Raw genomic sequence first — 72,089 nt, 5'->3', positions numbered from 1 at the left:
TTTAGAAGCATCCAGTTTTGTGAATATCTTTGCTTGGGCCATTTCACTGGTGATCTCCTCCCGTTTGGGTATGGGATAATGTTCCCGCATAATGTTATTATTGAGGCCTTTGGGGTCTAGACAGATGCGGAGCTCGCCAGAGGTCTTCTTGACACACACCATGGAGCTGACCCATGGCGTGGGCTCCATGACCCTGGATAGGACCCCTTGGTCCTGGAGATCCTGCAGCTGCAGCTTGAGGCGGTCTTTAAGTGGCGCAGGAACCCTGCGAGGTGCGTGAACGACCGGGATGGCCTCCGGTTTGAGGCAAATTCGGTAGGTGTATGGCAGTGTTCCCATGCCTTTGAATGCCTCCTGGTTGTGGGCGAGGAGCGATTGGAGCTGTGCGTAGAACTCTGCATCTGGGAAGTCAGACGTGCCGTCTGGAGAGAGAGAGAGAGAATTTGTTGCACAAGGTGGAGAGACTTACATGCCTGTGCACCCAGCAGGGAGTCCTTCGATGAGCCAACTATCTCGAACGAGAATGTGGCCGTGTGTGTTTTGTGTGTCACCTGGAGCTGGCAGGATCCCATGGCCGGGATAACGTTCCCGTTGTAGTCGACCATCTTGCACCGGGATGGCTGGATTGGTGGTCTGACCTTCATGGCATAGAATGCTGACCATGCTATGAGGTTGGCGGAGGCGCCAGTGTCCAGGCGGAAAGTGATCGGCGATCGGTTGACCGTCAGGGTGGCACTCCATTCAACGCCTGGATTGATGGTGTTGACCCGGTTCACATCAATGACCGCAACCCGGAAGGCGTCTTGGTCATCTGTGTCGTCGGTTTGGATGTCGTGATGTGGAGGCTGGATGGTCCGCACGTGTCTGCGAGGTTGTCGGAGATGTGGAAGATCCACAGGTTGAGCCGCTCGACAGTAGGCAGCGTAGTGGCCCATCCTGCCACAGCGTAGGCATTGTCGCGTTTTTGCAGGACATTGCCCTTTTAAATGTGCAGCTCCACAGTTGCCGCACGTCATGACGTCATGGCGTTTGTTATGCCACTGCGCATGCGCAGTTCGGTCTTGCGTCGGGCGCGCCTGCACAACACGTCCCTCTGTGTTGCCGTAGGTTTTGGCGCGCACAAACGCGGGAGGCCTCAAAAAGCGCGTGAAACGGCCGCCCTCGTCCGGGCCGCGGGCCGGGAGAAACTCGATTGCCTGGATGCGTTCGGCCTCGTGGGCGGCCTGGCTTGCCGATTCGATCGCTTGGGACCCCCTCCGTGCCGATTCGGTCGCCTGAAATTGGGCATAGCGGCTGGTCGCATTTTCATGCAGGACACTGGCTTCAACTGCAGATGCTAAGGTCAGGCCTTTAATTTTTAGAAGCTGCTGGCGTAGGCCACTGGAGGCAACGCCAAAAACGATCTGATCCCGGATCATGGACTCTGAGGTGGTGCCGTAACCGCAGGACTGCACGAGCATGTGGAGGTGCGTCAGGAAGGACTGAAAGAGCTCATCCTTACCTTGTAGGCGCTGCTGAAAGATATACCTCTCAAAGCTTTCATTGACCTCAACATTGAAGTGCTGGTCGAGCTTGAGGAGGACCGTGTCATATTTAGATTTGTTCTCGCCTTCCGCGAACACCAAGGAGTTGTATACATCGATGGCGTGCTGACCTCCGGTAGTGAGGAGCATGGCAATCTTTGTTTCGTCCGAGGCACCCTGTTTTTCGTTGGCTCGCATGAACAGTTTGAATCGCTGCTTGAAAAGCTTCCAATGGTGCCCAGGTTCCCAGCGACTTGCAACGGCTGTGGTTTGTTGTGGGTGTCCATGGCTCAGGATGGCAGATTTGCCGGTAAGTATCGATTCACTCACTGGTACCATGTGGTGTTGGGTGCTCTGAGGTACAGACGAACCAACATGGTTGCGATTGATACAACGCAGTTTTATTCCAACTAGTTATTTACACATCTGACTTGGTACTCAGCACGTGGTGACTGTATGAGTGTCTTGTTAATGAGGTCCTGGCCTTGTCCTGTCTCCAGATGGACTGACCAGGAGGTGTCGTGTTTCTTGTCTTATACTGTGTCTGCTCTTGTCTGTGATTGGCTGTTGTGTTATGTGTGCTAATTGGTCTGTTGGTCTGTCTATCATGATGTGTGTGTTGTGATGTGTGTTTGAATATCATGACAGGTGGGAAGGTGAGCTTTGAGGAGAATGCAGAGATGCTTCAGCGGGATTTGGACAGGCTGAGTGAGTGGATAGATGCATGTGGATAAATATAAGGTTATGTACTTCGGTAGCAAAAATAGGGAGGCAGATTGCTATATGAATGGGTGTAAATTGAGAGAGGTAGATACTCAGCCAGACTTGGTGACTTTGTGCACTGAAACTGTGCAAGTGCACAGGTACAGCAGGCAGTAAAGAAGGCAAATTGTTTGATGGCCTTCATAGCGAGAGGATTTGAGTATAGGAATAGGGATGTTTTACTGCAATTGCATAGGGAATTAGTGAGGCCACACCTGGAGTATTGTGTGCAGTTTTGGTGTCCTTATCTGAGGAAGGATGTTCTTGCTATGGAGGGAGTGCAGCAAAGGTTTTTCCAGGCTAATTCCTGGAATGGTGGGATTGTCACATGAGGAGAGACTAAGTCAGTTAGGATTATATACATTGGAGTTTAGAAGAGTGAGAGGGGATCTCATAGAAACTTATCAAACTCTAACAGGATTAAACTGGGTTGATTCAGAAAGAATGGTCGGGATTCTCCAATCCCGTGGCCAGGTTCTGACGCCAGCATGAAAAGCAGCGCCAACCGCTCCAGCATCAACGGTCCCCGATAATGAGGAATGCTCCCTTTCCTAGGGCGCTAGGTCGGCGCTGGAGTGGTCCCTGCAGCTCCAGCCGGCGCGGAACGGCCGGCAGGAGTTCGCGCATGCGCGCTACGGCCGGCGTGATTCCATGCATGCGCGTGGGTTCCCGTCTCCGCGCCGGCCCCCGGGCAATATGGCAGAGCCCTACAGGGGCCCGGCGTGGAGGAACATAGTCCCCCACAGAACCAGCCCTGCCGCCGATTGGTAGGCCCCGATCCCGGGCCAGGCCACCACGGAGGCCCCACCAGGGTTGTATCCCCCTGCCCCCCCTCCAGGACAGCCCCCGCAGACACACCTTCCAGGTCCCACCGTGTGGGATCTGAATAAGCCACGCCGGCAGGACTCGGCTGGAATCGGCGGCCACTCATCAGGGCCCGGAAAATTGCCGGGGGGGGCGCTTTCAACGGCCCCCGACCGGCGCGGCGGCGATCCCGCGGGCGCCCGAGAATCGCCGCCGGAGAATCGGTAAGCCGTTGTTGGGGCGCAATTCTCACGTCCCCCGGGGATTCTCCTACCCGGCGCGGGGCTGGAGAATCCCAGTCAATGGTGGGGGAATCCAGAAGTAGGGGTCAGAGTTTGAGGATAAGGGGTAAATCGTTTAGGACTAAGGTGAGGACAGATTTCTTCTCCCAGAGAGTGGTGAATCTGCAGCATTTACTTCCACAGAATGTAGTTGAGGCCGAAACATTGTGTAATTTCAAGAAGGAATTAGATATTGCTCCTGGGGCTAAAGGAATCAAGGGATAGGGGGGTGGTAGGCGGGATCAGGGTATTGAACTTGATGATCAGCCACGATCATAATGAATGGCAGAGCAGGCACGAAGGGACAAATAGCTTCCTCCTGCTCTATTTTCTATGTATGTTTCTATGTATAAATCAATGGCCTTGATAAAAATATTTTACCTTGTCCAGGTAGACAGTGGTAATGCCACTGGAAAGCTGGGGAATTAATTTCCGTAGGACTTCTCCCACTCATCATCCTTAATCATGGAAACCCTGGGCAAAAAGGTAAGTAGCTCAATGTTCATTTCCAAAGATTTCCTTAGCTCATCTGCCAAAGTTATGGCATACTAATACTAATAATAATCTTTATTATTGTCACAAGTAGGCTTACATTAACACTGGTATGAAGTTACTGTGAAAATCCCCTAGTTGCCACACTCCGGCACCTGTTTGGGTACACTGGGGGAGAATACAGAATGTCCAATTCACCGATCATCAAGTCTTTCGGGATTTGTGGGAGGAAATCGGAGCACCCGGAGGAAACCCAAGCAGGAGAACACTAGTATTTGAAAATCTTATTATGTTTTACATTCTATTGGAATGCTTTTGAAGCTCTTCAGAGTCAAGTCTCAATGGATATTATTCCAGCGCACTCTGCTACCCATCTTCTGACACCAGCGCCTTCACCAAAGTTTAGTTTAACCCTATGGTGGTTAAGAATAGGATTGAACTCTCTTACTCCACTCGAGGACCAGTAACTTAAATCAGTTCAAAAAGTATCTTTCATAAGTGAGAACAGCCTTAAATTTAGAACTGACAGGCTGAAAACAGTTTCGATTTAGATATGGTGAGGAACATTTTAAAAGAACTGACCGGGGAGGTAGTGATTAAAGATCTTCATATCAGTAAATTCAAGACAGAATTCAACAAGTGCCCGGAGAAACAACTTGATAGAGGATATGAGATATATGGTGGGATATATTTCCCAGTGAATGGAATTTTGTGATCCTTTAATTTCCTAAATTCCGATGAAATGTTATTTAAGGGATCAGCGTTGGTTCAGAGGGAGTTCTCTTACCATTGAGTCAGCAGGTTTTAGACGCAAGCCTTACTCTCCAGCTTGAAAACAAAGCCTGCTGACAGTTTAGCATAATACCGATGGAGTGCAAAACCTTTAGAGCTGTTTTTCTTTAGAAGAAACTAAAGAGCTGAGAGTCCAATACCCTTCTCAGGTGGGTATAAAAGAACCCATGGTACCTACTTGAAGGCTTGTAATGCATTTTATTTCCTATGCTGGCAAAACCTATCCTTCAACCAAACCATTGAAACACAAAATTGTGTGAACTTGATCATGCCCCTGATGTAGCGGTGGGTGCTGATGTGCAGAAAGGACAGTGGCACAACCATGCAAACCTCCTCTATGGCCACATTTGCTTACTGCAACCAGTTGTGGCCCTAGAGGCAACTTGCCGACCATGAGAGGGAACAGGTTCGACCAGCTCTGACACCAGTCAAAGGCTGCAGGTAAGTTTAGGCAGCTGCTGGTGAGGCAATTGAGAAAATTATGAGATTGGGATGGCAGTGGTCCACAGTTTGAATGCAGAACCAGAAGAAGCTGGTTTGTGAAGAGCACCTGCAGATGACAGGTCGCTCTTCACAAACCGAAAGGAGTTCCACTCGATGAATGTGAGCTGGTGTGTGACCATGAGATGCGCATCATGCACATCTGTATCCGATATCCAGGCAGTGTGCACGTCACCTTTATCCTGGCACACTCGACGGTTCCTGGCCTCTTCGAAGCGCCCAGCCGGCTAAGGGGTTGGCTATTGGGTAACAGGTGTTATCCACTCAGGCCATGGCTGATGACGCCTATACGGAGGCCACAGGTAGACATGGAGACATGTTACAATGACGCCCATGCAGTGACCAGGGGCGTGAGTGAATGATGCTTCGACATCCTGAAGAAGTGGTTCAGGTGCCTGGACCATTCTGGAGGGCCTCCCACATCGTGGTGGACTGCTGCATCGCGCAGCAGAGGGGCACCATGCTCAAGGAGGAGGATGAATGTCTGTCCTTGCTAACGAGCAGAATGCAGGGGAGGGCAAGGATGTGTGACCGGGGCAGGCACAGGAGGCTGCACAATGTATATGCTGTTCTTATTCTTCTAGATATTAATTATAATCTTTATTATTGCCACTAGTAGGCTTACAGTACACTGCAATGAAGTTACTGTGAAAATCCTCTAGTCGCCACACTTTGGCGCCTGTTCGGGTATACTGAGGGGGAATTCAGAATGTCTATTTCACCTAACAGCAAATCTTTCCATGATGGTGGTGGTCGTGGGTTCAGAAGGTGCTGCCTTGGTGAGTTCCTTAGGTTCAGTGATGCCTTCCTGCAGGCTCTCCTCTAGACTGTATAGGAAATTCGGGAGGTCGTATTCCCCAGAAACTGGAAGAGTGAGACCCAACTGAACAAACAAGTCTGGGCAGGGATTTTGGAGGTTAGCAACCCTGGAGTCATCCCCAGAACTTGGAACTCGTGCTGCAAGTGCATCTGTGGAATGAGAACGGAATCATTGGCAATCTAATGGGACTAAAAATCATTAGGGCTGACCAACCATAATATAGAATTTTTCATTAAGACGAAGAGTGATGTAGTTGATTCTGAGACTTGGGCCCAGAATCTTAATAAAGGAAACTACAATTATATGAGGCGTGAGTTGACTATGATCAATTGGGAAACACGGTAGCATAGTGGTTAGCACAATTGCCTCACAGCTCCAGGGTCCCAGGTTCGATTCCCGGCTGGGTCACTGACTATGCAGAGTCTGCACGTTCTCCCGAGTCTGCGTGGGTTTCCTCCAGGTGCTCCAGTTTCCTCCCACAGTCCAAAGATGTGCAGGTTAGATGGACTGGCCATGCTAAATTGTCCTTAGTGTCCCAAAAAATCTTAAGTGGGGGTTATTGGGTTACGGGGATAGGATAGATACGTGGGCTTCAGTAAGGTGCTCTTTGTAAGGGCCGGTGCAGACTCGATGGGCTGAATGGCCTCCTTCTGCACTGTAAATTCTATGACTCTATTACTTAAGGGGATGGCTGTGGATGTGCAATCGCAAACATTCAAGGAGGGCATGGAGGAGCTACAACAATTGCTTATTCCTGTCTGACACAAAAGAAACATGGGAAAGGTGGCCAAACCATAGTATCGATCCAAAGAAGAAGCATACAAATAGACGAAGAAAATTAACAGGCCTGAGGATTGGAAGTAGTTAAGAATTCAGCAAAGGAGGACCAAGGAATTGATTAAGATTAGGAAAATAGAGTACGAGAGTCAGCTGGCCTGGTATATACAAAATGACTCTATAAGTTTCTGTAAGTCTGTGAAGAGAAAATGATTGGTGACGACCAATGTCCTTACAGTCAGAAGCAGGGGAATATATAATGGGGACAAAGAAATGGCTGAGCAACTAAATACATACTTTGGTTCTGTCTTCACAAATGAGGACACAAAAAGATACGAGAAATGTTGGGGAATGCAGGGTTTAGTTAGAGGGTGGAATGAAAGGAAATCAACATTAGTAGAGAAATGGTGCTGGGGAAATTGACGGGATTGAAGACTGATAAACCCCCCAGGGTCTACATCTCAGAATACTTAAGGAAGTGGGCCTAGAAATAATGGATGCATTGGTGTGCATCTTCAAAAATTCTATAGACTCTGGAAGAGTTCCTCCAGATTGGAGGCTAGCTAATGTAACCCCACTGTTTAAAAAGGAGGGTAGAAAGAAAACAGGGAATTATAGACCAGTAAGCCTGATGTCGGTAGGGTGAAAATTCTAGAATTCATTCTTAAAGATTTTATAGCAGAGCACTTAGAAAACAGTGGCAGTATCGGACAGAGTCAACATGGATTTATGAAAGGGAGATCATGCTTGACAAATCTACTGGAATGTAACTAGTAGAGTTGATCGAGAGGGAGCCAGTGGATGTGGTTCATTTGGACTTTCAGAAGACTTCTGAAAAAAAATCCCACATAGCGTGTAAAATTAAAGCGCATGGGATTAGGGGGATAGTGCATTGAGATGGATAGAAAACTGGTTGGCAGAGGAAACAAAGAGTCGGAATAAACAAGGTTTTTTTCCAAATGGCAGGCAATGACTAATGGGGTACCACAGGGATCGATGCTGGGACACCAGCTATTCACAATATTTATTAATGATTTGGGTGAGGAAAATTAATGTAATATCTCCAAATTTGTAGATAACATAAAGTTGGGTAGGTGGGTGAGCTTCGTGTAGCATCCTTCAGTGTTATTTGGGCAAGTGGAGTGAGTGGGCAAATGCATGGCAAATGCAGTCTAATTTGGATAAATGCAAGGTTATCCACTTTGGTAGCAAAAAAGGGAAGGCCGACTATTATTTGAATGACTTTAATTTAGGAGAGGGGAATATGCAACAAGACCTAGATATTCTTGTACACCAGTCGATGAAGGTCAGCATGCAGGTGCAGCAGGCGGTAAAGAAGGCAAATGGCCTTCATAGTGAGAGGATTAGAGTAAAGGAGCAAGGATGTCTTGCTGCAATTATACAGGGCCTTGGAGAGGCCACACCTGGAACATTGTGTGCAGTTGTGATCACCTTACCTGAGGAAGGATGTTCTTGCTCTAGAGCAATGTTTCTCAATCTTTTTTCCTGGCGACACACTTTTACTAAATGGCCTGCCCTCACCACCCGCACCACGTTAATTAATATAATAGATCTTCCTCACTTACGATGGTAAATTGTATTCAGTTCTGGATACTTAAAGCCAAGATGGTGCAATTCCACCTTGTATATTGTAAATTCCACTTACCAACAAACAGTTTCATGTCCCTGACACTGAAATCGCTGGTTTTGTCCAATCGGACATTAAACCTACGATTTAAATCTGAAGTAACAAAAGGCTGATTAATCGATCTGAGGATTTGACACGCTATGTACCATCCCAATCACCTAAACACGTTTGCTGATCTGGGAGCCCTGTACCAACATAGATAAGTGAATTCAGCTTTCAAGAAATACGATGAATCTTATTCCTCTCATCATCATGTACTTTGAAAATAAATTTCCGAAATCAGACTCATTTGCTGTGCATCAGTCATCCACGTTTTTTAGTAGTCATCTCATTTCAAATTGATTCTACAGCAAAATATTTCAATGCAAGCGGCGAAAAATAATGATAAAAGCAAATTAATGTGGATGCCGGGATCTGCAACAGAAAATTCTGGACAATCTCATCTCAGGAGATCTGACAGCACCTGTGGAGAGAGAAGGGAACTAGTATTTTAGCTGGGGCTGGTTTAGCACACTGAGCTAAATCGCTGGCTTTTAAAGCAGACCAAGGCAGGTCAGCAGCATTGTTCAATTCCCGCACCAGGCGCCGGAATGTGGCGACTAGGGGCTTTTCACAGTAACTTCATTTGAAGCCTACTTGTAACAATAAGTGATTTTCATTTTCATTCTTTTTTTCATTTCATTTTGAGTCTGGATGACCCTTGTTGCTCTTTTTAGCCTGAGTTTATTAGCTCTGATTATGTCACCTTTGCTCACGAGTCGCCAGGTATCATTCTGATACCGCCACGTGGTTCAAGCTCAAGTTATGATTAATATGTCAGCACACCGCTTAGTAAGATTGAAATCAACGGTCATTTATTATATACAACAATTAATGCATACACAATAATCCTACTATCTATATCGAAACCTACCACTACTGGCCAATACTTAGCTTTAGGAAGGGCCCACCAGGTCAGGGAAACGAATGGCTTATCGAATTGGATCTGGCCTATGGGATTCAAAAGGCTGATACGGGTCGATGGCTAGGAATCTCTATCTGGTAGCGATCGCTGGAGTCAAACTTACGGTTCTTTGCTGAAGGTTCTTGCGAAGGCTGCGAGCAGGTGAAGAAGGGAGAGAGAGAGCGATCTGAACTTGGCCCCTCACTTTATAGGGCCCAGGGGCTTCCCACCTCTCGGGGCGGCCCTTGACCCTGAGTCCCAAGTGATTGGACTTGTTCCCAATCACTGGGTTCGATATGTCCAATAACGGGGCGATTCCTCGATCGGGAGGTGGTCGTTCACCTGTCTTTGTTTTGGCCACTGCAGGCGCTGACAGGTCTGGCCCGGCATTCAATTGCTAATATGTTGCAATTGTTCCCGGGGATAGCCGATTAAACTGCAGATGTCTGGGTTGATGTGCTGCTAATAGTCTTGAGTATCGATCGGGCCGACTTCCCCAGAGCCGAATACGCTATTCTGTCTGCAGCTGTCCGTTTGTGTCCTTTTGGCTGCTTTTCCCATCAGCCTTTTCGGTTAGCCATTTTAAATCGGGTTTTGGCCAAATTAATAGGGAATCAGCCATTTTAGGTGGCTACACCCTTTGTCAAAAGTAATGAGCTGGATTGTGAGATGATGATGATACTCTTCGATCTCTGAAGCCATACCTTGCCTTCACGGCTGGAAATTCCATACTCGGGCAGAGTCCACTGATCAGGGAAGCTGCAGAACGGCTGCTTCAGTCACAATCTAAACGCAGTTCACTGAATATTTAAAAATACACCAATTTTTCTCCCAATTCTTATCTCTTCAAAAGGGCACATAACTTGAATTGGTGAGGCAGTAGTAAGCTTTCACTCCACATCAAAAGTCCTCATGCTGGCTATGTCATTGTCTGAGAGGTCCTCATTGTCATACCACCTTAAGGCACGCGAGAAACAGAACAGAACCACACCTAGATGTAACGTTACACCAGTGTTAATCCCATAGCCATTCCAAATGATTTCAGAAGGAAACATTGTATTTGTGTATTGGCTAGGTATTAAATTGAACTTTATGAATGTGCATGTGTGTTCTTTGAACAGGATCAGTTGAGGGCAGCACAAATTACCCAGAGAGAAAATGGAAATAAAGATCAGGCGATCTTTGGGCGATCAACTCTCTACCATTACCACCAAGCCAGGGGATCAACCCTGGTTCAATGAAGAGTTCAGGAGAGCATCCAGAAGCAACACCAGGCCTACCTAAAATGAGGTGTCAATCTGGTGAAGCTACAACACAGGACTATTTGTGTGCCAAGCAGATTAAGCAGCAAGTTCTAGACAAAGCTAAGCGATTCCACAACCAACGCATCAGGTCTAAGCTCTGCGGTCCTGCCACATCCAGCCATGAATGGAGGAGGATGTTCCACAAATATCCCCATCCTCAATGACAGAGGGGCTCAGCACATCTATGCAAAAGACAAGGCTGAAGAATTTGCAACAATGTTCTGCCAGAAGCGCCGATTGGATGATCGATCTTGGTTTCCTCCAGAGGTTCCCAACACCACAGATGCCAGTCTTCAGCCAATACGATTCATTCCACATGATATGAAGAAACGGCTGAAGGCTATGGGCCCTTACAATATTCCAGCAATAGTACTGAAGATTTGTGTTGTAGAACTTACCGCACCCTTCGCCAAGCTGTTCCAGTACACTTACAACACTGGCATCTACCTGGCAATGTGGAAAATTGCCCAGGTGTATGCTGTGTACAGGAACTTGGGAAATCCAACCCAGCCAATTACTGCCCTATCAGTCTATTCTCTCATCAGCAAAGTGATGGAAGGAGTCATCAATAGTGCTATCAAGCAACACTTACTCAGCAATAACCTGCTCACGGATGCTAAGTTTGGGTTATGACAGGCTCACTCAGCTCCTGACCTCATTACAGCCTTGCTTCAATCACGGATAAAAGAGCTGAATGTGAGAGGTGAGGTCAGAGTGACTGCCCTTGATATCAAGTAGCATTTGATTGAGTATGGCATCAAGGAACCCAAGTAAACTGGAGTTAATAGGAGTCAGGGGGGAAGCCCTACTCTGATCGGAGTCACACCTGGCACAAAGGAAGAAGGTTGTGGTGGTTGGACGCCAATCATCTCAGCTCCAGGACATCACTGCATGAATTCCTCAGGGTAGTGTCCTAGGCCAACCATCTTCAGCTGCTTCATCAGTGATCCCACTTCCATCATAAGGTCAGAAGCGGAGATGTTCACAGATGACAGCAAAATATTTAGCACCATTCGCGACTTATCAGATAATGAAGCACTCCATGTCCAAATGCAGCAAGACCTGGACGATATCCAGGCTTGGGCTGACAACTGACAAGTTACATTCGCGCCACACAAGTGCCAGACAATGACCATCTCGTACAAGAGGGAATCAAACCATTGCCCCTTGACATTCAATGGCATTACCATCACTGAATTCCCCGCAATCAACATCCTGGGGGGGGTTTACCATTGATCAGAAACTGAGCTAGACTAGCGATATTAATACTATGGGTACCAAAACAGGTCAAAGGCCAGGAATCCTACGGTGAGTAACTCATGTCCTGACCCCCCAAAACATGTCCACCATTTACAAGGCACAAGTCAGGAGTGTAATGAAATATTCTCCACTTGCCCGGATGAGTGCAGCTCCAACACTCAAACAGTGGCAGCCTTGTGCACCATCTACAAGATACACTGCAGGAACTCACCAAGGTTCCTTAGGCAGCATCTTCCAAACCCACAACCACTACCATCTAGAATGACAAGAGCAGCAGATGCCTGGGAACCCCACCACCTGGAGGTTCCCCTCCAAGTCACTCATCACCCTGACTTGGAAATATATTGCAGTTTCTTCACTGTCACTGAGTCAAAATCCTGGAACTCCTTCCCTAACAGCACAGTGGTGTACCTACACCTCCAGGACCGCAGAGGTTCCAAAAGACAACTCGGAACGGGCAACAAATGCTGGCCTAACCAGATGGTGCCCACATCCCATAAATGATTTTTTTTTTTAATAGCTGAAAGCAGCAGAGATGGGAGAGCCCAAGGAAGGGAGACTGTGCTGAAGCAGCAGTAAATGCAGAGCTGGCTGCTCTGTAAAAATGGCGCTAACACTTGCCGCCCGCTCGCTCTGTTAGCGCCTCAAGCGGGGCAATGAGAGGCTCGTGCGCCTCGCGTTAACCCCACACGGTCTGAATAAAATTCAGTCCATAAATGCTTTAGGAAGTGACCAATAAACCACTTCTGAACTCGGTTGGTGTCGAAAATGTCCTTTCATCTTTCCCTTTACTTAGATGGCGAATTGCGAGTCAAGGAAAAACATTGATTTGCATTAAACTGGAGAAGATTTTAAAAACACAGGAGGTGGAAAATGTTTAATTTGACTGGTTCACCACCGTTACACTTGTGCACCGCAAAATCGCGTCTTGGATTTGGATAATGTACAAGTTTAATAAATGTGGTCTATTTAAAGCAGGCCTCTCGGGGAGGGGAAGGGTGAGTAATTGGATTGTTGCTCTTTCGATAATGGGTACAGGAAAGATGGGTCAAGCGGCCTGCTTCTGTGCTGAAGGGAAAGCATGATTTCATTATCTTGCTATCTTTACGCAACGAGTGCGAATATGGGAATATAAAACACTTTGTGCCTAAAAAGATATTGGTTTCTCAACTAGGGCTGTTGCGTCTCTCTGCTGAACTTTGAAACGCTTGGCAGAAATGAAAACTTGCTTAACTGCCGGGCTGGCATTTCGGGATTCAGTGTTCTTCTGAAGTCGGAGTGCTGCAAACTCTGATTCTTTGCAGCTTCTTCGCGTGTTGCAATGCGCTGACTGCATCTTCACTGTGTGTGTGTGCGTGTGTGTGTGTGAGAAACATGGTCAAATGTTGGGTTTCGTCCAGCACAAGGAAGCTTCAAGCGCATGTTAACTGTTTACCATTCACTTGTTGCTCCTGTCTTATCGTTGCTGGAATATTATATTACAGCCCGTTAAACACATGCAGCATACAAAAAAGAGTGGAGGTGTGGGTGCAGAATTCAGTTATATTCCACGCGGTTTAAACTGTCATTCCGAGAACTGTCTGGTTTTGCAGTGCGCCTAGCCCGTTAGCCTTCCACAACACACCATTCAAAAATACACGAGCAGAGACATCAGTCCGTTTCCTCCCACTTTAAAAACATCCAATGCAGGTGCTGAAACAGATTGTCTTGTTTTCCATTAATAATGAATACGCCTTTGGAAATCGGAGTGCACAGAGAGGGTGAAATTAGTTAATTCCAAATATTTTAATTTAAAGGTGGTTTTAAGGTGTGTGTGTGTTGGGGGGGGGGGGGGGGGGGTTGGTTGTAGCAATGTTTTTTTTGTGTGTGGGAGGCTCTCCACAGGACTCCTGCTGAAGTTTGGACAACTTTCAAATACTATGTTCAAAATACGGTTCAGTGTGTCTGGAAAGTAACTGAAAAAAAAAACGAGGATCCAGAAAATGACACACGGTTCGCACTTTGCACTGACATGGAATACTGTGTCCTCCTCCCCTGCCAGCTTTTTTTCTTCCAAATTACACACATATGTGGTTTGGAAAAGCTCATGATGGGAGTCTGGCAACAGCGAGAAGAGCAACAATGAAGGCATTTGGGTTTCCAGATGATAATGTCTTGATTCAGGGGCCGTGAAGAGTTAAAGAGAGAGACACCATCATCGAAGAGAATGAGTTTGCCTTTCCCTTCCTGAAACGTTTCCCCCAATATAAAAGGCCGGGAACAGTAAGGAGAGGCCAGCAGAACCCCTCTCCCTCTCTCTCTTATAACGTGCCTTGCACTCCACAGTACTGCCAGCCTGACCTCACTCCGATCGCAAGAGTAAAGTTCTTTTCAAGATTCCTTCCAGACGGACTTTGAAATTTTGACTCGACCCACGTTTTGCCAGTGGCTGCATGCAAGAGGTGAGCTAAATTTATCTTTACACTGAATACATTTCTAAGCTCTAAATAAGGGATTGGAGGGAAAGCCGCGTTTATCCAAAGCTGCATCGGCCAGCAGGGAAAACACGAACTATTTTGATTCTGCGAAATGATTATCTGAATGTTTCCGTCTTGTTTGCTTTCGAAGAATAATAATTTAATGATAATGTATTAATAAACGATGAGCCCCCCTCTCCTCCCCAGTTGTACCACAAGTTTGAAATTGCACCTTAATGTTGAACGACCTGTACACATTGATCTTTATTCAGTGTAATATCTGGTTTGCAGTGCACCGCTTTTCAACCTTCAAACTGGGAATCATGAAGCTCTGCTCCACACTGGGTCTGGTCAAGTTACTGTGCGCTCTGCAAGGAACAAGTGCATTTGCCTCAGCAGATGTCTCCGGCACGCTCCTTCCATCAAACTTCAGCGAGAAGGAATCGTCTTGGAGAAATTACCTAGGGCCTGGGGATGCGCCGAAAGCCAGGCGGAGACGATACATCTCGCAGACTGATATATCAGTTATTCTCGATTACCACAACAAGGTTCGGAGTCAAGTCAGCCCACCTGCCGCAAACATGGAGTACATGGTGAGATTCATTTCTGGGCAGACTCCCGCCCCCGCCGGGATGCATGTTCACCAATCAGTAAATCACTGGTGGGCTTTAGTCAACACAGACGGTTACAAACATATTTCTAACACAGATTCTCAAAGTAGTCAATAGCTTCACTCCCCCTCACCCCCTGCCGAAGAGACGCATTAAGAAGCAGAACATGCAAAATAAAATGCAGGTTCTTTCTATTTTTTTGAGGTTTATTTTAAAGTGCCAAGGAATAAACAGAAAATGCATTGTTGTTAATGCTCAAATTGTTTGGTCTAAGAACTCGGCTCCCTTCAGCGAACTCTATAAAAGGCGTAAAATATAAATACAAAAAATATATTATTTGAAACATTTCTGCAGAAGTCCACGATTCGGAAACCACATACACCAATTTGTCCATTTTATGGGATAAGGGATGTAAGCATCTTTGAAATGTTATTCTAGTATTCCGCAGTGCACCAATCAGCTTGTCTGCAGGGGTAAGTATCGGTGATGGACTAGAACATTTGACATATCACTTTGTGGAATGTAAGCTCTGCTGATCAGAACAAGATGGGGCTGTTTAGCACAGGGCTAAATCGCTGGCTTTGAAAGCAGAAGGAGACAATCCAGCAGCATGGTTCAATTCCTGTACCAACCTCCCCGAACAGGTGCCAGAATGTGGCGACTAGGGGCTTTTCACAGTAACTTCACTTGAAGCCTACTTGTGACAATAAGTGATTTTCATTTCATTTCAAGATGAAATATTGGAACTATGGTTCCTTCACTGTAGCTGGGCCAAAATCCTGGAATGGATCCCGAACAGCATTGTGGGTCGACCTGCACCACATGCAGGCAGTTCAAGAAAGTGGCTCATTGCCAGCTTCTCAAGGACAATTAGGGATGGGCAATAAATGCTGGATTGACCACAAAGCCCTCACTCTGTGAAAGAATAAACAAGTAAAAATATTGCTGAATAAATACATTTTGTTGAAGCTTTTCTTCTTGCACTCATCAGATGAATCGTAAGAATGCAAATGTCAGGGGAAACAACAACTGACATTGGTATTCTTGCGATACCCTGATGAGTGCGAAATGAAAAGCTTGGACAAAGCAACTATAAAAAATATATATACAAGCAACTAACTCAAGCACTAAAACCTTTCCATTACCACTAGTCACCTATTTTTCATTGACAAATATAGGCAAATATTAACAAAGGGCAGCACAGTAGCACAGTGGTTAGCACAATTGCTTCACAGCTCCAGGGTCCCAGGTTCGATTCCCGGCTTGGGTCACTGTCTGTGCAGAGTTTACATGTTCTTCCCTTGTCTGCGTGGGTTTCCTCCAGGTGCTCCGGTTTCCTCCCACAGTCCAAAGATGTGCAGGTTAGGTGGATTGGCCATGATAAATTGCCCTTAGTGTCCAAAAAGGTGAGTTGTGGCTACTAGGTTACGGGGATAGGGTGGAGGCGTGAGCTTAAGTGGGGTGCTGTTTCTAAGAGCCGGTGCAGACATGATGGGCCGAATGGCCTCCTTCGGCAATGTAAATTCTATTATATGCAATTTTGAGCAACTTAGAAGATGTTTATTCAAGTTTTTGTCCATATCAGTGGATGATATAAATTTATTGCATGTCTGACAAAAAGTAGAATGTATCTTCTCTATAATTTGATAGGGGCACTTTTTGTTTCTTTTTAAGCACATATGATAAGGCAAATCATGTTAAAGTGCATCATTTTGTCACTGACACTCGCATCATGATAGATACCAAATGATAGATGGTTCCTTTGGCTAATTATTCTAACAAACAAAGACGGAGTTCCCAACAGTTTTATGAAAGTGGCATTTTAAAATTAACCAAGTAAAACACATTAGGAATAGGGGCCTGGGAGGTTGGCACAGTTTCCTTCCATGTCTGAGACTTGGCTTCAGATTAAATTTAGACTCATGAGACAAAGCTCTCCTCGCAAGGATCCTTGTCAAATAGACCAAGGTTTTTCAAAGTTAGGGTTGCAATGCGCAGGTGGGTCACGGGCGGGTGTTCGGTCCCACCATTCCTGCGGCAGTCCTGATCCCGGGAGAAGCGTCCAACAGCTGCTACTAGCTTTTACATTGAGAATTGCGGTTGTTGCCACCTTTTAAATGGAGATACATTAGACAGTCTTGAGTCTTCCGGCCAGAAGGAGCAGCAGAGAGCAGGTCATGCACCCTGCAAGTAGAATTGACATGAAGTGCTGTTCAGGTACGTGCTTTTGGTGCCAAAGCAGGGAGCAGAGTTGCCTTGATTTTCCAGCTGCTGGCAAGCAAGGCAAGTGAACTGTGAAGATCAAGGTTGTGTTAAAAGTAAGAGACAGCCAGAAACTCAAATAGGCAGTTTACCTAATGGACAGGAACTCACAACATAATCTGCTGGAGAGAGCTGCACAGGAGAGTCCAGGGCAGGACAGAGCAGTACTCGTGTTAGGGCTCCAGGGCCTCTGGTTAATGACCCTGAAAAAAGAAACTTATCTCGTAGCAAAGAAGTATAAAGGTGATTTCTTGAGGTATGGTTTTGTCAATTGTGGCAATGCAAATAAGGAGGCAAAGGCCACATGTGTTATATGCAGAGAAGTACTGGCAAATGAGAAACATTTCAGAATTTGAACGAGAAGTGGTGTGTGAAAAATTCCTTATCAGGTTGAGACCGCAGAGTCAGTTATTAACTTAGAGCTAACTCCAAATTAAAAGACGACGCTGCTACAGCTTATCTGTAATACCATATTAGAAACGTGCCAAAAGCCCTTGAAACTGTCAGAATTCTGGTGTAGTATCTTCAGGAGTATCCAATGCTGAGTAAAACATGCATTTTGTTGCTATTAATAATAATAATAATTGCTTATTATCACAAGTAGGCTTCAATGAAGTTGCTATGAAAAGCCCCTAGTTGCCACATTCCGGCGCCTGTTCAGAGAGGCCAGTACGGGAATTGAACCCACGTTGCTGGCCTTGTTCTGCATTACAAGCCAGCTGTTTAGCCCGCTGTGCTAAACCAGCCCATGCTAAACCAGCCCCTATTGCCGTTACTGATGACCTACATGTGTGAGCTTGGACTTTGCATTTTCATAAAGATGAAGATGGGACAAAGGAACTGGCTGTAGTCTGTACCTGACAGGTGCATTGCCCTCTGCTCCTTTGAAATGGATGCAAGTGAGATCATGGGGCTAAAGCAGGCTCCTCTTTCACATTAAAAGGTAAGCTAACATGGCGGGTATCATGAAGGTCATTCAGCGTGTGTCGCGAAGGTCGGTCGGAGTATGTTGAAAAGATTGTCCAGCATGGGCTGCGAAGCTCTGCTGGCATGGGTCGCGAAGGTTGTACGGTTGACAAGAGTGGGTCCTGGGAACAAAAGTTTGAAATTCACTGGTTTAGACAATCTCAATTCAATGTGGATTGAGCAAAACTGCTTCAAATTCCACCTATGTTGGCAGCACAAGTACAACATGTCAGAAAAGACATGAAAAGAGTTTGTGTTGGAGTTGTGCAAATCCACACTGGTGGAGGTTCTTTCCTGAACATTACTGAGATGGAGGGAAGTGAGTTTTACTCTAGTTCTGTATTCTCTGTGCCCAGTCAATAAGTGTTTGAAACTCACATAGAGTTGCAAAATGGAAAATATTCTGTTTTCTGGGAGTAACCTTTCTCACTTTGAAAGAAGAGCATTAACTTTAACAATGGAGTTTATTTTTTGCTGGGAGAGTGAACGCCACTTACATAACTAAAGAGGAAGAAGAGTTTCTGAACCAGTTGATATAAGGGGACAGACCTATAACTGCAGCATCCTGGGTTTCTGATGTAGCAACTAAAGTGCAATAAGCACTCCTGCACTCAAAATCAGTCAACTCGGCAAGCTGGTGGCCTACTACTGAACCAATATGATGTTTCCTATAAATACACTTGTCCTTGTGGTCTGGCTAAAAGAGTTGCTTAATTTAAAAAAATAATTTTTACGCAATGTGGACTTTGCTGACTGATGTGTTGGGTGCTCTGCTACACAGACGAACCAACACGCGAAAGGTACAACTCAGTTTTATTACGAACATTTATTTACAGTGGTAAACTGGTTACTGAGGTTCGATCATAACCCTTGAATCTGTGGACCTATTCCTAACACTATCTTGGAGTGGCACTCAGCACATGGTGGATGTCTGAGTGGTTTGCTGTGAGCTCTGTGCCCTGAGCTGTCTCCTGCTGGAATTCCACGGGAAGTGTTGTGTTCCCTGTTTTGTAGTGTGTATCTGTTGCCTGTGATTGGCTGTGGTGTTGTGTGTGTGTTGATTGGTCCGTTGATCTGTCCATCAGTATGTATGTCTGTTTGCTCCATGATGTTTACCTGAATATCATGACATTCCCCTTTTTTTTACAAGAACATGTGCCTATGTGGTTATAAATAGAGATGTGTACTGAGTGCAGCTGAATGTGTGTGTGTGCAATATCTACAGCATGTACATGGGGCTAAACTATATACAAGGGGCGATGTCGGGTGCGACATAGCAACGAGGTTGTACCATAAACAAAGGACGGGGAAATGTTGAACGACAAAACAAACTCCTGTAACGACAAGGAAGAACAGAAACACATTAACACAGTGGTATTATGAGTTCAATGTACAAACAGGCTCATAAGTCCAGTCTAGTTGGTGGGCGACGAATTTGGGTTGACTGCCTCAAGGGTGGGTCAGGATCCACCGGCTGAGGAATGGGCCTGGCCACAGGCAACGACGGAAGGGGCATGGTGGCAGGAAGCTCCACGAAGTCGACATCAGGGACAACAGGAGGGCGCAGTGTCAGTGTAAGTTCCCGTAGCGAGCGTGGAAGTAGGCAAAGGGCCCGGCGATTGCGCCTACGAATGGATCCATCAGGCATGCGAACCAGGAACGAGCGGGGAGCCACGGGTAGGAGAACTTCGGCAGGTGCTGACCAGCCACCTTCTGGTAAGTGGATGCGGACGTCGTCTCCAGGCGCCAGGGCTGGAAGATCAGTTGCCCGTGTGTCATATTCCATCTTCTGGCGAACGCGCTGCTGTTGCATTCTGTGTAGTAACGGAGCATGGTTGGTTGTGGGTACTAGAATGGATGGCACAGTGGTCCTGAGGGCGCGACCCATCAACAGCTGGGCTGGTGAGAGGTTAGTGGCTAGTGGGGCCAAGCGATAGGACAGCAGGGCTAGGCAGAAATCCGATCCGGCAGCAGCAGCCTTGCAGAGGAGCCGCTTGACGATGTGAACGCCCTTCTCCGCCTTTCCATTGGACTGGGGATGCAGAGGGCTGGACGTCACGTGTGTGAGGCCATACAAAGCAGCAAAGGACGACCATTCCTGGCTGGCAAAACAAGGCCCATTGTCCGACATGCATTAATCGGAATGCCGTGGCGAACAAAGGTGTCTTTGCAGGCCCTTATGACAGCGGACAATGTCAAAACGTGCAGGCGTATGACCTCTGGATAGTTTGAAAAGTAATCAATGACGATTACATAGTCCCTGCCGAGCACATGAAAAAGGTCCACACCCACCTTCGCCCAGGGGGACGTCACCAGCTCATGGGGCTGAAGCGTCTCAGGAGGTTGCGCCAGTTGAAACCTTTGGCGGGTGGGGTAGTTGAGCACCGTATTGGCAATGTCATCACTGATGCCCGGCCAGTATACCGCCTCTCGGGCCCTCCGTCTGCACTTCTCGACCCCCAGATGGCCTTCGTGTAGTTGGTCGAGGACCAGCTTGTGCATGCTGTGCGGAATCACAATCCGGTCCAGCTTCAGGAGGACACCATCAATGACGCCCAAGTCGTCTTGGACATTGTAGAACTGCGGGCACTGTCCTTTGAGCCACCCTCCCGTCATGTGGCGTATCACCCGTTGTAGAAGGGGGACAGCCGCAGTCTCCCGGCGAACACGGGCCAGACTGGCGTCGTCAGCTGGCAGATTTCCCGATGTGAAGGCCACCTGCGCTTCGACCTGACAGACGAACCCCTCCGAATCGGGCAGTGTGCTCACTGCTCTAGATAGGGCATCCGCAATGATAAGGTCCTTTCCCGGGGTGTAGACCAGTTGGAAGTCATACCTCCTGAGTTTAAGTAGGATGCGCTGGAGGCGAAGGGTCATTTCATTCAGGTCCTTATGTATGATGCTGACCAGGGGGCGATGGTCAGTCTCAAGGGTAAACTGGGGGAGACCATACATGTAGTCATGGAACTTGTCTATTCTGGTTAGCAAGCCCAGGCACTCCTTTTCGATCTGCGCGTAGCGCTGTTCTGTGGGGGTCTTGGCCCGCGAGGCATAGGCGACCGGGGCCCATGACGCAGCATCATCCCGCTGTAGGAGTACCGCCCCAATGCCGGACTGGCTGGCATCAGTCGAAATTTTAGTGTCACGAGCTGTGTCGAAAAACGCCAATACCGGGGCTGTGGTGAGCTTAATTTTGAGCTCCTCCCATTCCTTCTGGTATGTGGGCAGCCACTGGAACTCCGTGGACTTCTTGACGAGGTGGCGCAGAGCCGTCGTGTGGGAGACAAGGTTGGGAATGAACTTCCCCAGGAAGTTGACCATGCCTAGGAAGCGTAGCACTGCTTTCTTGTCTGCCGGCTGCGGCATGGCTGTAATGTCGCTCACCCTTGTCTGCATCCGGATGGACCCCTGACCGCGATATGTGGTCGGTTTGGCCGAAAGAACACTTGGTTCGGTGAGGCGCAGGCCGTTTTCCCGTATGCGCGCAAAGACGCGCTGGAGACGATTGATGTGCACCTGTGATGTGGTGGACCAGATGATGACGTCGTCCACGTAGACGCGCACCCCTTCGATGCCCTCCATCATCTGTTCCATGATCCTGTGAAAGACCTCGGATGCCGAGATGATGCCAAATGGCATTCTGTTATAGCAGAACCTGCCGAAAGGGGTATTGAAGGTGCACAGCTTTCGGCTGGACTGATCCAGTTGGATCTGCCAAAAACCCTTTGAGGCATCCAGTTTTGTGAAGATTTTAGCCCGGGCCATTTCGCTCGTGATCTCTTCCCATTTGGGTATGGGATAGTGTTCCCTCATTATGTTGTTGTTGAGGTCTTTTGCATCAATGCAGATCCGGAGCTCGCCGGAGGGCTTCTTAACACACACCATGGAGCTGACCCATGGTGTGGGTTCGGGGACCAGGATAGCACCCCTTGGTCCTGCAGCTGCAGCTTGAGGCGGTCTTTGAGTGGCGCTGGGTCCCTGCGAGGTGCGTGAATGACCGGGTGGCGTCCGGTTTGAGCCGTATTCTGTAAGTGTAGGGCAGTGTTCCACAGTTACCGGGTTCCAATCCTGGTACTATGATGTGTTGGGTGCTCTGCTACACAGACGAACCAACACGGTTGCGAATGGTACAACTCAGTTTTATTACTAACATTTATTTACAGTGGTAAACTGGTTACTGAGGTTCGATCATAACCCTTGAATCTGTGGACCTATTCCTCACACTATCTTGGAGAGGCACTCAGCACTTGGTGGATGTCTGAGTGGCTTGCTGTGAGCTCTGTGCCCTGAGCTGTCTCCTGCTGGAATTCCACGGGAAGTGTTGTGTTCCCTGTTTTGTAGTGTGTATGCTCTTGCCTGTGATTGGCTGTGGTGTTGTGTGTGTTGATTGGTCCGTTGATCTGTCCATCAGTATGTATGTCTGTTTGCACCATGATGTTTACCTGAATATCATGACACCGACTAGGCCAGCATTTGTTGCCCACCCCTAATTGCCTTTGAGAAGATGGTGCTGAGCTGTCTTCTTGAACCACTGTAGTCCGTGTGGTGTAAGCACACCCACTGTACTATTCGGGAGGGAGGCCCAGGATTTTGACCCAGGGACAGTGAAGGAACAACGATATATATCCATGTCAGGATGGTGAATGATTTGGAAGGGAACTTCCAGGTGATGGTATTCTCTTGTATCTGCTGCCCTTGACCCTCTAGATGATGGTGGTCGTGGGTTTGGAAGGTACTATCTAAGGAGCCTTGGTGAATTCCTGCAGTGCATCTTGTAAATAGGACACACTACTGCTACTGTGTGTTAGTGTTGGAGGGAGTGAATATTTGTGAATGGGGTGACAATCAAACAGGCTGCTTTGTTCTGGGCGGTGTTGAGCTTCTTGAGTATTGTTTATTCCATCACAGTCCTGACTTGTGCCTTGTAGGTTGTGGACAGGCTTTGGGAGTCAGGAGGTGAATTACTCGCCCCAGGATGAACAGCCTCTGACCTGCTCCTGTAGTCACAGTATTTATATGGTTAGTCTAGTTCAGTTTGTGATCAATGGTAACCCCCTCCCCCGGATGTTGCTAGTTGGGGATTCAGTGATGGTAATGACATTGAATGTCAAGGGGCGATGGTTTTATTCTCTTTTATTGGAGATGGTCATTGCCTGGCACTTGTATGGCAAGAATGTAACTTGCCACTTGTCAGCTCAAGCCTGGATATTGTCCAGATCTCGCTGCATTTGCATGTGGATTGCTTCAGCGCCCGAAGAGTCGTGAATGGTGCTGAACATTGTGCAATCACCAACGAGCATCCCCACATCTGATCTTATGTTCCAAGTAAGGTCATTGATGAAGCAGCTGAAGATTGTTGAGCCTAGGACACTACTACCCTGAGGAACTCCTGCAGTGATGTCCCGGGATTGAGATGACAGACATCCAACAACCACAACCATCTTCCTTTGTGCTGAGTATGACTCCAACCAGTGGAGAGTTTTCACTGAATCCCTGATTCCCATTGACTCCAGTTTATCTAGGGCACCTTGATGCCATACTCAGTCAAACTTTGCCTTGATGCCAAGGGCAGTTACTCTCACCTCACCTCTGGAGTTCAGCTCTTTTGTCCATGCTTAAACCAAGGCTGTAATAGGGATCAGGAGCTGAGTGACCCTGGCGGAACCCAAATTGAGCATCAGTGAGAAGGTTATTGCGAAGCAAATGCTGCTTGATAACACAGTTGCTGACCCCTTCCATCACTTTCCTGGCGATTGAGAGTAGAAAGATAGGGTGGTAATTGGCCTGATTGGATTTGTCCTGTTTTTTGTGTACAGCATGTACCTGGGCAATTTTCCACTTTGCAGGGTAGTTGCCAGTGTTGTAGCTGGAAGCTTGGCTACGGCCGCAGCAAGTTCTGCAGCACAGGTCTGAAGTACTATTACCGAATACTATCAGTACCCATAGCCTTTGCAGTGTCCAGTGCCTTCAACCGTTTCTTGATATCACCTGGGGTGAATTGAGTTGGCTGAAGACTGACATTTGTGATGCTACGGGCCTCTGGAGCAGACCGAGATGGATCATTCACCCAGCAGTTCAGGCTGAAGATAATTGCAAATGCTTCAGCCTTGTCTTTTAGAATCATATAATTAATTTACAGTGCAGAAGGAGGCCATTTGGCCCTATGAGTCTGCATTGGCCCCTGAAAGAGCACCCTACTTAAGCCCACACCTCCACCCTATCCCTGTACCCCAGTAACCCCACCTAACCTTTGGACACTAAGGGGCAATTTAGCATGGCCAATCCACCTAACCTGCACATCTTTGGACTTATGCACAGATGTGCTGGGTTCCTCCATCATTGAGGGTGGGGATATTTGTGGAACCTCCTCCTCTATTGAGTTGTTTAATTGTCCACCACTATTTACAACTGGATGTGGCAGGACTGCAAATCTTAGATCTGATCTGTTGTTTGTGGGGTCGCTTAGCTCTGTCTATCACTTGCTGCTTATGTTGTTTGGCACACAAGTAGTCCTGTTGACCAGGTTGACATCTCATTTTTCGGCATCCCTGATACTGCTCCTGACACGCTCTCCCGCACTCTTCATTGTGACATGTTTTGTTGCCACCAACTGAGACTGAATTGAAGCTTCTTAAAATCATTTTAGAATACAAGTCCTACTTCGGAGAGAGATCAGCCTTTCATCCAATCTTTTGGTATTGGAATCAAATCCAGATTCTAGAAGTGAAAGAATAGTATTCTAGTCCATTGGACCATCAATTCCCCCAGAACCACTGACCCAACAATTTAGAGGAAGATGGTGTATTCGTGGTAATGTCACTGGAGTCATAATCCAGACGTCCAGACTAATTCTTCGGGGACAAGGGTTCAAATTCCACTGCAGCAGCTGGGGGAATTTAAATTCCATTAATAATCTGGAATTGAAAAGCTTGTCTTAGTAATGGTGACCTTGAAATTGTTATTGATTGTGTTAAAAATGTGTCACGTTCACTAATGTCCTTCAAGAAAGGAAATCTGCCATCCTTACCTGGCCTCGACTACATGTGACTCCAGACCCACAGCAATGTGCTTGACTCTTAAACAGCCTCTGAAATGGTATGGCAAGTCACTTGGTTGAAGAGCAACTATAGTAATGAGGAGCTAATGCTAGCCTGGCCCACAGCATTTACATCCCATGAATTAATACATTTTTTTAAAAGGTGCCCCTGTATTTCTCCCATTTTCACTGGCTCTACATTTTACTGATGTTAATCTCATGTTGTCACATCAGAAAGTTGCACCATTTACTAAAAAAGGTTTTCTGGATAAGTTAATTTACGTTGCTGTTGAATGTTTGTTTACATGCGAGGTGATGCAAGTTAGGAAAATAACATGTCCCAAAAGTGTCGAAAACTTGAGCATAGAAAGCGCATGATAAGACTTGGAGACAAGAAGGGGAGGCTGCAGTGATTGTTTCCTTGCTTTTTTTGCATTTCATCCACTTTGGACATCTCCCAGTTTCATCTGAAGTGACTTGTGCTGGCTCCAAAGAGTTGGAGCCTGTTTTTTCAGAAAAGAAGTAAGGGAACACTTCTATACTCAAAATTCGCTTGGAAGACGTGGAACGCAGGAGGCACAGGCTAGGTGTGCCTGGCAGCAAGCCACCCAGGAGTATCAGCCTGGACACCTAGAGGGATGTAGCTCAGTACCAACATTTCCTGTCATATTGCTTCATTGCTTTCACAGACTGTTGATGTCTACTATTAAGGATGGCATGGAGTCATATATCCATGGGGAATGCCATACCTTCTCCTGAATTTCTCAAGGTATATTGGGTGGCAGTTCCTGGCACCCGGTTGGTCGCCACCTGATGGCGACCAACCGGGTGCCAGGAACAGTTGTGCATGCACATTCGGCCTTTACTGCATCTGTCATTGCTTGTGTGGTTTCTCCCTTGAGCTGATGTCAGTACTGGTTTCCACCTGCACTGTCTGCAGCGCGGGTTCAATTCCCGTACCAGCCTCCCCGAACAGGCGCCAGAATGTGGCGACTAGGGGCTTTTCACAGTAACTTCATTGAAGCCTACTTGTGACAGTAAGCGATTATTATTATTTAGTAGGGCATTCTTGGGCACAGCACCACTAGGTGAATGGTGCTCCTATGCAAATTATTCCCACTGGGTTTGTGCAGGCAGATAGTCATAGCTACCAAAAAGATTGTGGAGACTTGAGCCAAGCAGATTACCTGCACATTAAGTGGCAGAGTACACTAATTGTGAATTTCCTTGCACTTTTTCTTAGCATGATAAAAGCGTAAATTTTGAAAATATGGCCAAGCTCAGGGTCACTGTGTCTTTGTCTCTCTCTCGATTCCTGTTCAACAGCCTCTCTTGCTTTTCCCACCTTCCCTCCGGTCATTTTAAAATTCTGGAATGAACGTTGTGGGCTGAGTGCCTTTGGGTCAGCCAAATTCTTTGGAGTTAGTCCGGTGCATTACTTTTACATTCTAGTACTGTCAACTATTTGTGATGTTTCTTTAGGAAATAAAGGACAAAGAGGTTGGGGATTCAACTGAATTAATCATTACAGTTAAGTGTTTAATTTTTAAACATTTTTCATGTAGATCGAGGTGGGCTTTTATAATGCTGGGACTTTTTTACATGCAATTTCAGAAAGCAATGCTGCTGTACTGCTATACGTGTCCAGTACAGGTCTCTCTCTGGCAGTCTCTCAGAGCAAGAAGGACACTGTGACGGAATGCAATGGTAAGAGCTTGTGTGTGGAGTGTTTTAAACATGGCGAGACAGTTGTGCTGCAGCTATTACGGTTCTGGCTGACCAGGAACATCTGCCACTCTTGCCACATGCTTTTTCACAACTGGGCTACGTTGGCTAGTTTGTGCCAATGTTCCTTTCTTGACGGTCAATGGAAAGGAGCCAAGAGTTCCCACACGTCAGAGACTATAGTTAGAAGTTCGGGAAAAGAGAGAGAAACAAAAGTTCTCAGAGGACCTGGGACGAGTGGATTCTCGGATCGTACCAAAGGTCATAAAGATCATTCCATTACATCCTGACCCTGACACTGGCTTGTCGGTAAACTGAAAAATGTGACAGATGGATATATGCATTTGTGCACATGCGTTACTGACTTTGGATAAACGCACATAAAATTAAACTTTCACAATTTCTCAGTTTTGGAATTAGTATTTGCAGCCGTTTGACACAAAACAAAGATTGATTCAAAATCAACTCACCCCAGTGTCAGTATTCCCAACTTGGATGAGCATTGTGAGAAAAGGAAGTGATACATTATGTACAAAGTGCTGGTGACAGTGGTTAGGAATGAACGGTTTGTCTTCAAATGCTGTACTGAGTTTGTCAAGTTGTACAACACTGTACAATCTTGTATCTGAAGGATCTGCAGGATGATAATCAACCCGTTTGGTCACATTATGAATGCATCTTCTGTGACCATCACATCCTGTGGTGGGACCTGACCCAGAACCTCTGACTCAAACGTAGGGCACTACCCACTGTGCTACAAGACCTCCTCTAAGCAAGGCCTACTCTTAAGGAGAATGCCAATTCTATATTTTGTTTCTCGCCTCTTTATTCGACATCTAGCACTGGTTTTTCAAAGTTTACTTACTGGAACAGACTTGTTCTTCCCATAGTTAGTAGTATAAAGGTAGGAATAACTGTTGGTGCTATTGTTGGATGAATGTTTATTGATATTTCTCTGGCCGCAATTTTAATTGAGATATCAACTCACTTAAAGTAAACAGGTTAATATCATGGACAGAGAAATGTCCTGTGCTCATGTCACCATCGTAATATCAGCTTATAGTCTGAAAATGACAATCTTTAACTATGCCAGTTGAAAACAAGCCAATGGAAATGTTACGTACAATGAGCACTGAAAGTAGTAACTGTGAAATGCATGTTACTTGGTTTGATTGGATTGGTTGACAGTTTCTAAGCACCGTGGCATTGCTGATGATGTCCACTCAACTGCAGCTGGTTTGCAGCTTTAACAGGTTACAGATCACCAACAAACGGATGATAAAAAGGATGTCAGCCTTTCATCAGCATCATTTAGAACCATTTCTCGCAGAGATTCAAATGTTTACGCAGGGTAGCAAAAACAGGCTCTATATGTGATTGAGTAGAATAGTTCCGAGAAACAAGGAAAAGACCAGATAGGACAAAACTCCAAGGAAGGCAATAACTACTGAATGATAGAGGCTCAAATAGTTAATTCTGCAGTATCAATAAACATTGAGCCCTACACCATGCAGGATGATAATTGCTGATTCTTCATTAGGAAAACTAAGTTATAAACTGCTTTGCTCATCGATACAAAATTGTTGTTAACTTCAACAGTAATAGAGGCGGCACGGTGGCACAGTGGTTAGCACTACTGCCTCATGGCACCAAGGACTCGGGTTCGATCCCAGCCCCGGGTCACTGTTTGTGTGGAGTTTGCACATTCTCCCCGTATTTGTGTGGGTCTCACCCCCACAATCCAAAGATGTGCAGGGTAGGTGGATTGACCACACTAAATTGCCCCGTAATCGGAAAAGTAAAAGAATTGAGTACTCTAAATTTATTTTAAAACCTTCCGCGGTGTGTTCTGCAGCGGGGAGGACAGTTTGCCAATGACCTATGGCAGGATCTTCTGGTCCCACTGTTGTCACCGGGGTTTCCCTTTGGTGCCGGGAAACCCGTGGCGGGGGTGGCACGGCCGGCAGGACCGTAACACCCGTGCCAGCATAAACAGCCAGAAAACCCCACCCTATGCTGCATTCTGACTGTTTGCACAATGGAGATTTTGAGCCCATGTTAGCTATCAACGAGAATGGCAATGCGGGTGGGAAATTTGGTGAGCATCGAAATATGCAATTCTCATCGGCGAAATCACATTTTCTAATTTGCCAGGCTCCTTATCGTTGGTGTAACAATAAAAATGCCTCAGAAGACCAGGAAGCTCATTTTAATACATTGTAATATAATTAGTGAGCCCTCCGACCGAGACTTCCTCCCTTCAATGAATATTTATTGTTTGCTGGCACAATTTACAACAGCTGTATGAAAATGAGAACCTGGAGATCTCACCTCCAGAGGGGATATCGAAGGTCAGCCCTCGGGTCACATTACCATCCAGAGTGCCAGTCACACAGAGGGAAGCGGAGGGGACATATAGGACCCAGATAAGTGCAACTTGGGATCAAGGAGTGGGGGTGGGGTTGGATGGTTCAGTATCGGCATCTCAGAGTGTGAGGTCACTTACATGCCTTAGTGGCTTGTCATGTCTGTGAGTCTCTAGGCTTAAAGGGGTCCGCCGGCTGGTATGCAGGCAGTGCTTCATGTGTCCTTCGTGCTGGACCTGTGGCGCTATAACCCGCTGAGGGATTGCCCTTCCAGAGTGGAAGCTGGAAAGTGATAGGAGCAGGTGAATCCATAGGGTCAGCACTGGGGGCAACTGTGAGGTTCTTGGGTGGGGTCCCGTGAGAGGCCAGACTGAATGGACAGAGTGGGAAACTCTGACAAGGGATGTTTTCCAGCCTCATGAGGCCTGAAGACCCTCACATAGGGGGAGGAAGACTGCAGTGAGAATGAAGCCCCAACACTCAGGCAGCACTGTGAAGCCAGAGAGAAAGAGCTATACGGAAGCTCAAGGCCACTAGTTATGGAGGCCAGGCTGTCAGGGATTAGAGTCTGGGTGGCTGGCTGTTCAAATTGGAATGTTCGTTTAATCCACAGTCCATCAGAGCTGGGGATTCAGGGTGCCCTCTAAGGATGACGTTGACATGTTAATTGCAATCTTCACATGCATTAGGTTGCCTCGCCTGCCACAAGGAGGTGTTAGTTGCCTAATCAGCTCGCTGACCCTTCCTTGATAAGTCAATTGTGTCACTTTAGTCAGCATTGCAATGCATGAGTGTGCCACTGATTGGCATCCAACTTTTAGCCCTCTGGAAGCCTAGCCCCCAAGCATTGAATGCCAAGGCTACGTAACACAGAGGTGCCACAGATATGGCCCCTAATGCAAGGTGTATGGTGAAATTGCTCATCAGTCATATCATTCAAGTGATGCCGGGGGTAGTGTCTTGTTTCTCTATGAGGTTAGAATGCAGATTCATTGAATGCACTCAACTGCCCTCACTGCTCACCCATGGAGGAGGCACGCAAACCGCTGAGGCTCTCATGGGTTGAAGCGCTTCATTCAGGTGGAGTTGAGAGGGACAACTGTGGGGAAGTGGTTAATGTGTGACAGGGGAGGGGGTGAGGCTTAATGGTAAGGCATTCACATAGGGGGTTCATATGGGTGGATGCCTCAGATATTGGGAGGGCTATGGTTTAGGACATTGTTAGGACTTCTTATTGCCCACTGTGATGTTCTCTTCAGTTTATGACTCTGGAGCTTCATGCAGCCAGTTGAGTTTGTAGTTCTATTGATTGCAATCAACCAGCAGCAGCGACATCAATGTGCTGCTGCACGTGGCCAGGAACAGCGCCCTCAGAGGAAGGGGAGGCAGGGACTGTTGATCTACCAGGAGCAGAATCAGTGATGTCAGAGCCTCGGAGGAGACACTACTGGCCAACGGTATTCCAGCATAGAACTTCCTACCTCCAGATGTCATTGATCCAGTGCTGAAGTAGACTGCATCTGTTCCAGGGAATGGTGGACCACCTGTGCCAAGCAGTACAAGAGTTGGCACCACATGGGCTGGAAGGTCACCCATTGCCTGTGGCCCTGAAAGTCACTGCCTCTCTGCACCTCTATGCCAGCAACTTGTTTCAGGGCTGCACCAGCAACCTGTGCTGCATATCTCAGTCAGCTGTGCACAAGTGCGTAAGGGAGGTCACAGACCTGCTATTTGCGAGGGTTCACATGTACATCACCTTGGACCGGAATCAGCCGAGCCAGGACGCCAGGGCCATAAGCTTTGCGCACATAGCAGGCATGCCCCTGGTGCAAGGTGTCATCGACTAAACCCACATAGCTTTGCACTCCCCCTGATGGCCTTGGGTGCCATTTTTGAACCACAAGGAATTCCAGTCCCTCAACGTGTAGATTGTCAGTGACCACTGGATGCGCCTTATGCAGGTTGAGAATAATAATAATAATCACTTATTGTCACAAGTAGGCTTCAATGAAGTTACTGTGGAAAGCCCCTAGTCGCCACATTCCAGCGCCTGATCGGGGAGGCCGGTACGGGAATTGAACCCACGCTGTTGGCTGTGTTCTGCATCACAAGCCAGCGATTTAGCCCACTGTGCTAAACCAGCCCCTTGGGAATGGGATGGAATGTGCCCATTCCGGAAAGTATCCATGATAATTACATCTTACAGTGCCCACAGGTCCGAACCATTTTGAATGAGGGCAGCAGCTGGAGGGATGACTCCTTGGGAACAAAGTTTACCCACCAGGAGGAGGCTGATAATGCCAGTGCGGAGGCCACAAACACCCGCTGAGACTTGATTGCTATCATGACGTTCATGCGTTCATGTGCGCGCCAGTGGAGCAGGTGATTGGACTGCTCAGAATGCAGTCCTGGTGGCTGCACCAGTCAGGGGGAGTCCTCCAATACAGGTCCAAAGGGGGTGTCCTGCATCATAGTGGTCTCCTGCGCTCTGCACAACCTGGCATTGCAGCAGGGAGAGCAGCTGGACCAAGAGGACATGGAGGAGTGGAACATCTCCTCAGCTGAGGGGAATGTCGAGGAGGGCAGTGAGGAGCAACCTGCTGGGGAGGAAGAAAAAGGATGATGGGGTGTAGGACCAGAAACGCCCTCATTTACTCTCGATTTGGCGATGCCCAGGACTAGATTGTGAAGATCTCTCCCATCATGGTATCTGATATCCATTCATTACTGAAGTGCCTGCGGGAGGTTATCGCAAGGTCAAAGTGATTGGCAGGACGCTGCAATAATGATGACTTGCAGTAAGGACAAAGCGATGCTCCTCTCATCCTCAGTGGTATGTCTGACTCTTGCCTGACAGAGATCGTGGGGGGGGGGGGAGGGGCAAGGGAGCAGGGGTGGGGTAAGGGGGCAGGGGTGGGGTGGGGGAGGTGCGTGGTTTAACCTTCCATGAATGAGGGGTTGGAGGAGTGAGTCTGGGGTGGGGAGGTGTGCCAGCAGCACCATGTCTTTACTGCATCATCAGTGGGAGGTGGGAGAGACTTAACGCTGCCATTCTCACACTTCACAGGAATGAAGTGCCGAGTGTGCCTGGGGGGTTTGCAGAGCATGGCACCATGATATGACAGTGTAGAGTATCTGTATGGGTGAACAACGTGATTTTAAATACAATGGTGACTTATCTCTATTCGTGCCGAGGTTCACCCATGCCCAATAGCTGCCTGTAGTTTCATACTCTTCATCACCCTCCTGCTATGTTGAGGTGTATCCCCAATAGCCACAGTTGAGGTTTAGAGGACCCGCTGCCTTCTTTGCCCTGTTGCCTGAGATGGCCTTGGCGGGTGTTCCCTGAGGGGCATGGACCTTGAGGATCCGTGCCTACTTTCAGGTTACACTAAGTGGCAATTTAGCATGTCCAATCCACCTAACCTGCATATCTTTGGACTGTGGGAGGAAACAGGAGCACCGGTAGGAAACCCACACAGACACAGGGAGAAAGTGCAAATTCCACAGTCACTCAAGGCCAGAATTGAACCCGGGTCCCTGGCACTGTGAGGCACAGTTAACCACTGTGCCATCGTGCTGCCCATTTGAAACCTGCATGATGGCACACATGCCCTCAGACATAGAGGTCACGAGTTGAACCATGGGGCGGACATCCCCCACCATGGAGTGCACCTCTTGCACCAATGTCTCTACTACAGACGTCATATTTGATCCAAGGCTGTTTTGAGGTTAGGAGCTGAGTGACCCTGGCGGAACCCAAATTGAGTGTCAGTGAGCAGGTTATTGTTAATTAAGTGTCACATTTAATGTTAATGACCCCTTCCATTACTTTATGATGATTAAAGTTGGAGTGAAATGGCAGAGATTTGCTGAGTTGTATTTATCCTGCTTTTTGTAATCAGGACATACCTGAGTAATTTTTCACATTGCTGGGTAGATGCCAGTGTTGTACCTGTACTAGAACAGCTTGGCTCGGGTGTGACAGGACTGCAGAGCTTAGATCTGATCCGTTGGTTGTGGGATTGCTCAGCTCTGTCTCTAACTTGCTGCTGATGTTGTTTAGCATGCATGTAGTCCTGTGTTGTGGCTTTACCAGGTTGACACCTCATTTTTCGAAATGCCTGGTGCTGCTCTTGGCATGCGCTCCTGCGCTCTTCATTGAACCAGGGTTGATCTACTGGCTTGGTGGTAACGGTAGAGTGGGGGATATGCCAGACCATGGGGTTACAAATTGTGGTTGAGTACAGTTCTGCTGCTCCTGATGGCCTCATGGATGCCCTGTCTTGAGTTGCTAGATCTGTTCTGAATCTGTCCCATTTAGCACAATGCCACCCAACACGTTGTACGGTATACTTAATAGGAAGACGGGACTTTGTCTCCACCAGGACTGTGCGGTGGTGACTCCTACTAATGGATATTGAAGTCCCCTTCCCAGAGTATATTCTGTGCCCTTGCCACCCTCAGTACTTCCTCCAAGTGGTGTAATGATAGAGTGGGGGGTATGCCGGGCCATGGCAAGTACTGAGAAAGTCATAGTTCTGAGTGGCATTATGATACAGTGTAGTAATAGTATAGCCAAGGGAGTCAAAGGCATATCGATTACTAAAATAGGAGAATGGTACCTGTGGAGGATTCTATATGTGGAGCATCAACTTCCTTGCAGTTGGTGATCAAGGGCCCTGAATAGTACCTTGACGCTTGGATGAAGGATCTCTAAGGAGGAGTGGAAAAATATTTTGGCAAAGAAAGTGACTACATTAACAGTCCATCTGGCAGCATCTGTGGAGAAAGAAAAACAAAGTTAATGTTACAAGTCCAAATGACTTCTTTTTTTTAGCTCTGAAGAAAATTCATGCATACTAAAGGCGTTATCTCTGTTTCTCTCTTTCCACAGTAAACGTACTGAGTTTTTCTAGCATTTTCTGTTTTTATTTAAGATTTCCAGCATCCACAATATTTTGCTTTTTCAGTGCGCAGTTTAGAGAGATGAAGTTCAAGAAGACCGATGTGTGAGGCTTCTGGGCTGTTGCAGGAGGCTGGTATGGGGCATTGGACCACTTGTGAAAAAGGGCAAGGCTATGCTGAAGGGAGATTTCTTCATCTGAAAAGAAATGGCAGCATTGTCTTTATGGAGAAGGTAATCGGAGCAGTGACGGGGGGATTTAACACTGTTATGATAGGAATGGGAGAGGTTTTAGGCTTAAGAGAGTCCAGAGAGAGATCAGGAGCTTTTAAAATTGAAGCAGAAGGCTGTTAAAATAAAAAATATATTATGAGAGGGGAAAGGGAAAACTGTGAGAGAACAGGAAGGAACATCAAAAAAAGTAAGAAAAGCAGGAAAAATAAGGGTCAACATAATTACAGTCAATGTAAGAATAGAAGCAGATAATAAAAAGTTGAGTAGGCTTGATTGTCTGGAAGAGAACAAAGTTCAGTGTGATGAAAGAGGAGATGACACAGACACAATGGGCCAAATAGCTTCCTTCACTGCCGTCAATAGTTCTAAGATTACAATTTCTACGAATGGGAAGCAAAGTTTCCCTTTGGAAGTATGAAACTGTAAGGTTACACATGAAATAGCTGCTTAATTTCCTCTCAGAAACTCCATTCTTCCTCTACTTTTCCTTGGTGTGAAGAATTACAGGACTGATAAAAAAAATCCCCAAAAATGACACTGAGCACTGATCACCGAGTCTCACAATCATTGCTGTGTCTTGCTTCCTCAGCAGCAGCCTCTTCACAAACTTTACCTTCCCCATAAAACTATCTACTAACATTTGCCTTTAAAAACATAATAGGCCACCCAGAGTTTCCAGTGCGCTTCTTTTCCACCCTTGTTGTTTTCACTCTCTCCAACCCAAGGTCTATAACTGACCTGTGTCTCAACAGCTTCCTGACTGCAATCATTCAGTGTGTTCCTGAGCTGCCAAGTCTCAACTTTTTTACCCCTCTGAAACCCAACATGACCTGATTTGATCTATAGACATGCGTATACCCCATGGCTGTTGTCTGCAGAGCAGCTGTGTGGCCGACTCCCAAATCTGATGCAATCAAGAAAATAAAAGTGTGTGTAAAATAAATTCCAGGGACGCAATTTTTTGTTAACTTGGATTGTTCCAATTGAGTCAATTTTCAGGGTTATTCCCTAAAATGTAATTAGAGCATTTAAAAACATAGACTGGCGCATTTAAGGTTCAGTTCCATTACAAATATTTAGTGCCAGATACAGCAAGAAAAGTTTAATGATGCTTTAGAAAATAATTTGGTGAAAGAGCTCAGATAATTCTTTGTATTTCAATGACTCAATGGTTAAAATATGAGTTTAGGCTTGAAGGCACATGTGTTTTTTTCTTTTGTTGAGAGTTTAGAGAGAGACAAATGGCACTTCAGAGCGTGATTAAAGAAAAATTAGATGATATTGCCAAATGGTTAAAGAGAATGAGAGATAATCTGTTAAGGGGGGGGGAGCAGGGTGGAGAGGGACAGCTAAAGGCATCGTGTTGTCAGAGAGGAGGAAAGATTTCTTTCTGCAGGGAGAAAAGACAAAAGTAAGCTTTAATGAGGGAAGGAAGGGAGACCTTGCTGAGCAAGAGCTGGGAGCAGATGTAGGGTGGAGAGACAAGGAAGAGACAGAAGAGCACTTGTGAAAAAGGAACAGAATGCATTCCTTTTTTCCCACCTCACACCCATTAAAGATAAAGAAAGGCCCTGTAGCAAAGAGAGATGTTGAGAGAAACCCTATTTGATGTTATTAAAGATAACTTAATAGCCCCCTTCACTGGTTGGGAAAGAGGGGAGAGGCTGGATTCGAGAGAGGGTTGAAGGTGGAGTCGCAAGTGGATAGGGTGGTGAAGAAGGTATTCAGTATGCTAGGTTTTATTGGTCAGAATATTGAATACAGGAGTTAGGACGTCTTGTTGAAGTTGTACAAGACATTGATAAAACCACAGATGGAATACTGTGCTCAGTTCTGGTTAACCTACTTTAGGAAGGACATTGTTAAACTAGAAAGAGTGCAGAAGAGATTTATGAGGATGCCACCAGGACTTCATGGTCTGTGTTGTAAGGAGAGGTTGGTTAGGCTGGTACTTTTTTCCCTGGAGCGTAAGAGGCTTAGGGGTGATCTTATAAAGGTCTATAAAATAATGAAGAGCATAGATAAGGTAGATAGTTGACATATTTTCCCAAAGGTAGAGGAGTCTAGAACTAGAGGGTTTAAAGTGAGAGGGGAGAGATGCAAAAGAGACCAGAGGGAAATTTGTTTCACACAGCGGGTGATGAGCATCTGCAAAGGAGTGCCAGAGGCAGTGGTAGAGGTGGGTACAATTTTTTCTTTAAAAAGCAGTTAGACAGTTACATGGGCAGGCTGGGTATAGAGGTATACGGGCCAAATGTGCGCAAGTGGGACTAGCTTAGTGATATGGATGGCATTGACAAGCTGGGCCGAAGAGCCTGCATCCATGCTCTAAACATCTATGACTCTATCAGAAGAGGACTTGTTCAGGAACAGAGTGAGAGATATATTGTTGAACGATAAAGTCCTTTGCTGGGAAGGAAGAGGAGTGAAAGATGACTATGAGTGGCAGAGAGTGAGAGAAAGAGAGAGAGATCTTAAAACAGGAAAAATAAATAAAGGGGTTAAATTTCCCAGCGGGGATTTCTGTGGCACTCGCTGAAGTTGAGTTGTACAATCTGGAGAACGCCTGCAGAAATTCACCATCATCCAGTTTCCAGTATTGTTTAGCTGGACAAGTAGTAAGAAATGGGATGGAGCACTGGACCATCACCTACTTCAGCATCTGCCCAGTTTTGAACCAACATACCAGGTAGATGGTGGGAGTGCTTTTCCAATTGCTCAGCGACTTCAGGAGCAAACTTATGTTTCTTAATAGATTTTTAATAATTTTGCAGCAAAGACTACATGTAAGAGTTTGTGAATGCAGGTTGCTCATGTGTTTCTCTATGGCAGAGAAAAAGTTGTTTGAGGTTCTCACATTTGGCTGAACACTGCTGTTAAGCATTCAAAGAGATCTGTGTATCTGCAACTATTTTCTCTGTGAATGTCCTTTATGAATATGTCTTTATGCATCAGTATACACTACAGGCAATAGACCAAGGAAGGTGACTACAAGAAAAGGGACTTCAGGATATGGGCCACCACTCCCAGTTAGACCAAAACTTCAAGTGATGTGTAGGTAAATGTTAAACAAGCATTTAGTGTGGATGTGTTTGAAAATTCAAAATGCAACTTTGACAGCAGCATGGGCTACACAATCCTAATAATGAATGAACTTCTCTGACTTTGAGCCTCAGCTGGAGTTAAAGGTCAGGAACCCATGTTCCAGTTAGTAACACAAGAAACATTTGCGTTGGTTAAGACAACATATGGATGTATTTTCAAAGGATACCCACAGTAGTACCGTGAGGTAAGGTATTAGTTTTTCCAAATTCAAGATTTTGGAAAGGGAGGAAGTGTGACTTTCAGATGACTGACTGACAAGGAACAGATCTTCAGGAATACGAATCCATGGCCTGACAAGAACCTTTGAGGCCAAGTGTACAATTACTAGTGTGGTTGTGAACTTTCCAGGGTTTTCGTCTGACTCACAGGAATACTCTATGGCCAAATCGACATTGGCAGACAGAGTTAACACACCCTCTTTTGGATTCCACCCATCCTCTGTTTTTAGCTACTGACTTTGGCACTGTAAATTTGAAGCTGTGAATAGGATGTCAGACTTTTCCATTACCGTTGAATGGTGCTTGGTTGAATCTAATTTGCTTGTTTCCCTTGTCTAAGTTCAAATGATTCAAGTCTGATCCAGGAAGAAAAAAATGCATAGTCCCCCCAATGGCTATGTTCGCACGTGTGGTGCCGAGAATCATAGAATCTTGCCGCCCAGAAAGAGGCCATGTGGCTATTCATACCCAAGCCAGCTCTTGGAGGAACTATCCGATTTAGATCTTAGAATTTTCCCCTAGAACTCTGAAAATAAGTCCTCTTCAAGTATATGTTTAATTGTCTTTTAAAAGTTCCTATTGAATCTATTTCCAGCACTCTTTCAAGTAGGCTATTCCAGGCCTGAACAGCATCGGCTACCCCATCCTAATAATGAATGAACTTCTCTAACTTTGAGGAATGGCAGTTAAAGGTCAGGAACCCATGTTCCAGTTTGTAATGCAAGAACATTTGCTTTGGTTAAGACAACAAAAAGGGTGTATTTTCTCAGGCCCCCCACAGCAGTGAAGTTATGAACATAAAAGGGAATCTAAAGGTCTTCTTTAGGCATATTAACAATGAGAAGGCAGAGGGGAGATGGGCTGCACAGGTAATGGACTGCAGCAGTGCTGTCTGTCTGCAGGGAAACAATATAAGTCTGCTATGCAAATAATCTTTCCCCAAGGGAATTTTATTACAGTGCTGTTACATAGAAATCTAACAGGTAAGTATAAATAACTTAAAACAGTATTATCCATAATAAGAATATTTATAGGACCCTGGAATGCATGATACATGTATCAATTTTACTATTTTTGTATATATAGCTTGCAAAAGAAATGTTTTATTCCTTTATGGGATGTGGATATCGCTGACCAGGCCAACATTTGTTGCCCATCCCTAATTGCTGCTGAGAAGGTGGTGGTGAGCCGCCTTATTGAATTACTGCAGTTCATGTGGTACAAATACACCAACCACAGTGCTGTTAGGGAAGGAGTTCCAGGTTTTTGACCCAGTGGCAGTTAAGGAACAATAATATAGCTACAAGCCAGGATGATATGTGGCTTGCAGGGGAACTTGCAGCTGGTGTTATTCCTACAGATCCGCTGACCTTGTCCTTCGAGCTGGTAGAAGTCAGAGGTTTGGAAGGTACTGTTGAAGGAACCTTGGTAATTTGTTGCCGAGCATCTTGTATATGTTACACATTGTGGGTCGGTGGTGGAGCGAGTAAATGTGGGTAGCATGCTGATCAAGTGGGCTGCTTTTTCCTGGATTGTGTTGAGCTTCTTGAGTGTGGAGTCACATTCATCCAGGCAAGTGGAGAGTATCACACTCCTGTTTTGTGCCTTGTAGATGGTGAACAGGCTTTTGCGAGAGTTGACGTGAGCTATTGTTCCAGAATTCCCAGACTCTGACCTGCTCTTGTAACCACAGTATTGTTATGGCTAGTACAGTTCAGTTTCTGGTCAATGGTAACCCCCTAGAATGTTGATAGTGGGGGAATTGAGCGATGGTAACGCCATTGAATGTCAGGGGCGATGCTGCATCAGCTGTCTGGAATGCAAGCACCGTGTTACAGCTTCACCAGGTTGACACCACATTTTTAAGTATGTTTGGTGCTGTCCCTGGCATGCACTCCTTCACTCTTCATTGAAGACTCTTGGTTTGATGGGAATGGTAGAGTGGGGGATGTGATGGGCCATGATGTTACAAGTTGTGTTATATACAAATCTCCTGCTGCTGATAAGTGTCCAATTTTGAGCTGTTAGATTTGTTCTGAATCTATCCCATGTTGTACGGTGGTAATGTCACACAACACAATGGAAGATATCCTCAGTGTGAAGATAGATCTCGTCGTGGACAGTTTGGAAGGTACATTAGATATTAGTCTAAAATTTGTATATATGTGCCTCAGTCATGCATATTTTACATCGAGACTTGGTTATTTTAATGCACGCCAGGTCCACCTCTTTTGTTTGACCTTCCATAAACATGGGGTCATTCCAAAATCCTGCTGCCCATGTTCTAACTGACACCAACTCCCAATCACCCATCACCTCGGTGCTTGCTGACTTGTAATGGCTCTCATTTAACCAATGATTCAATTTTTAAATTCACATCCTTGTTTTAATTTCCCCCTGTGATTTGTCCCCTCCCTATCTCTGTAGTCCCTTCCAGCCCGACAACCCTGTAAGATACTGTACTCTGGTTGTTTGACTATAATCAGTTCAATAATAGTGGCCTTGCCTCCAGCTGCCTTAAACTCTGGAATTGCGTCCCTAATACTTCCTCTCTCGCTTACCTCCTTTAAAACCAAGCTTTAGATCGTCAGTCCTAATAGCTCTTTATGTGGTTTTGTGTCATAGTTTACTTCATAATGTTGCTGTTGAGTGCTTTGGGATATTTTCCTTTGTTGGAAGAGACGGTGAGGTAATATCCCGCACGCGACCTACGGGGTGGGAATAATTATCTTCCCCATGGTCCTTGCGGTGTACAAGCTCCCCCACTAGGAGTGGGGGATCTCTATTAACACCTGTATAAAAGGTGACGCACCGACTGGAGAGAGAGGAACTCGGTAGGGATCTACCGGGCAGTGTATATATCACATTGTAAAATAAAAATTCTTTACTTTACTCAATGTCGACTCCTCATGTCCTTATTAAAGGTGACATTGTAGTACTGACATTGGACTAGTAATCCAGGTTCAAAACCCACCACTGCAGATCGTGAAATTTAAATCCAATGTAAGTCTGGAATTAAAAGTCTAATGGTGACTGTGAAATCATTGTCGATTGTTGTAAAAAACCATTTGATTCACTAATGTCCTTTAGGGAGGAAAATCTGCCATTCTTACCTGGTCTGGCCTACATGTGACTCCAGATGGGCGGCACAGTAGCACAGTGGTTCGCACAGTTGCTTCACAGCTCCAGAATCGCAGGTTCGATTCCCGGCTTGGGTCACTCTGTGCAGAGTCTGCACGTTCTCACCGTGTCTGCATGGGTTTCCTCCGGGTCCTCTGGTTTCTTCCCATAGTCCAAATATGTGCAGGTTAGGTGGACTGGACATGCTAAATTGCCCTGAGTGTCCAAAAAGATTAGGTGGGGTTACTGGGTTAGGATGCAGGTGTGGGCTTAAGTAGGGTGCTCTTTCCAAGGGCCGGTGCAGACTTGATGGGCTGAATGTCCTCCTTCTGCACTGCAAATTCTATGTCAATGTCTATATGTCTAGATCCACAGCAATGCAGTTGGCTCTTAACTTCACCTTGAAGGGCAATTAGGGATGGGCAATAAATGCTAGCCCAGTCGGCGACGCCCAATTCCCATGAACAAATATTAAAAAGCTGCTATATAAATACAAATTGGTGTTATTATTTGAAAATGAGGCAGATTGGAGGAATATTTCCTCCAGCCATCATGTATTTGAGAAACAGTAAACTCCGTAGGGACGTTTCTCATGTTTGCTATTTTTAGTGAATTCCGAAGATGCTCTTTATGATTCGAATGATGTAACCAGAAATAAAAAAAAAAAACATTGAACATGAAATTCAGCTCTGTAATGCCGCCGGTGCGAGTTCACTGAAGTGAAATCATGGCAACGGGTCACTTCCTGTTACCTCTGTGCATTGCCTGACTGTGAGCAAAAAAACATACCAAGTAAGTGGATCCTGACATCAAACGGCCTGCAATGCTCATTTGGCAGTGACTTACCATTTCGGACCATGCAGGCACAACTAACATCCCCTCTTAAGCACACCAGGCTGAGCATGAATTCAGGGATCAACCCCCACTCTACTATAAAGTTATTGGAAGTTCCGTGTTAATTTATTTGGAGGCACTTTGCTAACGTTTTGGATTTTCAAGGGAGTGGTGCTGTATGCAACATATAGTTGGAGGCTCTTTTGGGCTGTGGCATGATTTAAAAATGGGGCATAGGACGTAGAGAGGGGAAGCTTTGTGTTGATGGAAGAAGAGGAGGCAAAGGGGAGGTCCCTGATGAGCTATCTGTGGGAGGACACTCAGACTCTGGTTCGCCTGAGATGTCATTCCATCATCTCCTTTGCTCCACAATTCCACATCTTTGAAACAATTTGCCAAATACCATCACAGCATCCTTTACACCAGCATTCTGAAATAAGAGCCACTGGGTTGGTGGCTGAGAATGTCAGACCACGTGATGGTGCTTCTTCATCAAAGGTTTAGTGTTACTCCCAGTCTTCCTCATCACTGACTCTCCAGGCAGCACTTCGTAGATATTTGAAAGCCTAAATGCAGAATGCCTGGTATTTCTTGACCTTGACCAATATTGTCAGACCATCATTCCGAAATCAGAACTTCAGATTTTCAGAAAGCTTTTGATAAAGTCCAACGCAAGAGGTTAGTAAACACAATTAGAGCACATGGGATGTGGGGGGAGAATACTGGCATGGATGAGAACTTCTTGCAACCCTGCAGACTGCTCCTCAGGGACAGCTTCTGGGATTTGCCGTTATTTGCCACCTGCTCTCTGCTCACAGTTTGCATCAAACGACTCCTGTGAAAACATTGGATCTCTCCTCTTTTCCAATTGAAATAATTTAGATGATGAATGAGAAAGAAATTTGAATGCTGCCCACTTCAATTAAACCTGATGCAGGGCCATTGTGCATCCTGATATCCAAGTAGGAAAATAGACCTGAACAAATTGTTCCTCAATCTTCCTCCATCACAGCAATACACAGCAGCCAGTGGAAATTTATCATCATTTCAAAGATGTTTATCAAAATGAGGAAAATTATTCTTGTACATGATTCTTCACTAGAAATGAGAATGGAAAATGAAATGTTAAACATGAAAACTATTTCAGCAGAAGGATGGAAGAATCAATGCACTCATTTTTATGTTCATAATAGGGCAGCATGGTAGCGCAGTGGTTAGCACTGCAGTCTCATGGCGCCGAGGTCCCAGGATCGATCCCGGCATTGGGTCACTGTCCGTGTGGAGTTTGCACATTCTCCCCGTGTTTGCGTGGGTTTCGCCCCAACAACCCAAAGATGTGCAATGTAGGTGGATTGAGCACACTAAATTGCCCCTTAATTGGAAAAATGAATTGGGTACTCTAAATTTTTTTTTTTAAATTTAGGTGCATAATGTGAAGTAAATTATTTATTTCATTTTGTGTCAATACAGGTGTGGGATGAAAATCTAGCAAAGTCTGCTGAATCTTGGGCTGCTATGTGCATCTGGGACCATGGACCATCGTATTTACTGAGATTCCTTGGACAGAATCTGTCAGTTCGCTCTGGACGGTGAATGTTTACTTTTTAAGTTGCTCCGCTTGGAATGTAAACTGGAAGTTTGTTTTTCCTTTTTGTATGGAAGTTAATTTTAACTCCCTCCTATATCCTGAGCCATATGGGTCAATACGTTTCACCTTCCCATTCTGTGTTGCATTTGCTGATCTCAACCAAGGAGGTGGTAGGGGCTCCACAATTGGGCTCAGGCCCCTTGGACGAGAGAGGGGAAAAATCAGGCAGGGCTCCCAGTTCTGGATTAATTCCTCGGATGGAGGGCTTGTTATATGAGGAAAGGTAGATAGATTGGTCCTTTATTCCCTGGAATTTAGAAGAAAGAGAGGTGATATCATTCAAACATACAATGTGCTTACAGGGCTCGACAGGGTAGATACAGGACAGATGCTTACCCTGGGTCTAAAACGAGCGGATACAGTCTCAGATTAAGGGGCTGGCCATTTAGGAATAGATGAAGAGGAATTTCTTCACTCAAAGGGTGGTAAATCTTTGGAATTCTCTTCCCCAGAAGGCTGTGGAGGCTTCGTCACTGAGTATGTTCAAGACTGAGACCAATAGATTTTTACATATTAACAACATCAAGGGTTACAGGGATAATGCAGGAAAATAGTGTTGAAGTAGAAGATTAGCCATGATTTCATTGAATGGTGGAATGAATGGGCTCAAAAGGCTGAATGGCCGATTCCTGCCCCTATTTCTTCTGCTCTGATGCCATCTTCATTTCTGAAACCAGCTCACTGATGTGACAGGTGATTTTATGCAAAGGGAGAGAAAGAATGGAATTGAGTTGCTTTAGGTTTGTATCTATTCTTGTGGCTGCACCATGCAGACATGTCCAAAAACAAACATTGTCAAGATACCAATAACTCACATTCGATATGTCTTTTATATTTGCAGCGGGAAAATGCCATCTGGAACAAATTTCAAATTGATATGCATGGGCACAGGGAGAGCAGATTAATAAACAAGGCATGGGGGGCACTGGTTTAATGAATTAAAAATGATAATGGAAAAACTGCAGTTTAATTTTCCAAGTGTAAGTTTAGTTCAATTGGTCATTCTCTTTCTCAAGTCACAAGATTGAAATCTGACTTAAAGCTTTGAACTGACACTCCAGTGTGGTATTTGAGTATTGCTGAAAAGTAAAACTGCTGTTAAAATGTTTGGTTTTGCATTAATCAGACAGTTCATAAGAATCCCAATTATAAAAGGTGAACTGTCCTGATGAGTTTAAGTTGAAAAGCTTTGACAGCATGTCTCTTTTGTCAGCAATACTCAAATTCTGTATCACCAAACATCTAGGAGTGCGGTATTTGGTGAGTATTGTATTTTCAGAGGTACAGCACTTAAATAGTTGATTTGTTAAACCCCAGGGCTCTGCCTGTCCCAATAGTTCAGGTAGATATTAGAGATTGTAGAAGACTATTTGAAGATGAGCGGGCTGTTTCCTGATCACCATCTCTCTTACAACCAACACCATCAAAACATGTTTAACTGTTCATTCATCTAATTGCTTACTGTGGAATTTTGTTGCATGCAGCAACAGGCACTGGATTTTAAAGATAATTATTCTGGCTGTTATGCACAAGTGGATATAACAAGATATGTTATATAAATGGAAAAGTTTCTTTAATTACTACCTCGTTGCCTTTGGAGCATGTATCTAACAGTTTGATAATGTTTTTATTTTGTGTAGTTATCGAAATATTCTACAACTCGTGAAACCTTGGTATGATGAAGTGAAGAGCTACAGCTTTCCATATCCTCGTGATTGTAACCCTAGGTGTCCTCTGAAATGTTATGGACCAGTATGCACACACTACACTCAGGTACCAATCCTTTCATGTTTCTTCTGACTTATTTGTAATGCAATGTTTTATTAAACTATATTGTGTAATAACTGAATACAATGTTGGTTATTCTTTAGATGGTTTGGGCAACATCCAATCGAATAGGCTGTGCAATCCATACCTGCCACAGCATGCATGTCTGGGGATCAACATGGCAACGTGCGATTTACCTCGTATGCAACTACTCTCCAAAGTAGGTGCACACGTTTGTTTCCAATAATTGCATTATTTCTTAATCTGCCTGCAAATGTAAACTGTAGATATTCAGATTTTTACAGTTTGGTTGATATTAGCTAGCAAATTGCATCCAGGGGTAAGTTTCACTTTCACTCCAAGGAGGGTAACCTGGTGGAGTAATCAATGGAATGAAAACTGGAAAGGTTCTGAAACTAGTGGGAAGCTCACTTTGCCATTCAACCACCCACATAGTGAAGGCAAAATATTACCATTCTTTATTTGGACTCCTTATCCTTCTAAGTTTGCTTGTTTAAATGATTTCTGATCAGTCATGTGTTAATGCCACAGACTTCCGGTGGCGGCCATGGTGTGAGTGGTCGCAGCTTCTACTCAAAGGCACAGAAAAGAGCCGTTTTTACCTGAAAACGGGAGAAACTTTGACGGAAAAGTGTAGCTGAAGTTTGCAGGAGAGGTTCCCCCCGGATGTGGCTTGTCTGTTGGTTACCAAACCCGGCAGAAGAAGGTGAAAGACCTGGCCAAGGAATTGGAAGAGTCCTGTGGCGCAGCAGTTATTGGAAAGATGGCGGAGGGGAGAGGGCCAGTGCAGGTTGGAAAGCTCCAAATGGAACAGTTGATGGCTTTCATCAGGGAAGTGTTCCGTCAACAAAGGAAAGAGATGCAGGAGGACCAATCGAAGGCCATCAAAGGGGTTGTGGCACCCCTGAAGGGATCGATGGAAAGTGTTGAAAAGTGAATGGAGGCACAGGGGTCGCAGATCCAAAAGATAGAGAGGGTGATGTCAGACCACAGCGATCGGGCGATGGCATTGGAGGAGGAGGTGGGGCTCGAAAGGAGAACTTTGCAAGATGCTGAGAGCAAATGTGGAAGAACAAGAGAATAGGTCGAGAAGCAGAATCTGTGCATCGTCGGCCTGCCTGAAGGAGTGGAAGACACGAGTGCCACGGGGTATGTCTCGAGGATGCAGCAGGGGCATGGGAACCTGGATTGTAGTTTTAGGGTAAGGGAGAATGAGAGTATAGAGGTCAGGAGCTCAGATTTGACATCGCAGGAGGGGGCCAGTGTTCAGGTAGGTGGTTTGAAGTGTGTCTACTTCAATGCCAGGAGTATACGAAATAAGGTAGGGGAACTGGCAGCATGGGTTGGTACCTGGGACTTCGATGTTGTGGTCATTTCGGAGACATAGATAGAGCAGGGACAGGAATGGATGTTGCAGGTTCCGGGGTTTAGGTGTTTTAGTAAGCTCAGAGAAGGAGGCAAAAGAGGGGGAGGTGTGGCACTGCTAGTCAAGAGCAGTATTACGGTGGCTGAGAGGATGCTAGATGGGGACTCATCTTCCGAGGTAGTATGGGCTGAGGTTAGAAACATGAAAGGAGAGGTCACACTGTTGGGAGTCTTCAATAGGCCTCCAAATAGTTCTAGAGTTGTAGAGGAAAGGATGGCGAGGATGATCCTGGATAAGAGCGAAAGTAACAGGGTAGTTATTATGGGAGACTTTAACTTTCCAAATATTGACTGGAAAAGATATAGTTCGAGTACATTAGATGGGTCGTTTTTTGTACAGTGTGTGCAGGAGGGTTTCCTGACACAGTTTGTTGACAGGCCAACAAGAGGCGAGGCCATGTTGGATTTGGTTTTGGGTAATGAACCAGGCCAGGTGTTGGATTTGGAGGTAGGAGAGCACTTTGGGGACAGTGACCACAATTCGGTGACGTTTACATTAATGATGGAAAGGGATAAGTATACACCGCAGGGCAAGAGTTATAGCTGGGGGAAGGGCAATTATGATGCCATTAGACGTGACTTGGGGGGGATAAGGTGGAGAAGTAGGCTGCAAGTGTTGGGCACACTGAATAAGTGAGCTTGTTCAAGGATCAGCTACTGCATGTTCTTGATAAGTATGTACCGGTCAGGCAGGGAGGAAGGCGCTGAGCGAGGGAACCGTGGTTTACCAAAGAAGTGGAATCTCTTGTTAAGAGGAAGAAGGAGGCCTATGTGAAGATGAGGTGTGAAGTTTCAGTTGGGGCGATGGATAGTTACAAGGTAGCGAGGAAGGATCTAAAGAGAGAGCTAAGACGAGCAAGGAGGGGACATGAGAAGTATTTGGCAGGAAGGATCAAGGAAAACCCAAAAGCTTTCTATAGGTATGTCAGGAATAAGCGAATGACTAGGGAAAGAGTAGGACCAGTCAAGGACAGGGATGGGAAGTTGTGTGTGGAGTCTGAAGAGATAGGCGAGATACTAAATGAATATTTTTCGTCAGTATTCACTCAGGAAAAAGATAATGTTGTGGAGGAGAATGCTGAGCCCCAGGCTAATAGATTAGATGGCATTGAGGTACGTAGGGAAGAGGTGTTGGCAATTCTGGACAGGCTGAAAATAGATAAGTCCCCGGGACCTGATGGGATTTATCCTAGGATTCTCTGGGAGGCCAGGGAAGAGATTGCTGGACCTTTGGCTTTGATTTTTATGTCATCATTGGCTACAGGAATAGTGCCAGAGGACTGGAGGATAGCAAATGTGGTCCCTTTGTTCAAAAAGGGGAGCAGAGACAACCCCAGCAACTATAGACCAGTGAGCCTCACGTCTGTAGTGGGTAAAGTCTTGGAGGGGATTATAAGAGACAAGATTTATAATCATCTAGATAGGAATAATATGATCAGGGATAGTCAGCATGGCTTTGTGAAGGGTAGGTCATGCCTCACAAACCTTATCGAGTTCTTTGAGAAGGTGACTGAACAGGTAGACGAGGGTAGAGCAGTTGATGTGGTGTATATGGATTTCAGTAAAGCGTTTGATAAGGTTCCCCATGGTGGGCTATTGCAGAAAATACGGAGGCTGGGGATTGAAGGTGATTTAGAGATGTGGATCAGAAATTGGCTAGCTGAAAGAAGACAGAGGGTGGTGGTTGATGGGAAATGTTCAGAATGGAGCTCAGTCACAAGTGGAGTACCACAAGGATCTGTTCTGGGGCCGTTGCTGTTTGTCATTTTTATCAATGACCTAGGGGAAGGCGCAGAAGGGTGGGTGAGTAAATTTGCAGATGATACTAAAGTCGGTGGTGTTGTCGATAGTGTGGAAGAATGTAGCAGGTTACAGAGGGATATAGATAAGCTGCAGAGCTGGGCTGAGAGGTGGCAAATGGAGTTTAATGTAGAGAAGTGTGAGGTGATTCACTTTGGAAGGAATAACAGGAATGCGGAATATTTGGCTAATGGTAAAGTTCTTGAAAGTGTGGATGAGCAGAGGGATCTAGGTGTCCATGTACATAGACCCTGAAAGTTGCCACCCAGGTTGATAGGGTTGTGAAGAAGGCCTATGGAGTGTTGGCCTTTATTGGTAGAGGGATTGAGTTCCGGAGTCAGGAGGTCATGTTGCAGCTGTACAGAACTCTGGTATGGCCGCATTTGGAGTATTGCGTACAGTTCTGGTCACTGCATTATAGGAAGGACGTGGAGGCTTTGGAGCGGGTGCAGAGGAGATTTACCAGGATGTTGCCTGGTATGGAGAGAAAATCTTATGAGGAAAGGCTGATGGACTTGAGGTTGTTTTCGTTGGAGAGAAGAAGGTTAAGAGGAGACTTAATAGAGGCATACAAAATGATCAGGGGGTTGGATAGGGTGGACAGTGAGAGCCTTCTCCCGCGGATGGAAATGGCTGGCACGAGGGGACATAGCTTTAAACTGAGGGGTAATAGATATAGGACAGAGGTCAGAGGTAGGTTCTTTACGCAAAGGGTAGTGAGGCCGTGGAATGCCCTACCTGCGACAGTAGTGAACTCGCCAACATTGAGGGCATTTAAAAGTTTATTGGATAAACATATGGATGATAATGGCATAGTGTAGGTTAGATGGCTTTTGTTTCGGTGCAACATCGTGGGCCGAAGGGCCTGTACTGCGCTGTATTCTATGTTCTATGTTCTATGATGCTGGCAGGGCTGGTGGTGAAGGGGTTGCTGGACAAGACCCCTGAGGTGGATAGAGCACACAGGTCTCTGAGGCAGTAGCCAAGAGCTAGGGAACCGCCATGGGCGGTGATTGTAAGACTACGCAAGTTTGTGGAAAAAGAGAAGATCCTGCAGTGGGCCAGGGAGAAACAAAATTGTGAATAAGAGGGGAACAAGGTCCAAATATACCAGGACATTGGAGCTGAACTGGCAAAACACCCTGCTGGATTCAATCGGGCCAAGGCAGTGCTGTATTGATGGCAGAGCAGGTTCAGGGTGCTCTACCTAGCAAAACTATGGGTGACTTGTGAAGGCCGAAATATTACTTTGAGACCCCAGAAGTGATCAATGACTTTATTAAAGAGCACAAACTGGGGGAGGACTGAACTTTATTGGGATACGGAGGAGTCGGCACTTTGGAGTACGGAAGATATGGGTAGAGTGGGGCTTGGAGGTTGGGGGGGGTTCTCTTTTCCTCCCAGGTATTTATTTTCTTGTTGGGTCGACACTGGGTCGCAGGGGTGAAAAGTTTGTAAGGGGACAGCAACTCCCCCCCCCCCCCCCCCCCCCCCCCCCCCCCCCCCCCCCCCCACCCCCACCCCTCTCGCTGCCTGTGGTGGTGTTTGTTCTTTTTTCAGAGGAGGCGACCTGTGGTTTAGGATGTGTCTTTATGTGGGTGGGGGTGGGGGAGGGGGAGGTCCGCGAGGAGCCTTCCACACAGAACAAAGAGATGAGGGTGGGGGTTAGTAGGAGGAGCCTTTGGGCAGGAGCTGTTACACTGGCAGGTAATGCTGGTGAACAGAAGCAATATGGGGAGATGGCTGAGGGGGGAAGGGGGAGGTGGGAGAGGGTGGGAAACAGGAAGAGATGTGACATGGCAGGCTTGGAGAAGAAGCGAGGTCAGGGGCGGAGAAGGGAGCCATCTTGGATGGGCCCGGTACAGGGCCATATTAGAAGGGGCAGAGCCGAAAGGAGCAGATGGCGGATGGTAGAGGGGAATGGAGGCATAAGCCCCCCAGTAAGGCTTGTAACGTGGAATGTACAAGGGCTCAGTGGACCGGTAAAAAGATCTTGGGTCTTCGTGCACCTCAGGAGTTTGAAGGTGCAGTGATCTTTTTGCAGGAGATGCACCTCCACGTGAAGGAACAGATTCGGTTGAGAAAGGGATGGGTGGGTCAGGTATTTCACTCGGAGTTTGACTCAAAATCGCGGGGTGGCCATCTTGATGAGCAAGAAGACGGGATTTGTGAGTGTGAAGGAAGTGACGGTACCGGGTGAGGGGGGCGGGGGGGGGGGGGGGGTAGGAGATATGTGATGGTGAGCGGGGACGGCAGTGGTGTTGGTAAATGTATATGCACCGAATTGGGACAATGTAAGGTTTATGAGGGGGTTTCGAGTAGCGATCCCGGACTTGGATATTCACCAATTGATCATGGGAGGAAACTTTAATTGTGCTCTAGAGCCAAGGGTGGACAGGTCGAGCCCCAGGTCAATGGGAAGGATCTGGATGGCAAAGGAGCTGGGAGCGTTCATGGAATGGATGGGCATGGTGCACCCGTGGCGCTTCAAGAATCCAGGGGGGAGGGACTACTCCTTTTTCTTGCATGCTTACAGGGTATGCTCCAGAACTGACATTTTTGTGGTGACCTGTGAGGTGTTGGTAGGGGTGGAGGGGGCAGAGTACGCAGGGAATGTCATTTTGGACCATGCACCCCTCTGGCTGGAGGTTTGCCTTAGATTGGGACGGGAGCAGAGGCCTGATGGAGGCTTGACTCAGGGTTGTTGGCAGATAGAGGGTTTTATGATAAGGTGCGGTTGGTGATTAAAGAGTATGTTGAGTTGATCCAGAACGGGGAGGTGTCGGCGGCCACATTTTGGGAGGCACTGAAGGTTCGAGGGGAGATTATCTTGTTTAAGGCACATGAGGGGAGGAAAAGGAGGGAGCAGTACAAGCGTTCACTGATCGAGATAGTCGAGGTAGACAGTGATTATTCGAGGGCACCCGCTACGAATGGATTGGCGAGAAGGAAAAAGCTATAGAGGCAATTCGATAGGTTGACGACAGGGAGGGCGGCGGGGCAGCTGCGTAGGGCAAAGGGTGTGCAGTACGAGTACGGGAGAAGGCAAGATGAATGTTGGCACACCAGCTACAGAGGCAGGCTGCGCCCAGGGAAAGTTTGAGGATACAGACAGAGACGGGGGAGGTGGTGATGGAGCTGGGGAGAATAAATGAGGAGTTTAGGGAATACTATAAGGAACTGTACAGGGCAGACCCAGGGGCGTGAAGAAGGGGATATGGAGGAGCCTTTGGGGCCGAGGGAGAAATTGGGCAGTATAAGGGATATGAAGTCGGGGAATCCCCGCGGCCCGATTGTTACACGTTTGTGACGGAACTGCAAACACATGTGTTGGGGCATTTAGTGAGATGCTGGAGAAGGGGGAGCTGCCGGAGATGATGGCGCAGGCAATGATCACATTAATACCAAAGAAGGGAAAGGACCCATTAGAACGTGGGTCATATAGGCCCATATTGTTGTTAAATATGATGTAAAAGTGCTGGCTAAGTTGGTGGCGGGGAGGATTGAGGTTCTGTCCAGGCTGGTTGGGGATGGCCAAACAGGTTTCGTAAAGGGCAGGCAACTCTCCAGTAATATAAGGAGGCTGTTAAATGTGATTATGACCCCAACGAGAAGTTGGGTACCAGAGGTAGTGGTGTCCATGGATGCAGAGAAGACATTTGACTGGGCGGAGTGACCTGTTCGAGGTCCTAGGCTGAGGTTTGTGGCGTGGGTGCGTTTGTTATATGTGGCACCGGTGGAGACTGTACGGACCAACAATGTGAGCTCACAAAGCTTCGGGTTACACAGGGGAACAAGGCAGGGTTGCCTGCTGTCGCTGCTGCTGTACCGCCTAGCAATAGAGCCTTTGGCAATGGCCACCAGGAGGTTGGCAGAGTGGCAGGGCATTACGAGGAGGAATAAGGACCATCAGAGGTCGCTATGTGCGGACGACCTGTTACTGTACCTGTCGGACCCGCGGGAGAGCATGGGAGGATTATGGTCATATTAGGGAGGGTTGGAACATTCTCAGGATACAAGTTGAATGTAGGGAAAAGTGAAGTGTTCCCGGCATGGTGACACAGTGGTTAGGACTGCTGCCTGACAGCACCAGGGACACAGATTCAATTTTAGCCTCGGGTGACTGTCTGTGTGGAGTTTGCACGATTCGCTCCCGCGCCCCCCCCGCCCCCCATGTATGTGTGGGTTTCCTCCGGGTGCTCCAGTTTCCTCCCGCAGTCTAAAGATGTGCAAGTTAGGTGGATTGGCCACGCGAAATTGCCCCTTAGTGTCCAAAGTTTAGGTGGGATTACAGGGATAGGGTGGGGGAGTGGGCCTCGAGGGGGTGCTCTTTTGGATGGTCAGTGCAGATTCCATGGGCCAAATGGCCTCCTTCCGCACTGTAGGTATTCAATGATTTGCTGAACCTCTCAGTCTGTGTGTGATCTAATTCTCTATTAATAACCCCACAGCAAACCTAAGACAAGATAAACTAAAAGAGTTAGTTTATTTTCCACACACTCAAAACACAGGAGAGGGTGTCTTTCTAAAGCTCCTGGTACATTTACACAATGTAAGAGGGATAAGGGGAAGAAAGAGATACAGGGGAAACACCACAGACAAAATAAGAATTATTGGGCGCGATTCAAGGGCCTCGTTGCACCCGATTTGGTGTCGGGACAAAAGCATTGAATTTTGCCTCTGTGAGATTTAACGGAGTCACGCGAGATATCACGATTGGATCTCACTCTCGCTGGATGAGATCCAGATTAGGCGCGTTTAAATGTGTATTCGCTGGATTCTCCAGGGACCTGGGATTCACCGACTGTGCCTCACCAGGGCACCGTTTAGTACTGGTGAACATAAACGTGGACCAGTATAACGGCACCTATTGGGGGTTTCCTAGGCCATTATATACCCTGGATGGTCGGGCATTGCGCAGGATGGTACCCTGGCAGTTTTGCTGGCACCTGGGCTCCTTGGCATTTCCAACCTGGCATTGCCAGGGTGCCCAGGCAGCAGTGTCAAGGTGCCCAGGTAGTAGGTAGCCCTTGCCAGGGGTTGGCCCCTGGGGTACCTTGCCCATAAGAGGGGGAGTGAGGGAGGTGCTCTAGGACCCCAGAAGAGGTAAGTTTGGTGAAGTGGGGGGGGGGGGGGGGGGGTCCAATGGCTGCAGCGTGGTCGCTGAGGGAGGGCGAAAGGTCCGCCCCGATCCAGTAGATCGCCAGTGCAGGAAATTATGTAAGTGTAGACTCGACGGGGTATTCCTCACTGAGGCCAAAAAAAAACCCGGCAAAGTGCCGTTGGATAGCGGGGTCTTTCTCGGTGCTGCCAGCACCGAGAAAGACCCCGCTAAACGCACCCAAAACTAGACATAGAAATGTTTCAGTTGAATTGCGTCCATGGTTTCATGTGAATCCAGAGTCCAGAATCAAAGTCCCAATGGTATTCTTTCACAAAGTCAGCAGGTTGAAAACTGATGCTGGATAATCCACTTTTCCATCAGAGATGACCTCCATCATTAGATAGGCACATAGAAATGATTTAGGCAGTGGTGCAGAGGTTCCAGCAGAAAACAGTGGGGAGCCAGGTATGCTTGGAGTGTTGGGGGAGCGGGGTTGGGGGGGGGGGTCATGTGACTTCAACCTTGGTTTGGACAAATGATATATATTCCTGGTCTGGATTCCTGAGATTGTTAATGTTTCAACCATTAGTAAGTTCAACAGAGGTTTCTGGGGGGCAGCACGGTGGCGCAGTGGGTTAGCCCTGTTACCTCACGGTGCCAAGGTCCCAGGTTCGATCCCGGCTCTGGGTCACTGTCCGTGTGGAGTTTGCACATTCTCCCCGTGTTTGCGTGGGTTTTGCCCCCACAACCCAAAGATGTGCAATGTAGGTGAATTGGCCACGCTAAACTGCCCGAAATTGGAAAAAATAAATTGGGTCAACTAAATTAAAAAAAAACCCAGAGGTTTCTGGGTCCTTTAGACTTTTCTGTTGGCCAGGGCTTTTGGCTTTAGAAATGTGACGGGTCTTTATACAAGTCTTGGGAATTTGATCTCTGCAGTCACAGGGCATTAGTGCCTCTTTAGTGATAATAAAGAGCTGTTCTGAAAGTCAGGAATTCCTTTTGTGCGAATCACAGTCAGCCATGGATTCAGTCATTTTAAAACCTTTCTCCAGTTTTAAAGATTTTATAAAGTAGCCATGCTGATATATATTTATAAAAATATAGAATGAAATCTTAGTCCCCTGTAATTCTATTTACCTTCATTGATAAAGTACTATCACAATCTCATAGCATATTTTTATTTTTTTAGGGGAAACTGGATTGGGGAAGCACCATATAAAGTCGGAGTGCCATGCTCAGCCTGCCCACCCAGTTACGGAGGAGCTTGTAGCAACAATCAATGCTTCCCACGAGTAACTTCAAACTACCTGTACTGGTTCAAATGATTGATTAGGTTTACAGAATGTGTTACAACACTACATTAGGCTTCCTCTACAGAGTTCCTAGTCAGCTGAAGGAAATTTGCAGAACATATTTGCATTAATATACCCATTATTATCACTGAAAGTTTGGTCTTAAAGATATCTTACAACACTTAATACTATCATTGTACTGCTTTTAACTTTCACCAAGTTAGCTCTTATAGAAATGCAAAACTTATATCAACACAATGCTCTGTATTTATGAAGAAAAACAGCATGATATTGCAGAATGTTGCTGCGTTTTGTATACAGGTGAGAATAGAAAGCAGTTTACCACAGGTTTTGTGCATGGATATGGTATAATATTACTGAGCTGGTAAAGCAGTTCATTGATTATCCATAATGGGAGGTTTGTACCTCGGTCACTGTTAAAACCTGAGGGTCAGTTTGATAAGCTAGAAGATGTGCTTGTAGTAAGTAGTAATTATCGCAAATGATAATTTAATCATCTCCACTCTGGATAACTGAGGCAGTCCAGCTTCACATGGTGCTACAAAGTTTATTTAAGAAACTCTATTCCGTAAGACACACAGGCCCAAATTTTCCAGTTTCTGGATCATCAGAGACTGGACGTAGGGTTGAAGATGCGCACTGGATCCTTTGGAAGTCCTGACATGCTGACCATAGGTGGGAGTTTCCCAGGAATTTTTGAAACTTTAGATGGCAAATTTTCCTGCTGTCCGGGACCCTCCGTGAAAGACTCCAATTGTATTAGAAGCGGAGACTTGGGACAGATCTGCGGTACTCACCTGAATAGTTACCCAGGAAATGTTAGATAGATGAAAACCTGCTCCAATACCTGGGCAACTCCACAACTGACCCACCCGCCCATTCCATTCACTGACCCCACCCCACTGACTAAACCCAGCCCATCGGATTTTTCTCCGGACCCGACCTGACTACCACCAGAACACCAGATTAGCCCCGCCCCCCACAACCTATATGACCGACTATCCCCCAAGAAACCGACGAACCCAACTCCGCCTCCTCCCGGGACCAGACCAACCCATGCCCCAAACACCTGACTATCACTTGACTGGACCTGACCAACCTTCCCCACTCCCTGCACATCCTCCCCAACCAGACCCAAGTAACAGCCCCCCATCTGACCCACCCCAACCACCTGCCTTACCACCTGACTGGACCCCGACCCAACTTCACTAACAACTGACAGCCTGACCTGACTATAGCTTTCCTGCCCCCGACCACCTTTCTACCATCATTACCTGACCTGACTACCATCCAAATATCCCCTGAGGCTCGTAACTACCCGCCCATCCACATACCTACCTACTTAGCCATTTACCCACCTCACCCACCTAGCCACTTAACCATCCACCTTTTACCCAATGACCCACTCACACACCTACCTTAGCCACTACACATTCACTAATTTACACTCAAAGACTGGACCTTAAAACTTACCAAACAGAATACAGCAGCTAGTGCCGTACAAAGCGGGCATGTCCCAAATTCCCCAAACTCTACTCCGCTCCTGAGTTCCCCGGGGGAAGATGCGCTGTGCAATTCTTTGGCAGCTGGGATCAGAAAATTGCAGGAGAAATGCACAGCAGCATTAGGTCAGGAGAATCTTTGCGCTCACTGGCAATGTATGCAGAATTGCTGCTGTTCAGAAGATTGTGGCCACTGTTCTGTGTCAGGCATTACTTTATGGTACTTATCTAAGGCAATAAAATATGAAAAAATAGAGCAATCGATGAGGGTGCTTCAGATCAATATATTGATCTCTTACATATTTTCCTGTAACAATGGGAATTTATAAACTCTAGGCAGCTCAAATATACATATACATCTGTATGTTCAGGTAGCACATGAGCAGGCTCTTGTGCCAAAAAACAATTTGTTACATTTCTACAATATTGACGAGGATCACATTCACTGTCATCTAACATTGTCTCTAGCTGCATGACAACATTTTTTCCTTTTGAACTCCAAAATTTGTATTCTCACTGGATCCTTATTGCATGTTCCATTTTAAATTTTTAACCAATTTTAGCTTACTGCAATTTTCCCCTGAAACATAAAAAGAATTCATATGGCATTGTTAACATGGTAAAATGTCCAAAGGCACCTCACAGGCTAGTGCACACTTTCACATAATGCCACTCTCAATGCGACACTGATGTACAAATTACACAATTCACCCTGACAGTGATGTTCATCAAAACCTTGAGGAAATCCCAGTTTCTTTGTTTAAGGAACGTGTTGCATTTTTACAGCAAGCGTTGCAGAACATTTCCCTGTGGAAAAGTCAGTCACATTGAAATGATAGCTTGTTATTCTTGCATTGTGCTCATCATTCTTGGCTGCTTCATTTGGGACAGGATTATCCGGTCCTGCCCACCGCTGGGATCGTCCAGTCCTGCCGAAAGTCAATGGACGTTTGGTTGGGCAGCCAAATCTCCCGTGGAGTGTCCCGCCATGACGGGACTGGACATCGGCCTTTGTCTTTAAAATGGCAATTATAATTCATACAAAATAGAGAAGAATGTAGAAAAGTTTGCAAAATGTGTAGCATTCTTGTTAGTTGCCCCGGTTATCAGGAACATTACACGTGCTGAGAAATAAATCATAAACGATGACTGCTTGAGCAGCCATTACTCAGCCATTATGTGTATGTTCTAAGTTTGATTCAGGTTGTGTTTATGTATATACACAATGGCCTGGGGTTTCTGCTCGGTTGTGCTGGTTTTGTCAGTGCAAACTGTTAAAAATTGGCGAACCCAGTGCAAAAGATTGTGGAATTTTAAGTGTAAATTTTGTTCAGTGCAACCTACTTTTCTGCAACCTTTTTACGTTGGTTTATAGACATTTGGCTACAATCTGGCTTGGTCCATCAAACCAACCAAACCCCCAAATCGAATTAATGATCTTAGTTAGTTTCCACCAACTGTGACCATGTGGACCTTCTGAGTGTCTAAGAAGTCAACTTGTCTAATGCTTAAGGATATTAATAGATACATTCTTAAAAGTTTTTGTTTTTTCCCCCCCAATTTACTCTGAAACCAAAACTGTATATAACTGGCAAATGGTTCTGTTCAATGTCTTAAAATTCAGGTTCATTTATTTTGAATCAATTTTGGTCTCGGCACCGATTATAATCCTATTTTTTGATTAGCTCATTTTCGGATGTACCAAATTCCCACTCCTCAATATAATGAGGATTTTTTTTTAAAGCAAGGTGACAGATATTGTATTTGTTTATAATGTTGCCTAATCAGAAACTTGAGGAAAAAGAACACATTTCAAAACGACTGCAATTCTGGGTGCAGTTTGCACCTGGATCGTTGATCCCGATCCCTGTGTTTCTTTTTGCTAGCTGTGTAATTCCAGTTTTGGTGAAGCAAACAGATGTGTTTTTGAATGGGAATTACTAAAATTGTGCAGCACTTAATAACCTGAATAAGTGATGCAAATTAGTGTGTTTTGTCAATGTGAGTAAATTTGTTATTTTCTGCACAAATGATATATGCAGCTGCAGAATATATTAAAGACCAAGGTATCACCTTGTGAAATTGTGATGATAAAGCTTGATTTATTACATTTGTGACATTATGGGCCATATTTTTAAACAATTTTGTCTCACTCCAGCTGAGCTAAAGATACCAGGAAGGCCCCAGATTTGATCCTCATCGTGTGCAATGTTAGCTGATCTCGACAGGGGGTGCAGCTATACACAGCTAGGAAATGGACAGTTAAGTTGCTAGAAGTGTGCTTCTGTGAACATTAGGTGGGGACAGGAGCAGGTTTAGCTGTGTGTTATCTCTGCAAAAAGATAGCTTGACTGTGATTATTAGTGAGGCTCATTCATGAATAATTGGCACCAGGAGATACCAGCTAACACACCAAGTTGTTCTCCAGTTGGAAATCAATACTTTCAGGAGCAGAGGAGAAGTTAGTAGGCGTAATTGACTAAATGAAAATTAAAAACTGCATAGTAACAGAAATATCTTTGTTCTACATTCTCTTTCGTAAGATTCCTCCATTTGCAGCAAAATATCATCTTCAGTGTGCTCCAAAAAAGAGGGAGTAGAGACTCACTTAATGCAGTGAAAAGACACAAAGCAATTTTAATATGAAGTTGGCACTGGTACAGTTGTGACCATTGCACTGTAAAGTCATTCACTATTCTGTGGAGTACTGACAATTTCTAATAGAAACATTCAGTAACAAAATCCTCTCACAAGAATTTGATTTTGTAGGTCTAGGAATTCAATTTTTTTACTTTCCTGTTTGAAGAGTGAAGGAAAACAACCACATCCTCTTGTACTGCTTCAAACAGGGTCATTTCGTATTTTTCTGGGATTTTGGTACACATTCAAACATGTTGGGAATCTACTCGCATTAGCTTTTAAACATTTGTTAGTACCTCACACCACTGAATGGAATAACTTAAAACTAGTGCCCATGCAAACATCATTGGACAGTAATTATTTTAATTTAATACTTTTTAAAGTTACACATTATAAAAAATAATTATTTTGTGAAACATTAAGATTTGTTTCAGGACAGTGATCTGGCTACTTCACACCTTCATTTTGGCTTTCTGTTGATACGGTTGGACATATTTTGTTGTCATTCACAGAATGAGGCATCATTATTTACAGATTTCACTCATTATATTTCACAGATACAGTGGGGGGGGAATTTTAAACCCTGAATCCACCTACCTGAAACAGGGCTAGAGGCAGTTAGAATGGAACAGCAGACTAGCCCTTGACTTCCTGTCCTCATTCTGCAAGATCCAAGGACCCCTGCCCACAGCTCAGATTTATTTTGCAAATGTTTGAATTGGGTTCTGATGATGCAATATTATTAAAACATTCACTTTCAGCTTCCTTTGGGCCAGGAGGAGCAAATGTGCTCCTGCAGATTTTACAATGAAACCTGGACCTCTCCTGCTCTAGCACCCCTCCCTCAGTCGTAATCGCTTCTAGTCCTCAGGTTTTTGAAGCCTCTGTATTTTCAAATTTGAACAGGGTATCTAATTAGAAAGCATAAAGAGATACAATCTGACTTTTAAATATAAATTTAAAACAGATGCAAAATAGTCAGCATAGAAAGTTTGAGCTAATCTACCATTTCACCTGGTTTACCCAAAATTTAAATCAGCCTTAAAATTATGTCATGTGATAACGTGAGCATTTAATGCATTTGTCTACAATTCCTTTTCCACTTTTTAACTTATTTTAGATATGTTAATTTATAAAATAGGAAAATAACGTCAGGATTGAATATTACGGATGTACTGGGGTCATTGTAATAGACAAAATTATGAAATCGACAAGCCAAGTGCGATACTCCCCTATTTACATTCACACCAAAGTTACAATTACGTCTGTATCTGTTATCCCACTGTATAGCTCCAAAACAATAGTCACAAGTGAGAAAATAGGTCCTGGTCCATGTAGCATTAGTTAATTAACAACGTTGAGTTCATCCCTAAACAAATACACTGTCTGGAAAACTGGTACACTTTCCTAAGCAATAAAAACGTACACCGGTTAATTCTGTTTTACTTTACATTGCATTGAACTGTGCCAAACATGCTAATATTATTGATTTTATTTGGATTTAAAATACTTCTGAAATATTTGTACTTAAAACTGCAACCATATATAGACATCATTCATCTTGAAATCCGCAAGCTAATATCCTTAGAAAAGCTGATTGTTTGGATATTAAAATAAACGATCTTGTCTGCCAACTGTATTCCATAAGTGGTAAATAAAAGTTGATGAAAATCAGTTCATTTCTGTGCCTTACAGTGTCTAAAAAGAATCAATTATTTTTAAAATATAACAAACCCATCAGAGCTTTGTAAATTATTGTTGAAACTCTCATGGCATTCCTAACAGTAAGTTGGAATATCTTGAGTACATATTAACTTTTATTGGCAGGCAGTAACTGATGGTGGCATTTCAAACCACCGTCATATACGCCACCGATTTTCCTCGCTGTTGTCCTTAATGAAAAGGAAAATCAAACAGTGTTAAGCAAGGCTATATCTGCTATCGCCAGTTTACTGCTTGCCAATTGAAGTAAGACTCTACACCTCCCTATCAACTGGGTATGTTACCTTCCCCTCACTCTCTCTCTCCCCTGTTATGTTTCTCTATTTCTTCTTTTCTGTTTTTTTTTCTCCTCTGATTTTCTCCTTCTCCATTCTTGGCCTACATGCTCCTCGGTATATTTCCATCAGTGGTTCCGTACTGCAGCAGAAGTTGTAAAGAAAAGTGCTGCCAGCTTACCACTAGAAGTCAGCCCATTCTGATTTTCTGATGGGACTGTAATTACGTGGCCAGCACTGTCAATGGGCACCAGAGAGTGTCTTGTAACTAGAAGCAAATGGGGGTCAAGTGATACAGTCAGTAGCTAGACACCACATTTGATGCACCCAGCTCCTCAACTCAACCACCAACTGTACCAATCATACAGGTGATGGCCTGGGTATTTTCAGCATTATTTGTACAAATCCTCACCTGCTGGCAAGGTTTAGGAGGTATTTTGCTTGTATAGCAATACAATCTTTCCTTCAGGGGGTCCTCTGGCAATTCCACCTTGGTTTGAGGAGGAAGAGGAGAAACAGCAGCAGCAGCCAAAAGAAGGAACAAATAGAAGGAGATCGAGATTGCAGGAATCTTTACCCTCCTCATTGAGATTTTAGACCTGGAACAAAAATATCTGTCATTGTCTTAAGATCAGTACATTAGAAAGCTGTGCTTCTCTTGCGAGGTTGTCAAAGAGTTGTGCTGTCTTCTGCAACAAATTTTGCGCTAACTGCCAGAACTAAAACAGCAGTATCTGTGGCAGTCAAAGTCAATGTGCTGTGAACATTTTTGACTCCAGCTCAGTCCAGACTTTCCACAGGGAAATCACTTATATCACCCAGTCTGCACCCATGCTTGCAAAAAACTCATGTTGATTGCTATATTCGTGAAAGTAAATACTTTCCCCACATTCCCCAGTGGATACTTTGAAATGTCAGGATAGGGTTTTGAGGTTCACATGGATTGCTGACTTGTCCCAAGACTGGAACCACATTGACTGCACTCATATCAACCTGCAGCTTCTTTCAGATAACCCTATTAACTTCATGAATCATTTCATTAATGTTCAGCTGGTATATGATAGCCATTAACATATCAAACATGTCTGCGTCCACTCTCCTGACAGCTGCCGTGATATTTTATATTGTCCCAACCCTTCATCACCTCCACAATAATACAAGGTTGGCTTCTTGGGCGCAAGGTTATCCCCCACATGCTTGGCCTGTTACTTCTCTCAGGAAACCATGCTCTGTAGCTGAACAACATCACAATCAGGTCCATGTATCAAATAGATCCCTCATTAAACAGACCATTGGAGTCCCCAAACAATGATTCTGTTGTTTGGACATGTTGGAGTCCTGCAACCCACCAATACTTCCCATAAAACAATGGTTTGCTCTATTTGCTCTACAACTCTTGACAACACACAGAGTCACTAATGGGTTGAGGACATTCTGCATGAGGACAGATCGAGCATTAAATGCATGAACAATGGTGAAGGAAAGCTCCAGCTTTCAATTGCAGCCAGAACACTGAATGGAGCAACTCACTGGGGAAATCATCCTTGCCCCCCTACATTAACAGTCATGTCCTACATCATTCCGAGCTCCTCCAGTCACACATAAAATGTATTCACTCAAAGATCAATATTGATATTCCTTTTAGCCTGACATTACAAGTTCAGCAGCTGCTAGAAGAGCACTTTGTAAGAGAGATTTCAAAGAAGTTTATCATTTTATTGATTTGCTCAAATTCCTAATGCTATTACAACTCTCTGCCATGTCTAAATAAATGCTCCAATGAGATGATCCCTCCACTGGCTTTGCATTGGCGGTGAAGATTGCCGTGATTTAGGTATATGAGATGCTTATTATCAGAGACCTCAAGGAGCTCAGTTCTAAAGGGCTCAGCTACAGAAAATCCAATGGGCCTGCTACCACTTAAAAGCAGCCTGCAACCCGAGATAGTCAGCTTCCCAATGTGGTTGAAGATCCCTTGGTTTTCTGGTACAGTCAAGGAGGTTCATATGGTGCAAGTTCCTCTTTGAATGCGGATCAAATTAGTCATTAGGGTGACTAGATGGATCAAACACTTGGCCACAGTGCATAAAGAAATTCAATGACAATAAAAGGAAAGTGGGCGGCACTGTAGTGCAGTAATTAGCGCTGCTGCTAGAGATCCAGGTTCAATTCCCACCTTGGATGACTGTGTGGACTTTGCACACTCTCCCTGTGTCTGTGCGGGATCCTTCTGGGTGCTCCGGTTTCCTCCCACAGTTCAAAGATGTACAAAGATGTGCAGGTTAAGTGGCCATGCAAAATTTACCCCTTTGTGTCCAGGTATGTGCAGGTTAGATGGGGTTATGGGGATAGGGCAGGGTAGTGGGCCTGGGTAGAATGCTCTTTCAGAGGGTCATGCTGACTCGATGGGGTGAATGGCCTCCTTCTGCACTGTATGGATTCTATAGAATATCCGGACTGCTGAAGTAAGACGTCATTTCCATTGCCGTTAATCTGCAGTGTGTAGCCATCTGGGATGGCCACTTACAGTAAGGAACAGGGAAGGTCACAAAGCATAACGGGAAAAATGGACAATGCGAGATTCAGGCAGGCTCAGAGCCTGAATGTATATTTGTGAGTGAGGAATACAGATGATATCAAAAGCCCCAACCGATTAGCATTTTGATGGCCCATCACTGCCAGACAAAGGACTGATACTTGAGCGAACGATACACCCCCAGACATTTCGGTGCCACTCCCTGTACTAGGGAAGCGTAACAACAGGGTCAATGACCGCTTAGGATATGCCCAGCCATCAAGGCACCTGCCCCTTTATTGGTTCGAATCGAACACAGTGATCAAGAATTACCCAATTAGTGGGGTCCAAACTGAAGGACCGCCCAAAAGAGCGCGAAAACCCCCAAGGATAAAAAGAGAGACCACCATGTGTTCGGCATCCCTTGGACCTGGCGCTCCAGCAGCGTCCACTTCCAAGTGCAGCACCACCAGAAGCAAGTACAAGTTCAACGCCCGCTACCAGACAGATGAGCCTAGCTGAGCAGCAGTTACTTCTACAGACCCGATAGATACAGATCAGAACAACGGCCCTGTTCCTCTGACCTAAGCCGGGTGCCTGAAGTTAAGTACAGTTTGTCATAGTTGATAGGTGTAGTTTAACTAGTTTATGTTGCATGATTAATTGTGTGTGTAAATAAAGTACCCTTGATCTTGAACTAACTAACTGGTGTTTGGCTCTTTGATCGACATCCGGTTGAACCTTGTGGTGGTATCATTTGATACCTGGCGACTCTGAGCAATAGAATATTGATATCCAAAGAAATAAGGGCAATCTCATTGATTGCCGTATTTACAGTAGGTAAAAAAAGGCAGCAAGTGCCCTGTTTTTAACATTAACACTAGAATTCTTCTTTATCCTGATTCTTAAATCTGTCCTTCAATCACAATGGAAGCCTCCTCCTTTTCACAGAATCACGGGATTTAATACAGTGCAGAAGAGGCCCTTCAGCCCATCAAGTCTGCATCGACGCATGAAAAACACCTGACCTGCCTACCTAATCCCACTTGCCAACACTTGGCCCACAGCCTTGAATGTTACGACATGCCAAGTGCTCATCCAGGCACTTTTGAAAGGGTGTGAGGCAACCCTTCTCTACCACCCTCCCAGGCAGTGCATTCCAGACCATCACCATCCTCTGGATAAAAAGTTTTTTCCTCAAATCCACCCATACCTCCTGCCCCTCACCTTGAACATGTGTCCCCTCGTGACTGGCCCTTCCATCAAGGCTGCACCCTATCCATCCTGTCCATGCCCCTCATAATCTAGTACATCTCGATCAGGTCACCCCTAAGTCTTCTCTGCTCCAGCGAAAACAATCCAAGTCTATCCAACCTCTCTTCATAACTTAAATGTTCCATCCTAGGCAACATCCTGATGAATCGCCTCTGCACCCCCTCCAGTGCAATCAGATCCTTCCTATAATGTGGCGACCAGAATTGCATACAATACTTCAGATGTGGCCTCACCAAAGTTCTGTACAACTCCAACATGACCTCCCTGCTTTTGTATACTGTGCCTCACTGGAGAAAGGCAAGTATCCCATATGCCTTTTTGACCACCCTATTCACTTGCCCTTCTGCTTTCAGAGATCTATGGACAAACACTCCAAGGTACCTTTGTTCCTCAGAACTTCCCAGTGTCAGTCCATTCATTGAATATTTCCTTGTCAAATTAATTACTCCTTCCAAAGCGTATCACCTCATACTTTTCTGTGTTAAATTCCATCTGCCACTTTTCTGCCCATTTGACCATCCCGTCTATATCTTCCTGTAACTCAAGACATTCAACCTCACTGTTAATCACCCAGCCAATCTTTGTGTCAACCGCAAACTTACTGATCCTATTCCCCACATAGTCATCTATGTTGTTTATATAAATGACAAACAATAGGGGACCAGCACAGATCCCCACGGTACGCCACTGGACACTGGCTCCCAGTCACTAAAGCAGCTGTCTGTCATCACTCTGCCTCCCAATGCGAAGCCAATTTTGAATCCACCTTATCAAGTTATCCTGTATTCCATGTGAATTTGCCTTCATTACAAGTCTCCCATGTGGGACCTTGTCAAAAGCTTTGCTGAAATCTGTGTAAACTACATCATCAACACACCTGGTCACATGCTCAAAAAATTCAATCAAATTTGTTCGGCATGACCTCCCTCTGACAAAGCCATGCTGACTGTTCCTGATCAAGCTTTGCCTCTCCAAGTGGAGATAGATTCTCTCCTTCAGCATTTTCTCCAATTGTTTCCCTACTACTAATGTGAGATTCACTGGTCTGTAGATCCCTGGCTTAACTCTACAACCTTTCTTAAATAGTAGGACCACACTAACTTTTCTCCAGTCCTGTGGGCACCTCCCCCCATTGCCAGAGTGGAATTAAAAATTTGGGTCAGCGCCCCTGCAATCTCCTCCCTAGACTCCCACAAGTTCCCACTACTGTCCTTCACCGGCCCTAACATCACCCTGGTCATTCTTTTTTTTCTCACATAAGAGTAAAATGCCTTGGGGTTTTCCTTGATCCGACCCGCCAAGGAATTCTCATGCCCCCTCCTAGCTCTCCTAAGCCCTTTTTTTTTTAGCTCATTCCTTGCTACCTTGTAACCCTCAAGCGACCCAACTGAACTTTGTTTTCTCATCCTTACATACACTTCCTTTTTCCTCTTGACAAGACATTCAACCTCTTTTGTGAACCATGGTTCCCTCATACCATTTCCATTTCCTCCCTGCCTGACAGGGACATACCTATCAAGACACACAGTATTTGTTCCTTGAACAAGCTCCACTTTTCATTTGTGCCTTTCCCTGACAGGTTCTGTTCCCATCTTATGCTCCCTAATTCTTGCCGAATTGCATCATAATTACCCCTCCCCCAATTATAAACCTTGCCCTGCCGTATGGTCCTATCCCTCTCCATTGCAATAATGAAAGATACCGAATTGTGGTCACTATCTCCAAAGTGCTCTCCCACAAACAAATCTAACACTTGGCCCGGTTCATTATCCTGTACCAAATCCAATGTGGCCCCACCTCCTGTTGGCCTATCCACATATTGTGTCAGGAAACCCTCCTGCACACACTGTACAAAAACTGCCCCATCCAAACTGTTTGACTTATAGAGGTTCCAATCAATATTTGGAAAGTTAAAGTCACCCATGTGAACTACCCTGAGACCTCCACACCTATCCATAATCTGCTTTGCAATTTCTTCCTCCACATCTCTATTACTATTTGGGGGCCTATAGAAAACTCCTAACAACGCGATCGCTCCTTTCCTATTTATAACTTCAGCCCATATTACCTTAGTAGGCAGATCCCCTCGAACTCCCTTTCTGCAGCCGTTAAACTATCCTTGATTAACAATGCTACTCCTCCACCTCTTTTACCACCTTCCCTACTCTTACTGAAACATCTATACCCCGGAACTTCCAACAACCATTCCTGTCCCTGTTCTAAACATGTCTCCATAATGGGCACAACATCGTAGTCCCAAGTACCAATCCACGCTCCAAGTTCACCTACCTTATTCCGGATGCTCCTTGCATTAAAGTAGACACACTTTAACCCGCCTTCCTGCCTGCCGGTACACTCCTGCAACCTTGATACCCTCCTCAGTACCTCACTATCCTCAACACTGACTTCTGGACTACAGCTCGTTTTCCCATCCCCCTAACAAATTACTTTAAACCCCCCCCCCCCCCGAAAAGCCATAGCAAATTTTCCTCCCTGGATATTGGTGCCCCTCTGGTTCAGGTGCAAACCGTCCTGTTTGTACAGGTCCCACCTTCCCCAGAATGTGCTCCAATTATCCACCTACCTTGGACTTCACTCCTATAGATCTACTGTTCCCTGCTGCCTTTACTGCAATGTGGGATCAGATATACGGTGGTTAGCAAAGTTGCTTCACAGCTCTTGTCCTTCCAGGGGGTAGTGGTCGTGGGTTTGGAAGATGCTGTCTAAGGAACCTTGGTGAGTTACTACAGTGCATCTTGTAGATGGTACACAAGACTGCCACTGCTCGTCGGTGGTGGAGGGTTTGAATGTTTGTGGAAGGTGGAGCAATCAAATGGACTGCTTTGTCCTGGATGCTGTCGAGCTTCTTGAGTGTTGTTGGAGCTGCACTCATCCAGGCAAGTGGAGAGTATTCCATCACACTCCTGACTTGTGCCGTGTAAATGGTTGACAGGCTTTGGGGAGTCAGGAGGTGAGTTACTCACCGTAGGATTCCTAGCCTTGGACCTGCTCTGGTACCCACAGTATTAATGTGGCGAGTCCAGTTCAGTTTCTGATCAATGATAACCCCCAGGATGTTGATTGTGGGGGATTCAGCGATGGTAATGCCATTGAATGTCAAGGGGTGGTGGTTAGATCCTCTCTTATAGGAGATGGTCATGCCTGACACTTGTGAGGTTCGAATGTAACTTGCCGCTTGTCAGCCCAAGCCTGGGTATTGTCAAGGTCTTGCTGCATTTGAACATAGACTGCTTCATTATCTGAGGAGTCGCGAATGGTGCTGATCATTGTGCAGTCTTAGACACTCATCAGTGTGTGACTAGTGTATACCAGTGTGTACCCAGGTCACTGCGAGTACATTTTAGATACTCATCAGCATGTAGCAGTGTGTATCCAGGTCACTGCGAGTACATTTAAGACACTCATCAGTGTGTAACTAGCATGTACCAGTGTGTACCCAGGTCACTGCGAGTATGTCTTAGATACTCATCAACATGTATCAGTGTGTAACCAGGTCACTGTGAATACAGCTTAGGCACTCATCAGTGTGTAGCTCATGTGTACCGGTGTGTACCCAGTTCACTGCGAGTACATCTTAGACACTCATCAGCATGTACTAGTGTGTACCCAGACACTGCAAATACAGCTTAGGCACTCATCAGTGTGTAGCTCATGTGTACCGGTGTGTACCCAGTTCACTGCGAGTACATCTTAGACACTCATCAGCATGTACCAGTGTGTACCCAGGTCACTGCAAATACAGCTTAGGCACTCATCAGTGTGTAACAGTGTGTACCCAGAACACTGCTAGTACATCTTAAACACTCATCAGTGTGTAACTAGTGTGTACCAGTGTGTACCCAGGTCACTGCGAATACATCTTAGACACTCATCCGTATGTAACTAGTGTGTACCAGTGTGTACCCAGGTCACTGCGAGTACATCTTAGACACTCATCAGTGTGTAACTAGTGTGTATCCAGGTCACTGCGAGTACGTCTTAGGCACTCATCAGTGTGTAACTAGTGTGTACCCAGGCCACTTTAAGTACATCTTAGACACTCAACAGTGTGTAACTAGTGTGTACCCAGGTCACTGTGAGTACAATTTATACACTCATCATTTATAAACTAGCTTGTACCAGTATGTATCCAGGTCACTATGAGTACATCTTAGACACTCATCAGTGTGCAACAGTGTGTACCAGAGTGTATCTAGGTCTCTGCACATACATCTTAGACACTCATCCGTGTGTAACCAGTGTGTACACAGGTCACCGTGAGTACATCTTAGACACTCATCCGTGCTGTGAGGCGATTGCAGTTCCATGTTGATGGTCAGCACAATATTTGTCTTGGGACATTTAAACTCCCTTTGCAAAGGGATTGGGGATGGGTCACCCACTAATATACTAGTTTATTTTTTCAGGGGTTTATGTCTTGAACCCTGTATAAGGCTAACCTATGTTGGCTGGAAGTTGGGCATTCAACATTTCACTCAGCAAAGCTTCCAGCAGACCCAAAGATGGAGTCAAGAATACTTGGAGACCCTTAGTGCAGGGGTATTTGAGATATCTGGAGAATGCAGCTAGAACAATCCCCACAGGAAGTAGCAGCAGATTCCAGCCTAATTTGCAGTTCTCTGCTGCTCATCAGTGTGTAACCTGGGCAGCACGGTAGCATGGTGGTTAGCACAATTGCTTCACAGCTCCAGGGTCCCAGGTTCGATTCCCGGCTTGGGTCACTGTCTGTGTGGAGTCTGCACATTCTCCCCGTGTGTGCGTGGGTTTCCTCCGGGTGCTCCGGTTTCCTCCCACAGTCCAAAGATGTGCAGGTTAGGTGGATTGGCCATGCTAAATTGCCCTTAGTGTCCAAAATTGCCCTTAGTGTTGGGTGGGGTTACTGGGTTATGGGGATAGGGTGGAGGTGTGGACTTAGGTAGGGTGCTCTTTCAAAGAGCCGGTGCAGACTCGATGGGCCGAATGGCCTCCTTCTGCACTGTAAATTCTATGATAACTAGTGTGTACCAGTGTGTGCCCAGGACACTGCGAGTACATCTTAGATACTCATTCGTGTGTAACCAGTGTGTACCCATGTCACTGCGGCTTTCTGGATCCTCGATGTTCTGACCCACAGATCACAATCAATAAGAATAAACAACAACACCTCCTCCACGATAGTCCTCAATACCGGGGCCCCGCAAGGCTGCGGTACTTAGCCTCCTACTATACTCCCTGTACACACACATGAACAGATTCAGAAACAGCTTCTTCCCCGCTGTTACCAGACTCCTAAACGACCCTCTTATGGATTGACCTGATTAATACTACACTCCTGTAAGCTTCACCTGATGCCGGTGTCTATGTATTTAGATTGTGTACCTTGTGCTGCCCTATTGTGTATTTTCTTTTTCTTTTCTCTTCTTTTCGTGTACTACATGATCTGTTTGAACTGCTTGCGGAAAAATACTTTTCACTGTATCTAGGTACACGTGACAATAAACAAATCTATTCCTGCACAACTGAAGGCAGAAGAATGGCGGAAGAGCTATGGAGATTAATATATTTATAATTATTCAATAATATTGAGTGCTCAATCCAGCTTGACGTTGAGCAAGCATTTTGGTCTTTTCTCTCTTAACTTTTACCCTCATCACCTCTGACCATTTGCTTGATAATACCATTCCCCATTTTTGTCCTTTGCTAACTAGTGACCTTGCCACTACTGGCACTAGGCCACCTCAGCAGTGCAGACACGTAGGCACTTCTGTTATATGCCTGAAAACATCAACGAAAAGAAAACACACAATAAACTTAAAAGCTGGAAATTCCAGGTTCAGATTGCTTCACAACATTGAAACAATTAGTACCCTGTAAATGGAAGTTGAATGTAGCAGGCATCTGGACTGTGTCACTCTCAACAGAGTGTGCTGGAACTAAACAGCGACGCCAATTCCCCCGAAAGACCCACAAATCATGACCAATATACCGCATGAAGCAAAGATCAAATTCAGAACCTTGGTTCAAACCCAGACCAGATTAATGGACTAAATGTCTCCTCTATTGAGTGTAACAATCTTCTGTGAAATGTGTTTCAGCAACATCAATCCAGTTCTGAGTGGATAAGGGTCTGAGCTCAAAACTGACTGTAATTTGACACCGATTGTTCTTAATTTACAAACAGAGGCCATGTGATGACTAGTGTGGAAAACAGAAAATAAATCACACAGGTTAGTGGAATTATTCCACCAGTTAGGGCTGAGCTATTCCCCCAGAACAAAATAAAGGAATGTTGATGAGGCACTTTTATTTTAATGTTATCAGGATGCCCCAAAACAATTTGCAGACAATGAAATATTTTTGAAGTGTAGTCACTGTAGTAGGAAAGTGGCAGCCAATATTTGCACAGTGAAATCTCATAGTCAGCAAGGACATACTGACCAGATAATCTGTTCTTTGTAACATTGATTGAGTGGTAAATATTGGCCAGGACATCAGGGAAAACTCCCCTGCTCTTCTTTAAAATATGGCCATGTAATTTATTTCAGTCCACTTGAGAGAACAGATAGCTTAACATCTCATCCAAAAGACAGCACATCTGTGATGTACCATTAATCCACTGCTAGACGATGAGAGCGAGAGAACATAGGCTTTATTACACAAGAACTTGCCTGCCTGAGATCGCTGTAACAACTGAGCGCCGCCCCCAGGCGGCCGGTCTATATACCGTCCGGGGGGGCGGAGCCAGAGGTGGAGCCCACCAGGGTTCCAGTACACTACATGGAAAAGGGATCATATTACAATACTCTACAGACAACTTATTCTGGTGAATACATTCACCACATTCACCCGCTGTTAAAAAAATGAAATCCAGCGGGGTTGAAGTGAGGTCTTCAAATGTTCAGTCTGTCTGGAGGCTGGACTGTTCTATTGGGCCTCCTCAGCCCTGGCGGTACGGCGGGTGCTGCCGACGTGGTCGTTGACTCCGGGAGCGTGTCGTCTCGAGTTTCGGTCCAGCGTGTCGGCGACGGTTGAGGAGTGGGGTTAGGCAAGGGGGTGGTGGTTAGCAGTAAGGGGAGGTGGATGGTGGCAGCGTGGGCTCGGGAAAGTACAGGAGCCTGGGGGTTGTAAAGGGTTGGGGGGTGGTGGTAGGCAGTGGGGGGGGGGGGGGGGGGGTGCGTTGGCATGGGATCCAGCAGGGGCCAGATCCCGGAGGGAGACCGTATCTTGCCGTAGGGCAGGTTGCGGGCTTTAATAAGGTGGATAAGCCGAGTGACCACCGGGTGACAGAGGTCAATGTGGATAGCCCGAAGTCGGTCGTCTTGCGTGCTAGCGC

General features: G+C 45.8%; 1 protein-coding gene across 1 annotated transcript; it reads left to right on the top strand.

Annotated features, from left to right (window-relative positions):
- Nucleotides 1-13,896: 13,896 nt before the first annotated feature.
- On the top strand, nt 13,897-60,661 carry LOC140385410 (peptidase inhibitor 15-like). Its single transcript, XM_072467533.1, has 6 exons — nt 13,897-14,348; nt 14,655-14,956; nt 43,217-43,335; nt 45,035-45,167; nt 45,266-45,381; nt 54,704-60,661. Exons 2-6 carry the CDS (start codon nt 14,687-14,689, stop codon nt 54,837-54,839), a joined length of 774 nt encoding a protein of 257 aa, XP_072323634.1. The 5' UTR covers nt 13,897-14,348; nt 14,655-14,686; the 3' UTR covers nt 54,840-60,661.
- The last annotated feature ends 11,428 nt before the right edge of the window (nt 60,662-72,089 follow it).

This window comes from Scyliorhinus torazame, chromosome 11 (assembly GCF_047496885.1).
Source record: "Scyliorhinus torazame isolate Kashiwa2021f chromosome 11, sScyTor2.1, whole genome shotgun sequence".
NCBI lineage: Eukaryota > Metazoa > Chordata > Chondrichthyes > Carcharhiniformes > Scyliorhinidae > Scyliorhinus > Scyliorhinus torazame.
The sequence above is the reverse complement of the archived record's forward strand: the minus strand, read 5'-3'. Positions and strand labels throughout refer to the sequence as shown.

Bases quoted from the DNA above. Each gene is read 5' to 3' on its own strand.
- LOC140385410 (XM_072467533.1), top strand. From the start codon at position 14,687: ATGAAGCTCTGCTCCACACTGGGTCTGGTCAAGTTACTGTGCGCTCTG. The intron at 14,957-43,216 runs GTGAGATTCATT...GTGTCAATACAG, and splicing joins CCGCAAACATGGAGTACATG to GTGTGGGATGAAAATCTAGC. The intron at 43,336-45,034 runs GTGAATGTTTAC...TATTTTGTGTAG, and splicing joins CTGTCAGTTCGCTCTGGACG to TTATCGAAATATTCTACAAC.